Below are 72,089 nucleotides of genomic sequence, written 5' to 3' on the forward strand. Positions count from 1 at the left end.
TGCAAACTAGCAGAGATCTCCAGCATGTACTTGCAATGATAATTAATAACACCCACATGCCTGCCTTTCACTCACCCTGGTATTAAGTCTCTCCCTACGCTATCTCCACTTAACAAAGAACTAATCTTCACCCTTAGTAGCTTTTAAAAGAGCTTTTTGGACTCTCTCTTTACACTGCTTTCATTTTCCCTACGCTGTTTTGTTTACTGCTGTAATGTGCGTAAAATGGCGCCGACAGGGATTAAATATCCCCTATGATGCTGTAAGGCCAGCCAATCACAGTAATGCCACACCAAAGATGGCGCCGGCATTACTGTAATGGGCAAGGAAGCCCAGCTTGCTCATTGGCTGCAAATGAAGTGTCAAACATGCTGGGCGGGTCACTCGAATATACCAAGGTGAATGGCAAATAGCGTATTATTTGTGCGATTAACGAATAGTGCTAAATGTATTCGCTCATCACTAATAATAACAAAGGACACTATGATGATGGACAGCACTGTACATAATAATGGAGTAAACTATGTAATGATGGACAGCATTATATATAATAAGTGAGGACACTATGCAATGATGTACATCACTATACATAATAACGAAGGGCACTATAATGATGGACAGCACTATACATAATAAGGACGTATGCTATGTAACTATGGAGAGCACTATACATATTAAGGGAGGACCATATGTAAAAATAGATGTACTATGCATAATTTAAGAGAACACTTTACAACATTGAATGGCGCATTCTATAACTAGGGAGGAAAATATAGAGAAGATGGTAATATACATAGTAAAGGAAGAGGTCATGTAATAAGAGACAGCTTTAAATAATAAGGGAGACCATTATATAAAAATGGACAGTACTATACATAAGAAGGGATGACACTATGTAATGATGGACGGCACTATATATAATAAAAGAGGACACTGTAATGATGGACAGCACTATACATAATTAGGGAGAAAGATATGTAAAAATAGATGTTACTATGCATAGTAAAAGAGAACACTACAGCATTAGATGGTGCAATGCATAAACAGGGAAGATAATATGTAATATATGGTACTTTACATACTAACGGAGGAGGCAATGTAATAAGAGACAGTTTATGTAATACGGGAGAAAAATATGTAATAATGGAGAGTGCTATACATACAGTAATTAGGGAGGACATTATGTAATAATGGATAGTTGCTATACATGATAAGGGACAACACTATGTAATAATCAATGCCACTATAAGGGTGCATAATATGATTGATGGACAATGCTATACATAATAAGGCACAGTATTATATAAAAATGGAAAACACTATATATAATTAGGGAGCACATTATGTAATAATGAAAGATGCTATACATAATAAGGGAGAACACTGTAATAAAAGATAATGCTAATGGACTGCACTATGCCTAATAAATGAGAAGACTGGAATAATAGGGATACTGTAAATACTGAGGGATGATACTGTAATAATGGATGACAAACAGTACATAATAAGGGAGGACACTATGTAACGTGTGATACCACTCTGTATACTAAGGGAAAACAATAATTGAGAATGGAAGGCTCTGTGCATACAAAAGAACACTATGTAATAAGTGATGTTGCTTTACATAATAAGAGAAGTCACTATGTATTAATGGAGAGCACTATATATAATAAGGGACACCACTATGTAATAATATAATGACCCATTTATACAATCAAAAAACCTGCCCTTTTTCATTCAGGTTCACTTAGCCATAGAATGACACAATAGAGTTTCATGACTATGACATGACACTTGTCATGAGGTAATGTTGCAATAGATCACATAAAAGTTTCCTTATTTAGGCTTACAGAACTTTTCTTAAATATCTTACAATGCCACCATATAGATGTTATGCAATAAAATGACCCCTGATCATAAACTATAAAAAAGAATTATATGAATCTAGGGGAGGACAAAATTAGTAGATAGGCCGGCACCTTAATATGACTGATTGAATATAGGAATTTCTCATAAACCAGTGTTATCAACAGAAAGAAAAAACTACAAATTAGCTTGCTAGTAAAAAAAAGTCACATACAATAAGTGTCAAAAATTGGGTAGTAAACTTATACTAAAGAAAATCATTGGTGCTCCTTTAACTGAATTATTTCCTGAGAGTGAGTCTGAGCTTATCGTATTTGCTCTCTTCTCCAGATGGTAATGCTATTCTAGACTTTAATGGTGTCTGTACTGTATAGAACCAGAAACACATGGGAATATCCATGTAGACCTGCTAGATGGAACAGCTTTAGTGCAAATGACCCACACGGGAGTGGTGGACTCCCCAGTCTTGTAGAAACAAGAGAATCGTTATAGAACCAGAAACACATGGGCTACTTGCACATTCAACAAGTCTGTAGGAACATGTTCACACCACGAAGAAACTTGAAGACACAAAAGAGCACAGTGAGGTAAAAAATACTCTTGTAAAAAAAAATCACAGTAATAAGCAAGTGCTAGTCAAAATATGGAAAAAAACAGGGTATTTAGTTGATACTTTTTTTGTAAAAAAATGTATTCTAAGCTGCTCCACCAATCGTCAAGGTATACCCATATACTCACATCACATGTTACTGAGCAGTGCAGACGGCCGGCACTGTACAGCACACAGCCTCTAGAGCGGAGTTGAAGATATTTTTTTAGAACCTGAGGGCAATGGCATGATGTCACCGGAAGGGGCGGGGCCTCCATCAGACCAGTGACCAGGAAGCAGCGTTGTTCTGAGGCTCAGGCTGCTGGAGAGGAATGAAATGAGAGGCTGCACCATGGAGCCCCATGAGGAGAGGACCAAGGGGCTGCGCAATGAACCCTTGAACAAATAGGAATGAAGACCCAGGATTCAGTGAGTGGTGAGAGGATGTTTTTTGGAAAGGGTTGATGTAACTAGAGTGGGGCTTGTATAGGGAAGATGATGAGAGGCTGTGTGGAGAAGTGGAGATGACAATGACGGGCTGCATGAAAAAAGGGTCATGATGAGGGGCTGTGTGAAAAGGGGGATGATCAGGGGGCTGTATGGAGAAGGAGGGATGATGAGGGTCTGTGTAGAAAAGGGGGGGTAATGAGGTGACTGTGTGGAGAAGGAGGGATGATGAGGCTGTGTGCAGAAGGAGGGATGATGAGGCTGTGTGCAGAAGGAGGGATGATGAGGCTGTGGAGAAGGAGGGATGATGAGGCTGTGTGGAGAAGGGCGGATGATGAGGCTGTGTGGAGAAGGAGGGATGATGAGGGGCTGTGTGGAGAAGGAGGGATGATGAGGGGCTGTGTGGAGAAGGGGGGTGATGAGGAGCTGTGTGGAGAAGGAGGGATGACGAGGCTGTGTGGAGAAGGAGAGATGACGAGGCTGTGTGGAGAAGGAGGGATGATGAGGCTGTGTGGAGAAGGAGGGATGACGAGGCTGTGTGGAGAAGCAGGGATGACGAGGTTGTGTGGAGAAGGAGGGATGATGGGGGCTGTGTGGAGAAGGAGGGATGATGAGGGGCTGTGTGGAGAAGGGTGGATGATGAGGCTGTGTGGAGAAGGAGGGATGATGAGGGGCTGTGTGGAAAAGGGGGGGTGATGAGGGGACTGTGTGGAGAAGGAGGGATGACGAGGCTGTGTGGAGAAGGAAAGATGACGAGGCTGTGTGGAGAAGGAGGGATGACGAGGCTGTGTGGAGAAGGAGGGATGACGAGGCTGTGTGGAGAAGCAGGGATGACGGGGCTGTGTGGAGAAGGAGGGATGATGAGGCTGTGTGGAGAAGGAGGGATGATGAGGGGCTGTGTGGAGAAGGGCGGATGATGAGGGCCACTGCAGTTCAGGGGCCCAGCTGGGAACACAGCCTCAGTGACCTGCCGTAACCTCGATGAGGTTAGCCGACGCCAGTGACCGGAGGTAAACTATACCTCCGATAACAGCTGCGGGCTCAGATCATTTGACAGCGTGTGGATGATTTTACCGCCGATCAGAAGCAGTGTTTGCCACTCTGTCTTGCAACTCACAGAGTGGTAAACACTGGAAGTTCGGGCCCCCCATTCAAGTGAATGGGGTCCGGGTACTGTTCTGTACCCGAACCTGGACTTTTTTTTAACTGTTCGGCTGGACCCGAACATCCAAGGGTCTGCTCATCTTTAATCCTGTGTCTAGTGTGTGACTGGTGTTTGTATGCTGTGTAAGCGTGTCATGTGTCTAGCGTGTGACTGGTGTGTGTCACGTGTTAGTATCCTGTGACTGGTGTGTGTCATGTGTATGTATCCTGTGTCTAGGGTGTGACTGGTGTGTGTCACGTGTATGTATCCTATGTTTAGTGTGTGACTGGTGTGTGTCACGTGTATGTATCCTGTGTTTAGTGTGTGACTGGTGTGTGTCACGTGTATGTATCCTGTGTCTAGCGTGTGACTCGTGTGTATCACGTGTATGTATCCTGTGTCTAGGGTGTGACTTGTGCGTATGTGTCATGTCTAGTGTGTGTATGTGGCACATGTCTAAATAATAAAATCTTTGTTCTTATAGAATATCATTGTGTTCGGCAGCACTTGTCTTGTTTACCCATAATTATCTGCTGCAGATAAGGGTGCTTGACTAGATGGAAGCTAAGGGAAGACTCTGCAGCTAGTACCCCTTAAGGTACTGTCACACATAACGATATCGTTAACGATATCGTTGCTTTTTGTGACGCAGCAACGATATCGTTAACAAAATCGTTATGTGTGACAGCAACCAACGATCAGGCCCCTGCTGGGAGATCGTTGGTCGCTGGGGAAAGTCCAGCACTTTATTTTGTCGCTGGATCTCCCGCTGACATCGCTGAATCGGCGTGTGTGACGCCGATCCAGCGATGTCTTCACTGGTAACCAGGGTAAATATCGGGTTACTAAGCGCAGGGCCGTGCTTAGTAACCCGATGTTTACCCTGGTTACCGTTGTAAATGTAAAAAACAAACACTACATACTTACATTCCCGGTGTCTGGTCATGTCCCCCGCCGTCAGCTTCCCGCACTGACTGGTGAGCGCCGGCCGGCCGTAAAGTACAGCACAGCGGTGACGTCACTGCTGTACTTTACGGCCGGCGCTCAGTCAGTGCGGGAAGCTGACGGCGAGGGACATGACCAGACACCGGGAATGTAAGTAGTTAGTGTTTGTTTTTTTACATTTACAACGGTAACCAGGGTAAACATCGGGTTACAAAGCGCGGCCCTGCGCTTAGTAACCCGATATTTACCCTGGTTACCCGGGGACTTTGGGATCATTGGTCGCTGGAGAACTGTCTGTGTGACAGCTCTCCAGCGACCAAACAGCGACGCTGCAGCGATCGACATCGTTGTCGGTATCGCTGCAGCGTCGCTTAGTGTGACGGTACCTTTAAGCATGGTGGGCCCTTAGAATGATGTTCTCTGGTGGGCCCAAGCTACTCCAGTCCGACGCTGTGTATGAGCACTGTTTATTTACTATATGAAAGCTGTATGATCACTGTTGTGAGATTGCACTCACTAACGGGTAGGGGATTACTCGCTTGGCACGGGATTCAAGCACACGGGCATGAATTTTCAACACAAATCAGTCCATGCGGTTTATTTTCAAGTCATAAACCACATCGTAAGCCAGGTTACAAATCACCGGCTTACATATAGTCCATTACACACTGTATCATTGGCTTGCATTATCCCTTTGCAGCAACTAAACATGCTGGTCCTCTTCTGACCAGTTGCCATGGGTTACCACACAGTTCATAGAAACAATTAGCACCAACAGACTATGGTACCTTCTCGGAGCTTCTGCCCCACCTGCTGAATCCTTGTTGGTCCTCTCTCTTGGGAAGGCTGCCTCACGAGGATCACTAACTTGCCTGATCGGCACTAGGGTTGAGCGAAACAGATCGGCCAATTTCAAAAGTCGCCGACTACCCGACCCGATCCCACTGTGCGGTCGGCGATCTTTTCTCCAAAGTCGGGTTTCTTTTTATATATATATGTCATAGAGACACACACACACATATATATATATCTTCCAGATATACACACACACACATATCTTCCAGATGTGCCTTTTCTTGGGTGGCTGGGGGCAGATGTATGTAGCCAGGGGGGGCTAATAACCGTGGACCCTCTCCAGGCTATTAATATCTGCCCTCAGTCACTGGCTTTACCACTCTGGCGGAGAAAATTGCGCGGGGGCCCACGCCAATTTTTTCTTCGATTTAACCCTTAAATTTAATAGCTAAAGCGCCGAAATTTTGCACATACACACTACTAACATTAGTAGTGTGCAATATGCAAAAAAAAGGGGGATATGACATGGTTTACTGTATGTAAACCATGTCTCATATCATGTCGGGTTTAGGCAGGAGAAATGAAAAGCCGGCAATTGAATTACCGGCTTTTCTGCTTTATCGCGCTGAAGTAAATATAAAAAAAAAAAAAAAAAAAAAATTCCCATTGACTTGCATTGGGTTTCGTGTTTCGGCCGATCCCCAACCTCGACTTTTCAATAAGATCGGCCGATTTCACTCGACCCTACTTTTGAGAAAGTCGGGTTTCGCGAAACCCGACTCGACCTCAAAAAATTAAAAGTCGCTCAACCCTAGTCGGCACACAGTCAGTCCAGACCCACCGAGGGACTGTAGCTTCCCCACACAGTAGCTATCACTGGCTCTGCAGATCCCTGTCCTCACCTCATGCTGTTCAGGGATCCGGTCCTACTCCCAGGACCTCCCAACACCCAGGTTACTCAGGATCACACAGGTGGCCTGTCCGGGTACTATTCAGGACGTCCATCCCCGGCTGGGACCGTCCAATACCAAGGCCACCAGTAGCAAAGTCCAACCACGTGCTCTTCAGGGCTAGCACACCCAACACAGAGGTTTCTATCAGGACCTTGGACCTGTACCATACAGGTCTACACACTCAGACCATACAGGAACATGTGACCCACACCCTGGTCACATTATATACCTTTAACCATTCCTCTGGGTGGGAGTGTGGGTGTGTGGTTAGTTTGTCCCGCCCATCTCACATAACTAGCCCTGCCAGGCTCCCATGACTATTATATTACACTATACTTGTAGGACTACAGGTCCCAGAACACCATATCGCTTCAGGCTGGCAGCGCAGAGTCTCCTCCATGCATACAACTTCCATGCACTCTTACAGCCTCAATACGCCTCTGTGCGTATATTGGGGAGACCATGCAGCGCTCCCTACCTTTTACAGGGGTCACTGCATCACACTGTGTATATACTGTATGGGAGCAGTATGAGTACTGTGTCTGTATTAAATAAAAGCTGTCCGAGCACTGTGTATGTTCTGTATGAGTGTTGTGTGAGCACTGTGTACTGTATGGGAGCTGTAAGAGCAGTGTGTATGTACTGCATGAGAGATGTATGTGCAGTATGTATGTGATGTGCTGTATGAGCACTGTGCATGTACTGTATGGGAATTGTCTGAGCAGTGTGCATGCACTGTATGGGAGCTGTATGAATACTGTGTATGTAATGTATGGGAACTGTATGAGCAGTGTGCACGTACTGTATGGGAACTGTATAAGGACTGTGTAGGTACTGTATGGGAACTGTATGAATACTGTGTATGTAATGAATGGGAACTGTATGACTACTGTGTATGTACTGTATGGCAACTGTATGAGTACTGTGTATGTACTGTATGGCAACTGTATGAGCAGTGTTCTTGTGTGAGCTTTATGAGCACGTGTATGTACTGTATGGGAGCTGTATGAGCAGTGTGTATGTACTGTATGAGAACTGTATGAGCACTGTATTCTGTATGGGAGCTATATGAGCAGTGTGTATGTACTGTATGGGAACTGTATGAGCAGTGTTCATGTACTGTATCTGAGCTGTATGAGCAGTGTGTATGTACTGTATGGGAGCTATATGAGCAGTGTGTATGTACTGTATGGGAACTGTATGAGCACTGTGCATGTACTGTATGGGAATTGTATGAGCAGTATGCATGCACTGTACGGAAGCTATATGAATATTGTGTATGTACTGTATGGGAACTGTATGAACAGTGTGCACGTACAGTATGGGAACTGTATGAGCACTGTGTATGTACTATATGGCAACTGTATGAGCAGTGTTCATGTACTGTATGTGAGCTGTATGAGCAATGTATGTACTGTATGGGTAGTGTATGAACACTGTGCATGTACTGTATGGGAGCTGTATGAGCACTGTGTATGTCCTGTATGGGAACTGTATGAGCAGTGTGCATGTACTGTATGGGAACTGTATGAGCAGTGTGTATGTACTGTATGAGAACTGTATGAGCACTGTATTCTGTATGGGAGCTATATGAGCAGTGTGTATGTACTGTATGGGAACTGTATGAGCAGTGTTCATGTACTGTATCTGAGCTGTATGAGCAGTGTGTATGTCCTGTATGGGAGCTGTATGAGCAGTGTGTATGTACTGTATGGGAACTGTATGAGCACTGTGCATGTACTGTATGGGAATTGTATGAGCAGTATGCATGCACTGTACGGAAGCTATATGAATACTGTGTATGTACTGTATGGGAACTGTATGAACAGTGTGCACGTACAGTATGGGAACTGTATGAGCACTGTGTATGTACTATATGGCAACTGTATGAGCAGTGTTCATGTACTGTATGTGAGCTGTATGAGCAATGTATGTACTGTATGGGTAGTGTATGAACACTGTGCATGTACTGTATGGGAGCTGTATGAGCACTGTGTATGTCCTGTATGGGAACTGTATGAGCAGTGTGCATGTACTGTATGGGAATTGTATGAGCAGTGTGTATGTACTGTATGAGAACTGTATGAGCACTGTATTCTGTATGGGAGCTATATGAGCAGTGTGTATGTACTGTATGGGAACTGTATGAGCAGTGTTCATGTACTGTATCTGAGCTGTATGAGCAGTGTGTATGTCCTGTATGGGAGCTGTATGAGCAGTGTGTATGTACTGTATGGGAACTGTATGAGCACTGTGCATGTACTGTATGGGAATTGTATGAGCAGTATGCATGCACTGTACGGAAGCTATATGAATACTGTGTATGTACTGTATGGGAACTGTATGAACAGTGTGCACGTACTGTATGGGAACTGTATGAGCACTGTGTATGTACTATATGGCAACTGTATGAGCAGTGTTCATGTACTGTATGTGAGCTGTATGAGCAATGTATGTATTGTATGGGTAGTGTATGAACACTGTGCATGTACTGTATGGGAGCTGTATGAGCACTGTGTATGTCCTGTATGGGAACTGTATTAGCAGTGTGCATGTACTGTATGGGAACTGTATGAACAGTGTGTATGTACTGTATGAGAACTGTATGAGCACTGTATTCTGTATGGGAGCTATATGAGCAGTGTGTATGTACAGTATGGGAACTGTATGAGCAGTGTTCATGTACTGTATCTGGGCTGTATGAGCAGTGTGTATGTACTGTGTGGGAATATAGCTCAGCAGGGATCTTTGCTTTGGCCCAAGCAGGTGGCTATGGAGTCACAACGAACAATAGCAGGCTAGCGAGTTCCACACAGGTATGTGTCAGGTGTATTTATTGTACACATTTGCCGTACAATGTTACACGTGCCAAACATGAAATAAAATGTCTAAGGCCGTCTGGCCACTAACTAACAACAAGATACTAACTGCAAAATAAACCTATACAACAAGAAAGAAGTTTGTGCAACCTTACTGTGTCAGCTCCCAGACCAGAAGATGAGAGACTGAGATCCCAGCAGTTCCTTGATTATATCAGCTGAAGCAAAAGCTGGATCATATGTGTGGAAGGGAAGCACCAGAGCTTTCAGGCTGATCACTAAAGAAACCAGGACCGGATTACAGAGAAATAAACAGCTTCACAATCAATACCGTGATACATATGAAATGAAACGGGGAGAAACATATCTGTTTTCTAGTACTTCTCCCCTTGGCACCTCACAACTGTATGGGAGCTGTATGAGCAGTGTGTATGTACTGTATGGGAACTGTATGAGCACTGTGCATGTACTGTCTGGGAATTGTATGAGCAGTATGCATGCACTGTACGGAAGCTATATGAATACTGTGTATGTACTGTATGGGAACTGTATGAACAGTGTGCACGTACAGTATGGGAACTGTATGAGCACTGTGTATGTACTATATGGCAACTGTATGAGCAGTGTTCATGTACTGTATGTGAGCTGTATGAGCAATGTATGTACTGTATGGGTAGTGTATGAACACTGTGCATGTACTGTATGGGAGCTGTATGAGCACTGTGTATGTCCTGTATGGGAACTGTATGAGCAGTGTGTATGTACTGTATGAGAACTGTATGAGCACTGTATTCTGTATGGGAGCTATATGAGCAGTGTGTATGTACTGTATGGCAACTGTATGAGCAGTGTTCATGTACTGTATCTGAGCTGTATGAGCAGTGTGTATGTCCTGTATGGAAGCTGTATGAGCAGTGTGTATGTACTGTATGGGAACTGTATGAGCACTGTGCATGTACTGTATGGGAATTGTATGAGCAGTATGCATGCACTGTACGGAAGCTATATGAATACTGTGTATGTACTGTATGGGAACTGTATGAACAGTGTGCACGTACTGTATGGGAACTGTATGAGCACTGTGTATGTACTATATGGCAACTGTATGAGCAGTGTTCATGTACTGTATGTGAGCTGTATGAGCAATGTATGTACTGTATGGGTAGTGTATGAACACTGTGCATGTACTGTAAGGGAGCTGTATGAGCACTGTGTATGTCCTGTATGGGAACTGTATGAGCAGTGTGCATGTACTGTATGGGAACTGTATGAGCAGTGTGTATGTACTGTATGAGAACTGTATGAGCACTGTATTCTGTATGGGAGCTATATGAGCAGTGTGTATGTACTGTATGGGAACTGTATGAGCAGTGTTCATGTACTGTATCTGAGCTGTATGAGCAGTGTGTATGTCCTGTATGGGAGCTGTATGAGCAGTGTGTATGTACTGTATGGGAACTGTATGAGCACTGTGCATGTACTGTATGGGAATTGTATGAGCAGTATGCATGCACTGTACGGAAGCTATATGAATACTGTGTATGTACTGTATGGGAACTGTATGAACAGTGTGCACGTACTGTATGGGAACTGTATGAGCACTGTGTATGTACTATATGGCAACTGTATGAGCAGTGTTCATGTACTGTATGTGAGCTGTATGAGCAATGTATGTACTGTATGGGTAGTGTATGAACACTGTGCATGTACTGTATGGGAGCTGTATGAGCACTGTGTATGTCCTGTATGGGAACTGTCTGAGCAGTGTGCATGTACTGTATGGGAACTGTATGAGCAGTGTGTATGTACTGTATGAGAACTGTATGAGCACTGTATTCTGTATGGGAGCTATATGAGCAGTGTGTATGTACAGTATGGGAACTGTATGAGCAGTGTTCATGTACTGTATCTGAGCTGTATGAGCAGTGTGTATGTCCTGTATGGGAGCTGTATGAGCAGTGTGTATGTACTGTATGGGAACTGTATGAGCACTGTGCATGTACTGTATGGGAATTGTATGAGCAGTATGCATGCACTGTACGGAAGCTATATGAATACTGTGTATGTACTGTATGGGAACTGTATGAACAGTGTGCACGTACAGTATGGGAACTGTATGAGCACTGTGTATGTACTATATGGCAACTGTATGAGCAGTGTTCATGTACTGTATGTGAGCTGTATGAGCAATGTATGTACTGTATGGGTAGTGTATGAACACTGTGCATGTACTGTATGGGAGCTGTATGAGCACTGTGTATGTCCTGTATGGGAACTGTATGAGCAGTGTGTATGTACTGTATGAGAACTGTATGAGCACTGTATTCTGTATGGGAGCTATATGAGCAGTGTGTATGTACTGTATGGCAACTGTATGAGCAGTGTTCATGTACTGTATCTGAGCTGTATGAGCAGTGTGTATGTCCTGTATGGAAGCTGTATGAGCAGTGTGTATGTACTGTATGGGAACTGTATGAGCACTGTGCATGTACTGTATGGGAATTGTATGAGCAGTATGCATGCACTGTACGGAAGCTATATGAATACTGTGTATGTACTGTATGGGAACTGTATGAACAGTGTGCACGTACTGTATGGGAACTGTATGAGCACTGTGTATGTACTATATGGCAACTGTATGAGCAGTGTTCATGTACTGTATGTGAGCTGTATGAGCAATGTATGTACTGTATGGGTAGTGTATGAACACTGTGCATGTACTGTAAGGGAGCTGTATGAGCACTGTGTATGTCCTGTATGGGAACTGTATGAGCAGTGTGCATGTACTGTATGGGAACTGTATGAGCAGTGTGTATGTACTGTATGAGAACTGTATGAGCACTGTATTCTGTATGGGAGCTATATGAGCAGTGTGTATGTACTGTATGGGAACTGTATGAGCAGTGTTCATGTACTGTATCTGAGCTGTATGAGCAGTGTGTATGTCCTGTATGGGAGCTGTATGAGCAGTGTGTATGTACTGTATGGGAACTGTATGAGCACTGTGCATGTACTGTATGGGAATTGTATGAGCAGTATGCATGCACTGTACGGAAGCTATATGAATACTGTGTATGTACTGTATGGGAACTGTATGAACAGTGTGCACGTACTGTATGGGAACTGTATGAGCACTGTGTATGTACTATATGGCAACTGTATGAGCAGTGTTCATGTACTGTATGTGAGCTGTATGAGCAATGTATGTACTGTATGGGTAGTGTATGAACACTGTGCATGTACTGTATGGGAGCTGTATGAGCACTGTGTATGTCCTGTATGGGAACTGTCTGAGCAGTGTGCATGTACTGTATGGGAACTGTATGAGCAGTGTGTATGTACTGTATGAGAACTGTATGAGCACTGTATTCTGTATGGGAGCTATATGAGCAGTGTGTATGTACAGTATGGGAACTGTATGAGCAGTGTTCATGTACTGTATCTGAGCTGTATGAGCAGTGTGTATGTCCTGTATGGGAGCTGTATGAGCAGTGTGTATGTACTGTATGGGAACTGTATGAGCACTGTGCATGTACTGTATGGGAATTGTATGAGCAGTATGCATGCACTGTACGGAAGCTATATGAATACTGTGTATGTACTGTATGGGAACTGTATGAACAGTGTGCACGTACAGTATGGGAACTGTATGAGCACTGTGTATGTACTATATGGCAACTGTATGAGCAGTGTTCATGTACTGTATGTGAGCTGTATGAGCAATGTATGTACTGTATGGGTAGTGTATGAACACTGTGCATGTACTGTATGGGAGCTGTATGAGCACTGTGTATGTCCTGTATGGGAACTGTATGAGCAGTGTGCATGTACTGTATGGGAACTGTATGAGCAGTGTGTATGTACTGTATGAGAACTGTATGAGCACTGTATTCTGTATGGGAGCTATATGAGCAGTGTGTATGTACTGTATGGGAACTGTATGAGCAGTGTTCATGTACTGTATCTGAGCTGTATGAGCAGTGTGTATGTCCTGTATGGGAGCTGTATGAGCAGTGTGTATGTACTGTATGGGAACTGTATGAGCACTGTGCATGTACTGTATGGGAATTGTATGAGCAGTATGCATGCACTGTACGGAAGCTATATGAATACTGTGTATGTACTGTATGGGAACTGTATGAACAGTGTGCACGTACAGTATGGGAACTGTATGAGCACTGTGTATGTACTATATGGCAACTGTATGAGCAGTGTTCATGTACTGTATGTGAGCTGTATGAGCAATGTATGTACTGTATGGGTAGTGTATGAACACTGTGCATGTACTGTATGGGAGCTGTATGAGCACTGTGTATGTCCTGTATGGGAACTGTATGAGCAGTGTGCATGTACTGTATGGGAACTGTATGAGCAGTGTGTATGTACTGTATGAGAACTGTATGAGCACTGTATTCTGTATGGGAGCTATATGAGCAGTGTGTATGTACTGTATGGGAACTGTATGAGCAGTGTTCATGTACTGTATCTGAGCTGTATGAGCAGTGTGTATGTCCTGTATGGCAGCTGTATGAGCAGTGTGTATGTACTGCATGGGAACTGTATGAGCACTGTGCATGTACTGTATGGGAATTTTATGAGCAGTATGCATGCACTGTACGGAAGCTATATGAATACTGTGTATGTACTGTATGGGAACTGTATGAACAGTGTGCACGTACAGTATGGGAACTGTATGAGCACTGTGTATGTACTATATGGCAACTGTATGAGCAGTGTTCATGTACTGTATGTGAGCTGTATGAGCAATGTATGTACTGTATGGGTAGTGTATGAACACTGTGCATGTACTGTATGGGAGCTGTATGAGCACTGTGTATGTCCTGTATGGGAACTGTATGAGCAGTGTGCATGTACTGTATGGGAACTGTATGAGCTCTGTGTATGTACTGTATGGGAATTGTATGAGCACTGTGTATGTACTGTATGGGAACTGTATGAGCAGTGTGCAAATACTGAATTGGAGCTGTATGATCTGTGTGTATGTACTGCATGGGAACTGTATGAGCACTGTGTATTCTGTATGGGAGCTATATGAGCACTGTGTATGTACTGTATGGGAACTGTATGAGCAGTGAGCATATACTGTATGGGAGCTGTATGATCAGTGTGTATGTACTGCATGGGAACTGGATGAGCACTGTGTATTCTGTCTGGGAGCTATATGAGCAGTGTGTACTGTACTGTATGGGAACTGTATGAGCAGTGTGCATGTACTGTATGAGAGCTGTATGAGCAGTGTGCATGTACTGTATGGGAGATGTATAAGCACTGTGTATTCTGTATGGGAGCTATATGAGCAGTGTGCATGTACTGTATGGGAACTGTATGAGCACTGTGTATGTACTTTATGGGAACTGTATGAGCAGTGTGCATGCACTGTATGGGAGCTGTATGAGCACTGTGTATGTACTGTATGGAAACTGTTTGAGAAGTGTATGTACTGTATGGGAGCTGTATGAGCAGTGTTTTTGTTTTGTATGGAAACTGTTTGAGAAGTGTATATACTGTATGGGAGCTGTATGAGCAGTGTGTTTGTACTGTATGGAAACTGAGAAGTGTATGTACTGTATCGGAGCTGTATGAGCAGTGTGCATGTACTGTATGGGAGCTGTATGAGTACTGTTTTAGGTGCTATATCCCGATATATCCATATATGTGTTATGCAGAGCCCCAGGGTCCTGGTCATTGCAGTAATATCATTCTCCTCTAGGGGGAGTGATGTTATGTTTGGAGGCAATGAAAGACAACTGAATCCAGGTATCACAAACATACAACACATTTTGCACTCCAGGCCACCAGGGGGAGCTATGCTCCTATTTATTAGGGCACTCTTCACACTTAGGTAAAACTGGTTGCCTGGATAAGAAGTTAGTTGCTGGCTGAGCTTCGTTCAGGTAGTTGGTCCCTGATAGGGGTGGGATCCTGTCAGAGTCCGAAGGACACGGAGCTGCGCCTGCCCTGAGTGTGGCAGCTTCTAGAAAGAGACACTGAAGGAGAACTGTATTGTAGAGAGGGTGAAGAAGTTGTAGCAAAGGAGTGGATGCCAGGAGGAGTTCTGCTGGTAACCGGAACACTGAGGGAGCAACGATCCTTCATGCCTTGCTCCAGAGACTGGCAGGACAGCTAATTTCACGTTACCTGCCCGCCCTATACCCAGGAGGCAAGGTGGCACCCACGAGAGGCTGGGGTATGATAGAGTCCCTGTAAAAAGCCTCAAGCCACCGGTCATACGGGTTTGTCCTATTCATCTGTGGGACAGAGAGAGAGAGACATAACATCTGAACATCTATTATGAGAAGCTAGCAATAAGGGACTACAACACAAGCCGCTAGAGGAAGGCTACTGATTTCCACCTGGATAAGGGGACTCAGGATTTGCCTACAAACCGGCCGGACTCTGCCTGCCCTGTGGTCTGTGCTCTGGACTGTGGATGCTGAAACCTTCAGTAAAAAGTAAAGAGACTGCAACCTTGTGTCCTCGTTATTCACTGCGCCACTCACCATCCACCATCTACACTCTGGGAAGCCCTGGGGACATACTTCACCTGTGGGAAGGTATACCATCTAGCTGCCATAACATCACCCCAGCGGACCCCTAAGCAGCGTCGGTCACCCTGACCGAATACCACAGGCGGCGTCACGACCATTATCCCTTTAAAGACATTTCCCCTTTTTCACGGATGTTCCGAGGGTCACGGACCGGGTCAGCCACCGTGACATCCCCCTGAGAACCGTAGGACCCGCTACCGAGTACCCCACTGCCCACGGGGGCGCTCCATGTTATGTATGCATTGTTAGGCACCATTAAAGGGAACCTGTCACCCCGTTTTTTGAGATTGAGCTATAAATACTGTTAAATAGGGCCTGCGCTGTGTGTTCCTATAGTGTATGTAGTGTACCCCGATTCCCCATGTATGCTGAGAAATAACTTACCAAAGTCGCCGTTTTCGCCTGTCAATCAGGCTGGTCAGGTCGGGAGGGCGTGGTGACATCGGTGGTTCTTCCTCAGCTTTACGTTGGTGGCGTAGTGGCGTAGTGGTGAAGACACAGCGCGCGAGCTGCGCTGTAATCCCTTGCATCGGTGGGGGCGGCCATCTTCCTGGGGCCGCGCGTGCGCAGATCGAGTGCTCTGCTGCACGGGGCTTCAGGAAAATGGCCGCGGGATGCCGCGCGTGCGCATTAGAGATCGCGGCGGCCATTTTCCCAAAGCCGAGATGCAAACTCGGCTTTGGGAAAATGGCCGCCGCGATCTCTAATGCGCACGCGCGGCATCCCGCGGCCATTTTCCTGAAGCCCCGTGCAGCAGAGCACTCGATCTGCGCACGCGCGGCCCCAGGAAGATGGCCGCCCCCACCGATGCAAGGGATTACAGCGCAGATCGCGCGCTGTGTCTTCACCACTACGCCACTACGCCACCAACGTAAAGCTGAGGAAGAACCACCGATGTCACCACGCCCTCCCGACCTGACCAGCCTGATTGACAGGCGAAAACGGCGACTTTGGTAAGTTATTTCTCAGCATACATAGGGAATCGGGGTACACTACATACACTATAGGAACACACAGCGCAGGCCCTATTTAACAGTATTTATAGCTCAATCTCAAAAAACGGGGTGACAGGTTCCCTTTAATCAGGATGCTGCAAATAAAATGAATAAAACATAATAATTGTCTGTGTCATTTCCAGTAATTAGAATCTATCACTTCTTGTCTACATGTGAGAAGATCATTCATATGTAGCTGTGTCTCCGGAGTCAGCGGTATGGCTCTCTTGCCTGGAGACAGTGACATTTCACTACGTGTCTCATTCACAATGTCACCCCGACCTCTATAAATGTAGCATAAAGCCACCTGAAATAAGGATGTGACATTTACATCACAGTTTGGCATTGTGTGGCAGTTTTACTACCTGTGCGTATAATGTGGATGTAAGAAAGGAAAATGTCACCAGTGGAATATATATTTACATTGGAATAGACAGAAACATCAAGATATCAGGAAATTCAATGACTACTTAATCTAGCTATTATCTGTTAACTGTCTATCTTACATATCTATTATCTATCATCTATTATCTATCTATTATCTATCAACTATCTACCTATTATCTATCTATCATCTATCTACTATATCTATCTCTCTATTATATATCGATCATATATCCATCTAATATCTATATATTATCCAGTCTCCATTTCTCCTTTCCAGTCACTGTTGCTTCATTCAAGCCTTCAATCCTTCTATATTGCCCCATTCCAGCCTTTATTTCTCAATTCCTACCTCCATTACAGCCTCCATTACTCAATGTTAGAATATATTGCTCAATTGCAGTCTTCCCTTCTCCTTTCCAGCCTCTATTGCTCCATTTCAGCCCCATTTCTCCTTCCAAGCCTTTATTTCTCCATTCCAGCCTACACTGCTCCATTCTAGCCTCCATTACTCCATTGCAGCCTCCATTGCTCCATTCTAGCCTCCATTACTCCATTGCAGTCTCCATTGCTCCATTCTAGCCTCCATTACTCCATTGCAGCCTCCATTGCTCCATTCTAGCCTCCATTACTCCATTGCAGTCTCCATTGCTCTATTCTAGCCTCCATTACTCCATTGCAGCCTCCATTGCTCCATTCTAGCCTCCATTACTCCATTGCAGTCTTCCTTTCTCCTTTCCAAACTTCATTGCTCCATTCCAGCTTCCATTGCAGTCTCCATTTCTCCTTTCCAGCCTCCATTCCGGCTCCTGTTCTCCAATTTTTCTGTCTATTTCTTGATGATTTTCAGTGTTTTCGGGTGACACACGCCCCCTGGAGGCTGCAGGTCACAGTGCAGTAGTGTGACAGCTGTCGAGCCACTTTAGAACAATAATCTTAATTTTTCCTTCTCATCTGGCCATTGATCAGAAAGCAGAAATCAATGTCAGAGAGCAAATAGTCATTTCCTGCGCGGCGGTGGCGGGGTCTTGTCACTGATTTCGCATAGCAGGTAACAAGATTTCATCAAGTCCAAATATTATTAATTAGCCCCATGCTTGTGTCCGTGTTCCCTATGAATCTGTTTCCTGGGTTTGTGCCTCATGTTTATTCTTGCACGGCTGACTGTTCAGGGACGACCTGACTTTAAAAAGGGTTATCAACCTTGAAGGGGTTATCCGAGCTGGAGACAAAACTGCTGTTTGTGGCGACTGACAGCTGATTCCGGTCAGCATGCACAGGCACACTGTCACGAATCCCCTGGGATGCTGCTGCGAGCAAGAGGACATATGACCACATATATGCGCTTTGCTTAATTGCGGTCTTTTGTCAACTAGACGAGTCCAGCGTCTCCCAATTCACTTACGAAGAGAACTCAAAAGCATCTTTATCAGCACATGACCGCAAGTAAGCAAATCACATACATAGAGGGTCTCAGGAACACCTATCCCCACCAGTAATACTTGGGAGTTGGGACATTGATTAGAGGGACTGCAGACTTTTGCACTAAGCCTGGATGACCTACTAAAATGCAAGCAATCATCACAGGTTTTTCTGGTACATTGATAACACTAGTAATCTTGCAATTTTCACATTGGCCAGTGGGAGCTTTATTTATGCATACTTCTTGTGATTTCAGGAACAGGCACAATTACAATGACAGGTAGCACCTGTATACACAGCTGAAAAGACAAGTTCCATCATTCACAATAGTTGATATCACAGCTCGCCTCCTCCTCCTCCTGTACAATGACTGATGATAACACCTCTATATACAGTAGATAGCACGGGATCCACCATTTACAATATGGGATGTCACAGCTCACCTCCTCCTCCTGTACAATGACTTATAACACCTCTATATACAGTAGATAATACAGGATCCACCATTCACAATAGGTAATGTCACAGCTCACCTCCTCCTGTACAATGACTGATAACACCTCTATATAAAGTAGATAACTCAGGATCCACAGTTCACAATATGTGATGTCACAGCTCACCTCCTCCTGTACAATGACTGATAACACCTCTATATACAGTAGATAACACAGGATCCACCATTCCCAATAGCTGATGTTACATCTTATCTCCTCCTCCTTTACAATGACTGATATCACCTCTATATACAATAGACAACACATTATCCACCATTCACAATAGGCGATATCACAGCTCACCTCCTCCTCCTGTACAATTACTGATAACACCTCTATATACAATAGACAACACATTATCCACCATTCACAATAGGTGATGTCACAGCTCACCTCTTACTCCTGCACAATGACTGATAACACCTCTATATACAGTAGATAACACAGAATCCACCATTTACAATAGGGGATGTCACAGCTCACCTCCTTCTCCTGTACAATGACTGATAACACTTCCATATACAGTAGATAACACAGGATCTAACATTCACAATAGCTGATGTTACATCTCATCTGCTCCTCCTGTACAATGACTGATAATAAACCCTCAATATACAGCAGATAACACAGGATCCACCATACACAATAGGTGATGTCACACCTCTTCTCATCCCCCTCCTGTACAAAGAATGATAACACGTCTATATACAGTAGATAACACAGGATCTAACATTCACAATAGCTGATGTCACAGCTCCCCTCCTCCTCCTGTACAACGACTGATAACACCTCTATATACAGTAGATAGCACAGGATCCATCATTCACAATAGGTGATGTCACAGCTCACCTCCTCCTCCTGTACAATGACTGATAACACCTCTATATACAGTAGATAACACAGGATCTAACATTCACAATAGCTGATGTCAAAGCTCCCCTCCCCCTCCTGTACAATGACTGAAAACACCTCTATATACAGTAGATAACACAGGATCCACCATTCACAATAGGTGATGTCACAGCTCACCTCCTCCTCCTGTACAATGACTGATAACACCTCTATATACAGTAGATAACACAGGATCCATCATTCACAATAGGTGATGTCACAGCTCACCTCCTCCTCCTTTACAATGACTGATAACATCTCTATATACAGTAGATAACTCAGGATCCACCATTCACAATAGGGGATGTCACAGCTCACTTCCTCCTCCTGTACAATGACTGATAACACCTCTATATACAGTAGATAACACAGGATCCATCATTCACAATAGGTGATGTCACAGCTCACCTCCTCCTTCTCCTGTACAATGACTGATAACACCTCTATATACAGTAGATAACACAGGATCCACCATTCACAATAGGTGATGTCACAGCTCACCTCCTCCTGTACAATGACTGATAACACCTCTATATACAGTAGATAACACAGGATCCACCATTCACAATAGGTGATGTCACAGCTCACCTCCTCCTCCTTTACAATGACTGATAACACCTCTATATACAGTAATAATATTTATTTTTATATAGCGCTAACATATTCCGCAGCGCTTTACAGGTTGCACACCTTATCATCGCTGTCCCCGTTGGGGCTCACAATGTAAATTAGATAACTCAGGATCCACCATTCACAATAGCTGATGTCACAGCTCACTTCCTCCTCCTGTACCATGACTGATAACACCTCTATATACAGTAGATAACACAGAATCTATCATTGATAATAGGTGATGTCACAGCTCACCTCCTCCTCCTGTACAATGACTGATAACACCTCTATATACAGTAGATGTTTGCCTCTTCCCTCTCTTCTCTATTTTATCTTCTCCCTCTTGTCTGGTTAATTCCCCCAAACACCTCCCTCTTTCCATGTATTTTCCTTTTCTTCCTGCTCTCCATTTCTGTATTTTCCTTGTTTTCTTCTTCTCTTTTACGTTTCACACCATTTTCCCCCGACACCTTACCATTCTTTTCTGCACTCATGTCTGCATACTTCTTCCCTTGCATACCTACTCTCATTTCTCTTTTCTCACTTTTTCACTACTAATTTCTCATTTCCTTTGTCCTTCTCTCCCTATCTCTTCTTCCCTGTGCGATTCTCATTCACTCTCTCCGCTATTGTCCCCACTCCCCTTTTCCTTGCTCTTTTCTCCTTTTCTCTCCCTCACCTTTGTTCTGCTCTTCTCCCCCTCTTCTTTTTCTCTCTCACCTTTTTGTCACTCATGTGCACTTCACTCCTCTACTCTCCTTTCTGCTCTTCTTTCTTTAACTCTTCTGTCCTTTCCTTTCTTTTGTTTTCTTTCCTCTTTTCTACCATTTTATTTCCCCCTGCATTTCTTTTCTTCTCTCTTTTCACTTGCTTTTCTCTCCTTTTCTCCTCTCCTTGTTTATTCCTTCCTTTTGTCTTGTCTTTGTGTCTTCTTCAACTGCTTATCTCTTTTCTTCTGCTGGTTTCTCATTTCCTGTGCTCTTTTCTATCCTCATTACCCTTTAATTATTTGTCTCGCTCCTCCCCTCTTCTCATTATTTTCTTTTACAGCTTTTCCATAACTGGTTCCCACTCTTCATCCCTTACTAGCATGTGTATACAGTGACATGTAAATATTTTGACACCCCTAGTCAAAATTACTGTAATCGTGAACAGTTAAGCAAGTTGAAGATGAAACGATCTCTAAAAGGCCTAAAGTTACAGATTAAACATTTCCTTTGCATTTTAAGCAATATATGTATATACAGCTCTGGCAAAAATTAAGAGACCACTGCAAAGTGTTCAGTTTGTCTGATTTTCCTTTTTATATGTATATTTTTGAGTAAAATGTAAATTGTTCCTTTATTCTACAAACTACTGACAACATGTCTTTGAATTTCCAAGCAATAAATTTGTTTTTTTTTCTGAAATGGACAAATAGTCAAAATTATAAACAAAACCCAGCACTTTCAGACCTCAAATAATGCAAAGTAAACATGTAGATAATCATTTAGAAACAACAATACTAATTTGTGAACTCAGGAAGAGTTCAGAAATCAATATTTTCTGGAATAACCATGATTTTTAATCTCAGCTTTCATGCATCTTGACATGCTTTCCATCAGTCTTTCACACTGCTTCTGGCGCAAAAATTTAAACAGTTTCTTGTTTGATGACTTGTGACTATCCATCTTCCTCTTGATTACATTCCAGAGGTTTTCAATGGGGTTCAGGTCTGGAGAATGGGCTGCCCATGACAGAATTTTGATGTGGTGGTCTCTTAATTTTTGCTAGAGCTGTATGTATATATGTATATATATATATATATATATATATATATATATATATATATATATATATATATATATATATAAAGAAAAAAGAAGAGCAGCACAAAAAATAAAGAAAAATGTGGACTTTATTGCCTGGATGGCGTGGCGACGTTTCAGATCCAAGATCCTTTTTCAAGCCTGGCTTGAAAAAGGATCTTGGATCCGAAACGTCGCCACGCCATCCAGGCAATAAAGTCCACGTTTTTCTTTATTTTTTGTGCTGCTTTTCTTTTTTCTTCATATTACCTGGAGTCATTTGGACTATTGACTGGGAAAGCTTTGCACTGTATCAGGTATTTTATAGATGCTGTTCCAATTTTTGCATATATATATATCCTGCGTCCCCATCCTGTCATGTGCTGCTCCCATCCTGCGCCCCCATTCTGACATGTGCTGCACCCATCCTGCGTGCCCATCCTGTCATGTGCTGCACCCATCCTGCGTCCCCATCCTGTCATGTGCTGCACCCATCCTGCGTCCCCATCCTGTCATGTGCTGCTCCCATCCTGCGCCCCCATTCTGACATGTGCTGCTCCCATCCTGCGCCCCCATTCTGACATGTGCTGCACCCATCCTGCGTCCCCATCCTGTCATGTGCTGCACCCATCCTGCGTCCCCATCCTGTCATGTGCTGCACCCATCCTGCGTCCCCATCCTGTCATGTGCTGCTCCCATCCTGCGCCCCCATCCTGTCATGTGCTGCACCCATCCTGCGTCCCCATCCTGTCATGTGCTGCTCCCATCCTGCGCCTCCATTCTGACATTTGCTGCACCCATCCTGCGCCTCCATTCTGACATGTGCTGCTCCCATCCTGCGCCACCGTTCTTTAATTTGCTGCTCCCATCCATATGCCCCATACGCTGCTCCATAAAGGTTTATGGCCCCCATAAGATGCTCCATAGTATATGCCCCGTACACTGCTCCATAAAGGTTGATGGCCCCCATAAGATGCTCCATAGTATATGTCCCCGTACGCTGTTCCATAAAGGTTTATGGCTTCCATAAGATGCTCAATTTTATATGCCCTCGTACACTGCTCCATTATGGTTTATGCCCCCCATAAGATGCTCCATGGTATATGCCCCCGTACACTGCTCCATTATGGTTTATGCCCCCCATAAGATGCTCCATGGTATATGCCCCCGTACACTGCTCCATTATGGTTTATGGCCCCCCTATGATGCTCCATTGTATATGGCCCCGTACACTGCTCCATTATGGTTTATGACCCCATAAGATGCTCCATTGTATATGCCCCCGTACACTGCTCCATTATGGTTGATGGCCCCCATAAGATGCTCCATAGTGTATGCCCCCGTACACTGCTCCATTATGGTTTATGGCCCCCATAAGATGCTCCATTGTATATGCCCCCGTACACTGCTCCATTATGGTTTATGGCCCCATAAGATGCTCCATTGTATATGCCCCCGTACACTGCTCCATTATGGTTGATGGCCCCCATAAGATGCTCCATTGTATATGCCCCCGTACACTGCTCCATTATGGTTTATGGCCCCATAAGATGCTCCATGGTACAGTATATGCCCTGTATGCTGCTGCAATATATATAAAAAAAAAAAAAACCATACTTACCTATCATCGCTGGGCGCCGAGTGCTGGGGGGCCTGAGCAGGCGGGGACACCGGCGCGCTGTGGGGGTCATGTGCGGGTATCGCTGCTAGTTCAGGCCCCCCATCACTTGCTATATTCACCTGGCCCCGTTCCACCGCTGCGCGCCGCCATCTTCTCGGTCCTCTGGCTGTGACTGGTCAGTCAGAGGGCGGCGCGCATTAAGTTATATACTATATACAGGAGGAGATGACACACAGGTATATACTATATACAGGAGATGACATACAGGTACATACTATATACAGGGGAGATGACACACAGATATATACTATATACAGGAGGAGATGACACACAGGTTTATACTATATACAGGAGGAGATGACAGACAGTTATATACTATATACAGGAGAAGATGACACACAGGTATATACTATATACAGGGGAGATGACACACAGATATATACTATATACAGGGGAGATGACACACAGATATATACTATATACAGGAGGAGATAACTCACAGGTATATACTATATGCAGGGGAGATGACACACAGATATATACTAAATACAAGAGAGATGACACACAGGTATATACTATATACAGGAGGAGATGACACGTATATACTATATAAAAGAGGAGATGACACATAGGTATATAGAGGAGGAGATGATATACAGCAGGTTTATTCTATATACAGAGGAGATGACATACAGGTATATACTATATACAGGAGATGACATACAGGTATATACTATATATAGGAGGAGATGACATACAGGTATATGGTATATACAGAAGAGATGACACACAGATATATACTATATACAGGAGAGATGACACACAGGTATATACTATATACAGGAGGAGATGGCACACAGGTATATAGTATATACAGGAGAAGTTGACACAAACATATATACTATATACAGGGGAGATGACACCCAGGTATATACTATATACAGGAGGAGATGATACACACATATATACTATATGCAGGGGAGATGACACACAGGTATATACTATATACAGGAGGAGATGACACACTGGTCTATACTATATACAGGGGAGATGACATACAGGTACATACTATATACAGGGAAGATGACACACAGGTATGTATTATATACAGGGGAGATGACACACAGGTATATACTATATACAGGGGAGATGACACACAGGTATATACTATATACAGGAGGAGATGACACACAGGTATATACTATATACAGGAGATGACACACAGGTATATACTATATACAGGAGAGATGACACACAGGTATATACTATATACAGGAGGAGATGACATACAGGTACATACTATATACAGGGGAGATGACACACAGATATATACTATATACAGGAGGAGATGACACACAGGTATATACTATATACAGGGGAGATGACACACAGATATATACTATATACAGGGGAGATGACACACAGATATATACTATATACAGGAGGAGATGACACACAGGTATATACTATATACAGGGGAGATGACACACAGATATATACTATATACAGGAGAGATGACACACAGGTATATACTATATACAGGAGGAGATAACACACGTATATACTATATAAAAGAGGAGATGACACATAGGTATATAGAGGAGGAGATGATATACAGCAGGTTTATACTATATACAGAAGAGATGACATACAGTTATATACTATATACAGGAGATGACAGACAGGTATATACTATATATAGGAGGAGATGACATACAGGTATATGGTATATACAGAAGAGATGACATACAGCAGGTATATACTATATACAGGAGGAGATGACACACTGGTCTATACTATATACAGGGGAGATGACATACAGGTACATACTATATACAGGGAAGATGACACACAGGTATGTATTATATACAGGGGAGATGACACACAGGTATATACTATATACAGGGGAGATGACACACAGGTATATACTATATACAGGAGGAGATGACACACAGGTATATACTATATACAGGAGATGACACACAGGTATATACTATATACAGGAGAGATGACACACAGGTATATACTATATACAGGAGGAGATGACATACAGGTACATACTATATACAGGGGAGATGACACACAGATATATACTATATACAGGAGGAGATGACACACAGGTATATACTATATACAGGGGAGATGACACACAGATATATACTATATACAGGGGAGATGACACACAGATATATACTATATACAGGAGGAGATGACACACAGGTATATTCTATATACAGGGGAGATGACACACAGATATATACTATATACAGGAGAGATGACACACAGGTATATACTATATACAGGAGGAGATAACACACGTATATACTATATAAAAGAGGAGATGACACATAGGTATATAGAGTAGGAGATGATATACAGCAGGTTTATACTATATACAGAAGAGATGACATACAGTTATATACTATATACAGGAGATGACAGACAGGTATATACTATATATAGGAGGAGATGACATACAGGTATATGGTATATACAGAAGAGATGACATACAGCAGGTATGTACAATATACAGGAGGAGATGACAAATAGGTATATACAATATACAGGAGGAGATGACATACAGCAGGTATAAACTATTTACAGGGGAGATGACATACAGGTATATACTATATACAGGATATGACATACAGGTGTATACTACATATAAGGGAGATGACAAACATGTGTATACTGAGGGGAAAATGAGAGGTGTGAGGTGAAAATGAGGGGTGTGAGGTGAAAATGAAAAGGTGTGAGTGCAAAATGAGAGGAGTGAGGGAAAATAATGGAGTGATCGGAAAATGACAGATGTGAGGTTGAAATGACAAGTGTTAGGGGGGAATGAGAGGAGTGAGGGAGAAAATGAGAGGTGTGAGGGGGAAAATGAGAGACGTAATGGGAACATAAGAGAAGTGAGGTGCTATAACTAACCACAGATATTTACTATGCCCAGGCAACGCCGAGCTCTTCAGCTAGTATATATATATATATATATATATATATATATATTGCCTAAAATACAAAGGAAATGTGTCATCTGTAACTTTAGCCCTCTTAGAGATCATTTCATCTTCAACTTGCGCTTCTGCTCACAATAACAGTAATTTTGACCAGGGATGCCCAAACTTTTACATACCACTGTATATACACACCTTCTATATATCATTTTATTCCTGGAGACAAAACTTGCCAGGAGCTACATTTCCCAGTGATACTAATAAGAGAAAATTGTCACTCAGACAATTTATTAGGGGCTTGTGGTTTGACAAGAAAGTTTTCAAGATATGTTATTAGTGTGACGCCTCCATCACAACAGATCCCCTCACTCTTACATTACTGCTCCGCCATCATCCTAATACAGCGTTTACAGATAACACTGAATGTAAATCTGAAGACGATACATTTTATCTCCACAAATACTGTCACCTCGTAATTGTGTGTGAAGAATCCATAGCAGGATTCATGTATCTCCTGCAGGAATGCCAGTTCTCTTTATTAATACCATAGGCAATGTGTGAATTCTATTGCATATTATTTATAAATGAGTTATCACTGTGTCACTTTTTTGATGTACGTATAAAGAAAAAAAAGGAACCCAAAAGTATAGATGCATGAGAGCTGACTTTGTTATTTTATTATTTAATGTGCTCTTGAATGATAACTTTCATCTCAACACATTTCATAAATCAATAATAAAAACAAATAGGAAACTTTGTAATATAGCTTATCAAATAAATATGATTCTTTCTACACTTATCAGACATTTCTTACCCTCCACTGTGAACTCATTGTTCACTCAAAAATAAAAATGGTTAAATGTGTTCTACTTAAGACATTATCAAGGCCAGCACAAGTTTTAAGGGTGGAGGAATAAAGTAAGAGAGGCAAAAAGGTATATTATTCAGTTGCTTTTTGGAAAGGATTTATCTCACCTCAGAGCTGGATTCACAACAATACTGCTCAGTAACATTTTATAATGGTTTTCATTTTGCTGTTGCTTTCAGCATGCATAATACGTCACCCCAGAGCTGCTTTCATAGCTACACTGCCCAGTGCTGCTGTATAATGTCCTTATTCTGCTTTCCAGGAAGTGTTCAATCTAACTTGAGAAATCAATTTACATCTATACTGCTTAGTACCGTTGTATTATTTCCCTCATGTAGATGGTGCTTTCAAAGAAGAGTTTCACCTCAATGCTGGATTCATAGCTACACTGCTCAGTGGTTTCATCTCACTCCATTGCTGGCTAGACTCCTCACCTTTCCTCTGCTCTCGCCCCACTTATTAACACATCTTATTACTGCTGTATAATGCCCTACTGTGGCGGCTTTTTAGTTCTGATTTATCTCACCTTAGAGCTGGATTCACAGCAGTACTGCTGGCCCTACAACTACAAAACAGGCCATGACAGTACCCCCTCTCAATGGAGGGCCACAGGCCCCCCAGGCTTCCCAGGATGCCTGGCATAAAACGCCCAAACCAGACGATCAGCATGTACAAAGCGGGCAGGAACCTACGACCGATCCTCTGGCCCATACCCACTCCAATGAACCAGATATTGTAAGGATCGATGAAGCAGATGAGAATCTACAGTGTGACCAACCTCAATCTCCATGTGCCCTCAACCAATACCCGAGGAACAGCGTCCCCAGCATCCTCCTCCACTGACCTCAAGGGTTTCAAATGGAACCTATGGAACACGTTAGAAAGTTTCCAAGAGGACGGAAGACGTAACTTATATGCAACTGGATTGATTATCTCCAGAATCTCATATGGACCAATACATTTTGGACCCATCTTGGCCGATGGAACCTTAAGATTGATACTCCTTGTGGAAAGCCAAACTTTTCACGAACCCGAAAAGCATGACCCGAGACTCTCTTCCTACCTGCAAAAAATGTATACCTCCCCTGAGCTTTGGAGATATTATGACAGACCTCCGCCCACAGGTTTTTCAGCCGCTGCACAGACCCCTCCACTCCGGTACAACCAGAATCTAAACGAGAAAACTCTCCAAAATGTGGGATAAACCGATAGTTGATCAAAAAGGAGACATACTGGTGGAGTTTCCCATCCGACTGGCTATAAGAGCTATTGGAACGGGCACAAACCCCACATGCAGATATACATTTTTTAATATCCGAACCCAGTGAAGGCCAACAAAAAACCCTTGCCACCGCCTCCCACGTGGCCGAAATACCAGGATGAGCACTCAGCCTGGACCCATGAAACTCCTGAAGGACCCTAAGCTGAAATTTCTCTGGGACAAACAATTTACTCTCTGGTTTGGAAGCAGGGGCAAGAGACTGAGACCCCACAATCTCCAGCTCCAACTCCAACGAGACCCCCGCCACCACCACCCCAGGATGAAGAATGGAGGATGGTGGCTCATGGGGAGACACTGGATCAAAACTTTGGGACAAAGCATCAGCTATAACATTCTTGGACAAAGGACGAAACGCAAAAGAAAACTGAAATCTAGAAAAAAAAAGCGACCAGTGAGCCTATCTGAGAATTAATCTTTTAGCAGACTCAATATATGCCAAATTTTTATGGTCCGTTATCACAGTGATAGGATGAATAACCCCCTCCAAAAAGTGCCTCCATTCTTCTGATGCCAACTTGATCGCCGGAGGTTCTCTATTACCCACAGCGTAATTTCTTTTGGCTGGAGAGAACTTCTTGGAAAAGAAGGTGCATGGCTTGAGATTGGTCAAAGTGGCAGGTCCCTGGGACAACACCACCCCCACCCCCACCTCCGAAGCGTTCACCTCTATAATTAAAGGGCTGGACAGGTCTGGTTGCACCAGGATCGGGGTAGACATAAAGCATTTTTTCAGTACCAAAAAGGAGTCCTTGGCGGACGCAGACCAATTTTTTACATCTGCACCCTTGAGTGTTAGATCGGTGAGTGGTTTAATCACCTGTGAAAACCCGCTAATGAACTTACGATAATAGTTAATGAATCCCAAGAAGTGCTGGAGTCCTTTAAGGTCCCAGAGTTGAACCCAGTCAGAAATAGCCCACACCTTCTTGGGATCCATGGGAAACCCCTCACAGGACACAATTAAACCCAAAAAAGAAAGTTCCTGTGCGAAAAACGAACATTTCTGCAGTTTGACGAACAATTGATTTTCCCTGAGTCTTTGGAGAACTGTTCGTAAATGTTGCAGATGAGAATGACTGTCAGAGGAATACACCAAATGTCATCCAAATAAATAATAACAAAATGGCCTATCAGGTCAGCAAACACTACATTGACGAAGTTCTGGAAGATAGCTGGAACATTAATAAGGCCGAAAGGCATGACCAGATTTTCCAAAAGTCCCCCTCCCGAATCCTTATCAGATTATAAGATCTAGTTTGTAGAACCATTTAGCCCCTAATAGCTGATCCATAAATCAGGGATAAGGGGAAGAGGGTACGTGTTTCTCACAGTTATCTTGTTGAGCTAACCGCTCAGGGGTGGACAAATTAAACAGACGGGCTTCAGGCAGCTTAGCCCCTGGAATTAGCTCAATGACACAATCAAAGGGTCTATGTGGCAGTAAGACCTCAGCCTCATTTTTGGAGCACACGTCTTCGAAGTCCTTCAGGTACTCCGGAATACCCTCCAGACTGACAGACGACACTGAGACAGATTTTACAGGTTGAGCTAGTAATGCAGATTCACAACACAGGTTGATACAGTTAGGACCCTAATGAACAATCTCCCCCATCTCCCAATTGATGACTGTGTTATAGAATTGTAACAAGGGCATACCTAAGACCAACCTGGCAAGCAGATTGTCCAGGATGAACAAACTTAGTTTTTCAGCATGGCCTAAACCCACCATCAGTGAAAAAATCTCAGAGACATAGAGAATCCCTTCTTTGGTGAGGGGAGAGGCGTCAATGGCCACCACTTTGACAGGAGTCTTGAGCTTAAATATCCCTATCTTGCATTGGGAAATTAAACGAAGGCTGATCAATTTGATAGATGAACCGCAGTCCACAAAAGCTGTAGAAAAAGAAGGACAAACATCCACTAGCAGTTCCACTTGCAGCAACACTTTAGAAAATGAGGAAAAGTGTACCTGAGGGTCTGGGTAGTCTCGACAACTACCCAAACCTAGTCGTTTCCCACCATTTTGGATGGAGGGATAGTCCCTCTTCCAGTGTCCAGAATTTGCATAATATAAGCACAACTGCTTCTCACGGCGACATCTCCTCTCCTTCTCCTTAAAGATAACAGCGCCCACCTCCATGGCCTCAGATGTGGAACCGGCTCCACTTCCACTGGAGAGCAATGGGGCCTCTATTTGCATCACACCCCTTGCCCGCAGACTGCGGTCCATACAGATAACCTGCTTCATAGCATCCTCCAAGGAATCTGGTGGGGGATGGAGTGCCAGGGCATCTTTCAGATGTTCAGACAGGCCTCTACAGTACAAGCCCCAGAGGGCAGCATCATCCTAAGAAACCTCGGCAGCCCAGCGTCTAAATTCTGAGCAAAACCACTCAGCCGAGTGCTTCCCCTGACACATAATCATCACCATATCCTCAGCGAGTCGCACCCGATCAGGCTCATCATAGATGTGCCCCAGAGCCTCAAAAAAAGCATGCACCGACATTCTTTCAGGGGCGATAAAAGGAAGAGAAAATGCCCAAGCCTGCGGCGCTCCCCTTAATAGGGACATAACGACTCTCACCCTCTGCCTTTCATGGCCTCAATGAAAAAAAAAGCTTACACCCCTCCTTAAAGACTCTAATCTCCTCTTTATCCCCAGAAAAAGTGTCTGACAACTTAACTGGGGGAATTAAAGTAACATCATGAGCCCCCACCCCTGCGTTCATAAGGAGAGAGCCCCCTGCACAGTGCTAGCTACCTGTTGTTCGGACTGAGCCAAAGCTTGTTGTTCCATGTTAAGCCTTTGGAACATCTGAGTCAGGTGCTTAGCCTGCTCAGACAGGGTGCTTATTGGGTCCATAATACTCTCAACCACCAGGGAAAACAGTTATGGTCAGTTATAATGTCAGCAGCCACGTAACTGATACCCCCTGGTCAATCTTCTGTGGAGTGCAGGCAACTGCCAATGTACAGGACCTGAGGTGTCAACCACCGGGTACCTGGAGATGATAGCGGAATGCGGAGAAGACCGACAGGACCACAGAGAGACCAAGCGAGTTAAGGACCACTGGGTATGAGCGCCAGAAGCGGAGAGTAGTCAGGGCCAGGCCAATGTGTCAGAAACCGAGAGATGCAAATAACAGTACCGAAGGGACTGGCAGAACGCGTAGTCTCGAATGACGCATGAGTCAGGAACCAGACAAATCAGCAGACATTACCAAATCAGCAGACAAAACCACAACTCAGAAACAGACCGGGTTAAAACCAAAAGATGTCAACAATTGTGTGAACTTACTCCTTTTTTGTTCATTGGCAGTGTAGAGGTTATCTACTCCCTCTGGAATTTTCAATTTATTCACTGCCAATGAACAAAAAAGCAGTAAGTTCACACAAATTTTTACATATTTTCAACCTATCCTTAGCTTCTTCAGCGTGGGGATTTTTTGTTATCATACTACTTCTTGTTCTTCTGGCAGGAGCAACACAGAGCTTGTCACCAGCAGCTCCAGAAGCCTATCTTTACCGCAAGAAGTTCACTATATCTATTTTGGTGTCGAGCGCCAGTGTTTAGTATTTTGTAAAATCAAAAGATCATACAAGAACACAGGCACAAGGCACAGGCACACAGGGGTCAACTAATTCAGCCGAGGGCAAAAATATAACTGACAAGGAGCAAAGCCCCACAGAGGCTGCAAAAGGCCCTCCCCAAGTCAGAGAGAGGCTACCAGCCTTAACCCCTGGAGCGCTGACCAAACAACTACAAAACAGGCCATGAAAGAATGTTGTTTAATGTTTTTCATTCTGCTGTTGCTTATAGTATACTATGTATTTTACCCAAGAGCTGCATTCATGCCTACACTGCTCAGTACTTCTGTATTACATCCTAAGTGCTGCTGGTTCTTTCTAGTGTTTTATTTCCCCACAAAGCTTAATTCACATGTCCATTGCTTAGTAGGACTGTACAATGTCACCCATGCTGCTGCTTTCTAGTAAGGGTTATATTTCTCCACAGTTTGAGGCTGGTGGGTGTGGAGCTACTGCAACACTGGCCAGGCTTACCCTGCAGGCACATGACTATGGGCGTAACAACCGCTGTCACAGAGGTCGCCACCACAACTGGGCCTGGTGGGTAAGGGGCCAGACAATAACAGCAGAAACTCCTCTGATGCACATCCAGTTGAAGTGTATTACGGCTCACAGACCCTCTGGGTCCGTGCGCAGGATTACATGCTGCTGGCCAATCAGAGGCCAGAAGATGACATCAGTGTGCATGCATCATAGCCTATGGCAGTGACGTCATGCACTCTGGTCGATTGCACGCTGAATTCAGCTGTTGGCTTCAGAAGATGACGCAGTGCGGTAGGGAGCAGAGGGAAGGTGCTTCAGAATATGATGCCATGTGGCGGGGGAGTAAAGGGAAGCTGAGTATAATGATTTATTTTTTTCTATGCATTAAAGAACAGAGGCAGAGAGTGGGACATATACCAGGATGGGGTATATATCAGGATAGGAAACGTATACTAGGATGGGGCCCAGGCATGATAAGGGAAATATATACCCGGATGGGGATAAACTGTATATACCATAATATAACAGGATGAGGGTGCCAGACCAAATCTTGCACCGGTGCCCACAGGACTCTAGTTTGGCCATAGGGTGTGACTAAGCAACTACCTGGTGTTCACTAGAGTCTCTGATGGTGAACATAGGCTTGGCCACAGGTAGTCACCAGTTACCACTCCAGAACAATCCCTGGGACTGCAACAGCTGGGTCAGAGGCATGGTTGCGAGGTACAGAGGGGCGAGGCAGAGGCAAAGTCAGACTATCCGAGGTCAGGGCAGGCAGCACAGGATCAAAAAATGTAACCGAGGTCAAGAGCGAGTAAGTCTGGCAGGACGGGTTAAACAAGCCAGGTCATTAATGGGAAGCTAAATACAGGAGGATGCATGCATATGGGTCTACAGAGCAGGAAACACGTTTGAGCTTGGAGTGGTAGGAGGAGTTCCCTAAAATAGGATTTACTGACAAGAGATAGGCCAGGGAACCATATCTCTACAGGACACAGCAGGGTTAAATGTTATGAATAGGTAATTCAGAACCACAATGGACCTTGAAGTTCAGAGCACACACGTGACCTGACAAAAACCACAAAACATAGGACGAGCTCTGAGACGTGGAAACTCTGCTGACCGCAATCCCTAAACCTATCAAACCACACTAGAGGTAGCCGTGGATTGCGCCTAACGCTCCCTATGCAACTCGGCACAGCCTGAGAAACTAGCTAGTCCTGAAGATAGAAAAATAAGCCTACCTTGCCTCAGAGAAATTCCCCAAAGGAAAAGGCAGCCCCCCACATATAATGACTGTGAGTTAAGATGAAAATACAAACACAGAGATGAAATAGATCTAGCAAAGTGAGGCCCGACTTACTGAATAGACCGAGGATAGGAAAGATAGCTTTGCGGTCAACACAAAAACCTACAAACAACCACGCAGAGGGGCAAAAAGACCCTCCGCACCGACTAACGGTACGGAGGTGCTCCCTCTGCGTCTCAGAGCTTCCAGCAAGCAAGCAAAACCAAAAAAGCAAGCTGGACAGAAAATATAGCAACAAAAGTAACACAAGCAGAACTTAGCTTATGCTGAGCAGACAGGCCACAGGAACGATCCAGGAGGAAGCAAGACCAATACTAGAACATTGACTGGAGGCCAGGATCAAAGCACTAGGTGGAGTTAAATAGAGCAGCACCTAACGACTTAACCTCATCACCTGAGGAAGGAAACTCAGAAGCAGCAGTACCACTCGTGACCACAGGAGGGAGCTTGATCACAGAATTCACAACAGTTAAATTCTTGCAGAGACCAGCCATGCAACCCTAAGGCTAGATGGATGCCACATGCAGCGGCAGCAATATAGAGCATTACAGGAACAAACAAATTCAGCATCATAGCCTGCAGTGACGAAAGACCTCTTGGTGAGCAGGGCGGTGCTGAGGATACATATTAGTTGCCCTCATGATATACAGTGCCGAATTCACAGCTATATTACCCAGTAATATTGTATAATGTCCTCAATACTACAAGTGCTTTTTAGTATCTGTTCATCTCATCCCAGTGTAGAGATTACAGTTACACAATTAATTACTGCTCTATAGTGATGTCCTCACTGCTGCTTTCTGGTAAGTGTTATGTTATCCCAGTGCTGGATTCACAGCTACACTAATCAGTATTGCTCAATAGTGCCTTTCATGCTACTGCTGTTTTTGAACTTGTGCTGCAGAGACAGTAAATCAGGAATCCCTTATGTTTGGGTGTGATGAGTACAGGAGACATCATAGCAGCTAGTCTTCAACCACTAGCTCAGAGACAACTAAAGCATTAGAGATAGAGACCGCAGAGGAGAAAACTGGTGAAACTGACAGGATACAAGTCATATAGTGGCCAGAAATAGTGTTATTCCTCATGTACACACACAACTGCTTAATATAAACAGGCAGCTGAAATGTCAGGCATGAATAAAAGTTTATTTATTTGCAGTATTATTTGACCGTAGAAATTCCCTAAATGTGTATGAGGTTGTCAGATTATTCAATGTATCCAATTTTCAGGTTTCACAGATACATTTCTGGTTTCTTTCAAGTAAAGTGAAGTAATTATTACAATTCCAGGTGGAAGTGAAAATGTCATGGAGTGAAGGTCGCTATTAAAGGTGACTCCACATTCACCGCAGTTCCGATACCAGGGTAATTGTCTACGACTGTGGGTCTCTAGATGAACATGAATGAAAGTAATTACCAGCTGATGTGATAATGAAATCAATCCAATCAAAGACAAGATTTTATTAATGGGGACCCTGCAGTGGAAATATATAGGTAGATCTAATTGAACCAATCAGCTTTCTAGAAAAGAAGAGGATATTTATTAGCCCCAGCAGTTTTATATACCTTAATTGTGCATTGGAGAAAATGTAATACGAGTTGTTTTCCAATATATAAGAGGCCTTCCAAGAAAGCCACAAAGAAAAACTAAACTGTCTAACATATCTAGCAACTTCTGCCAAATTTATAAGGCCGTTTCTAAATGGGGTAACAATGTTTTGAACTTCTAAACTTCAGGCTTCAAATATCACCATCCACTACTGCTTTCATCATGAGACTACCATCATTTCATAGACTATAATATTGGCTATCTCATACATAAATGTATTGAACATCCAAAGAAAAAGAAAAAGTGGCACTCACCAAGCGATGTATTAAAAAACCTTTATTCTTCCATATATCGGAGTAAGGACATGCCTTTCGGGCTGCAGGTAAAACGAGTGAACCGGACTACGGCCGTTTCGCTAACGATGCGCTTCAACGGGTCCAGGTATGTGATTGGGAAACAAAACCATTTCTTTATAGTGAATACAAAAACAGCTGTGTGACATCACTAATTAGTCTATGCCCGGATAAATATGTGCAATCTTAAAAACACAGTCACAATCACATAAATCTGCAGAGCGACAAATAAATCACTTATTACTATAAAAAAAAACTTATTTCTCTAAAAAGACAGACATGTCTAACTTATCATTTAGACCCATTGGACCTTGAGCATTAGCTCTCAGAATCCATTTTGCTTTTTGTTGTAGGAGAAGCTTGTTGTAATTTCCTCCCCTCGAGGGGTGTTTAACTACTTCCAATCCTGCAAAGTTCAGTAATCTGGGATTAGCATTATGTTTTTCACGCATATGATTAATCAACCGTAAGGAACCTTTCTCTGAACTAATGGAACTAAAATGTTCCCTAAATCTTGTGCACATTGGACGAATAGTTGTAATAAATTTACCGCTGTCTCAGCTGCACCTTTATTTTTGATACTGGCAAAGTGCTTTTTTAAATGAAGTTTTCTTGTATTTTTAAACATATCTATCTTGAATTCCACTAAATCAAATTGTTCTGATACACAGAAATTAAAACCCTTAGACAAGACCGCAATGTGATGGTTGTTCAAAGTCCTATGCGAAAGGTTTATTATCTGTAAATTATCTCCTGTGGGATTCATTCCTTCCACGATATAAACACACAAAAAATCTGGGAGACATATTACTGCAGAATCGCATAATTCCGGAGGAAAAAAATTGGTTAAAAACCACCTCCAGTCCAGGTTATTATAGATGCGGAAATTGCAATTATTGCCAGCTCCATTTAACACATAGTCCACTAAAAATAGGTCCTATAGAACACATTACTAAAGATTTCATTTCCTGTAGGAGTAAAAATGTATATATTCTTTTCTGTCCATGCCATTTTTATTACATAGGTAAAACTATTCGTCCAATGTGCACAAGATTTAGGGAACATTTTAGTTCCATTAGTTCAGGGAAAGGTTCCTTATGGTTGATTAATCACATGCGGGAACAACATAACGCTAATCCCAGATTACTGAACTTTGCAGGATTGGAAGTAGTTAAACACCCCTCGAGGGGAGGAAATTACAACAAGCTTCTCCTACAACAAGAAGCAAAATGGATTCTGAGAGCTAATGCTCAAGGTCCAATGGGTCTAAATGATAAGTTAGACATGTCAGTCTTTTTATAGAAATAAGGTTTTTTATAGTAATAAGTGATTTATTTGTCACTCTGCAAATTTATGTGATTGTGAATGTGGTTTTAAGATTGCACATATTTATCCGGGCATAGACTAATTAGTGATGTCACACAGCTGTTTTTGTATTCACTAGAAAGGAATGGTTTTGTTTCCCAATCAGATACCTGGACCCGTTGAAGCGCATTGTGCGCGAAACGGCCGTCATCCGGTTCACTCCCCGCACCCTCTCGTTTTACCTGCAGCCCGAAAGGCATGTCCTTACTCCGATATATGGAAGAATAAATAATTTTTAATACATCGCTTGGTGATTGCCACCCTTTTTTTTTTCTTTGGATGTTCAATACGAATTACTGTTTGGTAGAGCACCACAGTGCGATTATATTCCACCGTTGGTCCGATAGCCATGAGAGACTTTGATTGCTGCAGTAAATTGCTCACTTGAAGGCCATCTAAAACCACCTATCCTGGTGCCGTCATACTTTCTTCTCTTTTGGTATGGACTCATACATAAATGTGACTTGTTACTATTTAGCATATGATTAGCTATGCAGATTCTTGTTATGTTGCTGCACTGTTATTGTTTTGCTCCTGGTGGTGGAAAAATCTTTACCTTCCTGAATACCACAAATTACAACCTGTTCCCACATTCCCCAATAGCTCAGTGTGTTATTAGGTTGATTCCATCACTGGTTCGAAATGAGTTGCAGCCGTGAAGATGATTTCCCATAAAAAGAGAAACAACATCATCCAACTCATTGATAATGGTCTCTCGGCCAAGAAAATTGCCAAACTGCATCATGTGAGCGCCATGACAGCTGGAAGAATACAAAATGAAGTCTGTTCATCCATTCAGAAGCCAAGAGGTGGCCGTCCAGGCAAAATATAGGGGATACCATGTCGGCTCCTCCCAAGGTCTATCAGTTCTGACATGACAAACACTGCAGTGGAGGAGGCTCGTATGCTTCCTTAGGGCTCATACTCACTTACGCGAAACTCGGATGAGTCTCGCACGGCAATACCCGGCACTGCACCTGGCACAGAGGAGTGGAGCGTGCGGCTGCATATATTCCTATGCAGACGCACGCTCCGATCTGAGTGCCGATCTGAGTGCCTGAGTATGAGCCCTAATAGTGAGATCACAGATGTCCATGCATGCACCATGTGATGCAGGCTACACAAATCTGGAACGGTGGCCCGAAAAAAGGTGTAGAAGACTCAGCTTTAATATTGTTATAACAAGAGTTGGCTCGAGCTTGCAAACAAGAATGAAAAGTGTACAGTGGAAGAGTGGAAATGGGTTATTTGGGGCAATAACAAGAAACTCAATAGGCGGCTCTGATGCGTGCAAATGGGTTTGAAAGAAATAAGGGAAAAAAGGAGCTTACAAATCAAGAAATCGAAGGAAAGGCCAAGTTCGGAGGAGGAAGCCTGAAGATATGAGATTTTTTTCACAGCCAAAGGCGTTGGTTAATTGATCCACATCAATGGTTGTCTCAATGCTGAGCTATATGTAAGCATTGTTCAAGATGAGTTACTTCGTACGCTCGAGTACTATGAGTATGAAAAGGACAACATAGTAATCCAGCAGGATAACAACCCAAAGCATAAGTCGAGATTGGCAAATAAATGCTTCAATGACTGTGAAGCAGAGGTGCTGGATTGGTCCCCACAGTTCCCAGACCTCAACCCAAACACTTGCATGTAGATTTGAAGAAAAAACTGTATACAGACCCAAGTGAGGCGACTAGTATGCATCAACTTTGAGAACGTGTAGAAGAGACCTGAGATCAAATTTTGGTTGAGACATGTATGAATCTGATCATGAGCAGTCCAGAAAGATTCAGGCAGTGCTGAAAATCAAAGGTGGATTGACAAAATAATAACAAAATAATATAATTAGATTTTGAGAAGCAAAACAGTAACAATGACCAGAATCTGAATAACTAATCATTTGTTAAATAGCTGTAAGTCAAATTTATATATGAGATAGCCAATATGATTGTCTATAAAATAATGGTCTCATGTTCGAAGCAGCAGTGGATAATGAAATGTGGAGCCTGAAAGTTAAAAGTTCAAAACATTGTTACTAGTGATGAGCAACTATACTCATTATTCGAGATTTCCCAAGCATGCTTGGGTGGTCTCTGAGTATTTTGGCATGCTCGGAGATTTAGTTTATGTCATCATGGGTGCATGATTTGCGGCTGCTAGACAGCTTGAATACATGTGGGGATTCCCTAATAAACAGGCATGTATTCAAGCTGTTTAGCAGCCGCAAATCATGCAACTGTGTTGACATAAACTAAATCTCCGAGCATGTCAAAATACTCGGAGACCACCACAACATGCTTGGGAAATCTCGATTAACGAGTATACTCGCTCATCACTAATTGTTACCCTTTTGCTTGTCAATGTAAATCTGACATACTTTGTGCCATAGTTTTGACTGATTGATTGGAGATATGGAAATGCATAATCTTAAACATAATATTTGAAACCTTTAACATGACATCTTCCAAAAGAGAAACATAGAAAATATGGCCATATGCCCATTAAAAATTTGACACTGATCGGTAGATGCGTCAGACATTTTTGCTGGTACCTTCAAGGTTGAAAGTGAGAAGACTCATTAAAATAGTTTAGGAGATAAATAAAAGAAGGAAGAAAACACCTAATAAGATGGATGAACGGAATAAAATTTAAGAAGAGGTTGAATAAATGGAGAAGAAAACAAGAACAAATAAAAATTGTAAAAAGTAAGAAAGATTAGAAGAGGAAGCGAAAGAATTAACAAGAAAAATCAATAGTAGAAAAAAGAAAATAAGAAGTAGAAAAAAAGAAGCAATTTTGAGGATAGAAAAAACTAAAAGGCATGATCCATCATTTCCACAAGTTTCAGTAACTTTTTAATTTGCAACAAATTAATTAAACGACTAGATAAATTCATAAAATGCGACCTTTTAGAAAAGTCATAAAAGTTTACAAATCTTTACTGCAGTTAACCCCCCCCCCGAGTGATTTTTGCCAAACCAGTTATTTTGGCACATTTATGACAGTTTGTAAAAGGCAAAATTTTTTTCCTAAAAATTGTTAAAGACCAAAACACAATTTTGGACTTTATTGAAAATGTTTTAATTGAGTGCACCATTGTAATGAATTTGGCGCATAAAAGAAACAGTTGTCAAAAAAGAACAAGTAAAAAAATGTGTGACATAAAAACACAAATTGTGAATGGGGACCAAAGAGAAGAAGTAGAAGAAAGGAAAAATAAGAGGAGAAGGAGAAGAAGAGGAAATAGTAGAAGTAGAAAGAGAAGACGAAGAAGAAAGATAAAGAGAAAAAGGATGAGAAGAAGAAGGAGGAGAAGAACAAGAGGAGGAAAAAATGGAAGGAGGAGGAAAGAAACAAGCAAAAAATGCAAGTTTGAAAAAAAAAAAAGATTACAATAAAGGGAGAAAGAGGTGAGAAAGAAAGTAAAAATAATAAGAATTAAAAGGACAAAAAGAAAAGTTTGAAGAAAATGAGAAATAACAATGATTATAGGGAAACATAATAGAAAAGTAATACAAGAACTAGAAAAGAATGAAAAAGAAAAAAGTGAAGATGTTTGACAATAGAGAAAAACTGTGTTTCTTATGATTATCATTAGTTTCTATCAGGCATGGAAAAGAAAGCAGAAAACTATTTCAAAACTGGAGACAAATCCATCAAGATGTGACAGCTGTTATCAAAGCATTGTAGATTGTGATTAACTTGTGGTAATAAAAAGTAATCAGCCTCCGGTAATTCAAACATTTAGATGATAATTGCTCTGTATCAATGTATCCAGAAGTCACAGAACGATGCACATTACCACTCTGGGGCATGAAAACAATAATAAAGTGTACAAATCTGAATCTCAGGCAAGAGGCAAAAAGTTTATGTTGCCACTTAGTATTTTGCTACTCTATCTATCTTTTATCTATCTATCTATCTAGACAGAAGTAAAAGGGAAGGCAGCACTCCATTGATTTAAATGTGAAAAAAGTGGACTTTATTTAGACCCACAAAGCATGGTGACGTTTCGGCTCACACTTAGCATTTCTCAAGCTTTTCATTGGCTTGAGAAGGGCTCAGTGTGAACCAAAACGTCGCCATGCTTTGTGGATCTAGATAAAATCCACTTTTTTCACATTTAAATCAATGGAGTGCTGCCTTCCCTTTTACTTCTGTCTGGATTGGGGCAAGTATTGGATGCATTGCTGAGGAGACCTGGGCACCCACCAATTGGTATTTTGCCATCCCATTTTTTTTGTAATCTATCTATCTATCTATCTATCTATCTATCTATCTATCTATCTATCTATCTATCTGTTATCTATTTATCTATCTAATATCTATCTTTTGTCTATCTATTATCTTTCAATCTATCTAATATCTATCATATATCTATTATCTATCTATCTATTTATCTATCTATTATCTTTCTGTCTATCTAATATCTATCTATTATCTATCTATTCTATCTGTTATACAGGTACTTCTCACAAATTTACAATATCATCAAAAAGTTAGATTATTTCAGTTCTTCAACACAAATGTGAAACTTCTATATTATATAAAGTCATTATAAACAGTGATCTATTTCACGTGTTTATTTCTGTTAATGTTGATGATTATGGCTTAAAGCCGATGAAAACCAAAAAGTCATTATCTCAATAAATTAGAATACTTTATAACAGCTTGAAATATGATATTGAAATCCGAAATGTTGACCTACTGAAATGTATGTTCAGTAAATGCACTCAATACTTGGTCGGGGCTCCTTTTTCATCAATTACTCCATCAATGCAGTGTGGCATGGAGGCGATCAGCCTGTGGCACTGCTGAGGTGTTATGGAAGCCCAGGTTGCTTTGGTAGGAGCCTTCAGCTCCTCTGCATTGTTGGATCTGGTGTCTCTCATCTTCCTCTTGACAATATCACATAGATTCTCTATGGGGTTAAGGTCAGGCGAGTTTGCTGGCCTATCAAACACAGTGATACTGTGGCTTTTAAACCAGGTATTGGTACTTTTGGCAGTGTGGACAGGTACCAAGTCCTGCTGGAGAATTAAATTCCCATCTCCAAAAAGCTTGTCGGCAGAGGGAAGCATGAAATGCTCTAAAGTTTACTGGTAGATGACTGACTTTGGTCTTGATAAAATACAGTGGACCTATACCAGCTGATGACATGGCTCCCCAAACCATCACTGATTGTGGAAACTTCACAGTAGACTCAAGCAGCTTGGATTGTAGGATCTCCACTCTTCCTCCAGACTCTGAGATCTTGATTTCCAAATGAAATGCAAAATTTTATTTAATCTGAAAACAACACATTGGATCACTGAGCAACAGTTCAGTTCTTTTTCTTCATGGCCCAGGTAAGACTCTTCCTGCGTTGTCTATCGATCATGAGTGGCTTGACACAAGGAATGTGACACATGTAGCCCATGTCCTGGATACGTCTGTGTGTGGTGGCTCATGAAGCAATGACTCCAGCAGTTCACGCCTTGAATCTCCCCAAAATTGTTGAATGGCCTTTTCTTAATCCTTTCAAGGCTGCGGTTATCCCGGTTGCTTGTGCACCTTTTTCTACCACACTTTTTCCTTCCACACAACTTTCCATTAATATGCTTGGATACAGCACTCTGTGAACAGCCAGCTTCTTTAGCATTGTACAAAGAAGAAAACCTCGCATTCAACTTATGTCAATGAGGAACAGGTGATTTATTCAATCCCAGAAAGTGGTACGTCATAACGTTTTGGTCACAAACATAGACCTTCATCAATTGCTGTGAAGCACATAATAGTCATGGAGATATAAACACATATCGTGGGCAATATGGGGGATAAGATAAGAAAAAAAGAAAAATTGCAAATAACAAAAGTATATATAACGTTTCACTGGCAATCAATAGAAACATTCGAGAGAATCATATTTGAAGTGTTGAATCTAGACACAATCTATGCGTATTAATGAGTGTTAAGAGGAATATCATACCGTACTCCAGAATTAGTGGGAGGAAAAAAAAACGTCTTTGGTCAGGAAAAGGCTGGTTAATTGGGGGATAATACCTGTGGTATAATATATAGAAGTGCACTATATAGAGATAGTTGCTCCTAATATCAGGAATACAGTAAGGGGTTAAACATACCCATGTATAGATATCCTGAAATTTGTTCAGGCAGTTCCTGCCTGGAAGTAGAGTGATTACCTTTAGAAAGGTTGTGGAGGTAAAAAACCCGTAAAGGGAATGTGAAAGGCTATGAGTCTGTTACCTGGAACATAGTTGTGCAGAGGCGTCCACCGTTGGTCTGAGGCTGTTAGCACACACCCGGGTATATGAAGAGAAGAGGGCGGGAGATCGATGAGCTGCGCTGTGAAGCCGTCAGGAAAGACTCTATAATATATGAGTTTCACTTTTTGTACTGAGGAACTGAAATAAATTAACTTTTTGATGATATCCTAATTTTGTAAGAACCACCTGTATATCTATCTATCTATCTATCTATTTATCTATATATCACACTCTGTGTGACTGCAGACTTATGAAACGCACTGTGCGCTGTGGGTATTCGCCGGTTTCTGAGCCGGGACCGGAGGGTATGTATGAGTGAGTATATATGAGTAGAGGACATGGCCTTGCTCCATATAAAAGTATGGATCAAGTCCATGACCAATGGCTGGGAGAATGTACAGTACAGACCAAAAGTTTGGACACACCTTCTCATTTAAAGATTTTTCTGTATTTTCATGACTATGAAAATTGTACATTCACACTGAAGGCATCAAAACTATGAATTAACACATGTGGAATTATATTCTTAACAAAAAAGTGTGAAACAACTGAAATTATGTCTTATATTCTAGGTTCTTCAAAGTTTCCACCTTTTGCTTTGATGACTGCTTTGCACACTCTTGGCATTCTCTTGATGAGCTTCAAGAAGTAGTCACCGGGAATGGTTTCACTTTACAGGTGTGCCCTGTCAGGTTTAATTAGTGCGATTTCTTGTCTTATAAATGGGATTGGGATCATCCGTTGTGATGTGCAGAAGTCTGGTGGATACACAGCTGATAGTCCTACTGAATAGACTGCTAGAATTTGTATTATGGCAAGAAAAAAGCAGCTAAGTAAAGAAAAACAAGTGGCCATCATTACTTGAAGAAATGAAGGTCAGTCAGTCCGAAAAATTGGGAGAACTTTGAAAGTGTCCCCAAGTGCAGTGACAAAAACCAACAAGCGCTACAAAGAAACTGGCTCACATGAGGACCGCCCCAGGAAAGGAAGACCAAGAGTCACCTCTGCTTTTGAGGATAAGTTTATCCAAGTCACCAGTCTCAGAAAAGTCCTGGATCACCTCCCGACCGACCGCACCCTGCCCCCACTACCGCCCACCCCCTGCCCGCCTGCCTGCCTCCCACCCACCCTCCTTGAAGACTTACTCACCCTGCTCCAGCGATGCCTGGTCTCAGCATCTGTAGTGTGTCCTGAGTGAGCGGTCACGTGGTACCGCTCATTAAGGTTATGAATATGTGCATATTCATGACCTTAATGAGCGGTACCACATGACCGCTCACTCAGGAAGAAGGTGCTACGCCGGGAGTCGGGTCAGAGCCAGAGGGATGTCGGCGCGGCCGCGCGATGTGGGACAGGTAAGTATTAGGGACGGGGGGGAAGAAAGAGGATGGGGAACCCGGAGCAGAGCCATAGGAGAAGGAGCGGGGGGGGGGGGGGGGATGGAGAGATGAGCCTGCATACGGGAGGATTATGAGATATGCATACAAGAGATGGGGGGAATTGTGAGCCATGCATACAGGAGGGGGGATATGAGCCATGCATACAGGGGGGGGATTATGAGCCATGCATGCAGGTGGGGGGATATGAGCCATGCATACAGGGGGGCACGGTGGTGGAATATGAGCCTTGCATACAGGAGGGGAATGGTGGTGGAATATGAGGCATGCATACAGGAGGTGGGGGGAAATTATGAGCCATGCATACAGGAGGGGGAATTATGAGCCATGCATACAGGAGGGGGGGGTGGAATATGAGCCATGCATACAGGAGGGGGGGGGGAATTATGAGCCCTGCATACAGGAGGGGATTATGAGCCATGCATACAGGAGGGGGGGAATATGAACCATGCATACAGGAGGGGGGGAATATGAGCCATGCATACAGGAGGAGGGGGGGGGAATATGAGCCATGCATATGGGATGGGAGGGAGATGAGCCACGCATACAAGATAAGAGGGGGCATTATACAGTATTGAGCATCATGTGGGGTCATTATACAGTATGGAGCATCATGTTGGGTCATTATACAGTATTGAGCATCATGTGTGACCATTATACAGTATAGAACATCATGTGTAGCCATTATACAGTATTGAGCATCATGTGTGGCCATTATACAGTATTGAGCATCATGTGGGGCCATTATATAGTATTGAACATCATGTGGGGTCATTATACAGTATGGAGCATCATGTGGGGCCATTATACAGTATTGATCATCATGTGTGGCCATTATACAGTGTAGAGCATCATGTGTGGCCATTATACAGTATTGAGCATCATGTGTGGCCATTATACAGTATTGAGCATCATGTGGGGCCATTATACAGTATTGAACATCATATGGGGTCATTATACAGTATGGAGCATCATGTGTGGCCATTATACAGAATGGAGCATCATGTGTGGCCATTATACAGTATGGAGCATCATGTGTGGCCATTATACAGTATAGAGCATCATGTGTGGCCATTATACAGTATGGAGCATCATGTGTGGCCATTATACAGTATGGAGCATCATGTGAGTGTGGCCATTATACAGTATGGAGCACTGTGTGGCCATATTTATTTTTGTTTATAATTATTGTATATGAAACAGTGTGATCAGCAGTGCTAAATGGGTGTGGTTGGGACGTGGATATGGGTGTGACTAGTTGTGAAATGGGTGTGGTCAAAGGCGTGGCCTAAAATTTGTCATGGCGCACTACCTGCTCCGCAAACTTTATACCTCTTTCCCTTCTTCAAAAGTTGGGAGGTATGGTACCACATTTGCCAGATCACGGCAAGTGCCACAAATCCCATGGGGAATGAATGAGGCCAAACGCAGTGTTGCCGTAAATGATCTGTTACATGGCAGATGCAGAAAAACTGCCCGATCTGCTGCAAAAGTCTACTTTCACATCAGCGATTCTTCCCAAAGTCTATGCCGATAGTGTCATACTCACCAATGGGGAGGCAGCAGTAAAAGTGCCTAGGGCAGCAGAAACTCTAAATACGGCCCTGGGCACAGTTCACAGTTGCAGCAGAGCCCAGCACTACAGCAGATCTAGGAATGTCAGATGACTGACATATAATGCAACAGAATCTGTGGGAATGTCAGGAGGCTCACCGGAGACAACACAGCAAAGCACAGAGCTATGAGAAAGAGGAGTATACCACATGACTCATTTGTAAGTATGCAACAGAACCAAGTGATACAGCTGATCTGAGTATGTCAGGACACAAACTATGTATCAGATCCCAGTGACATAGCATAGCTGGGTATGTCAGGAGACATAAAACAATGTATTACATCCCAGTGACATAGCATAGTTGGATATGTCAGGAGACATAAAACAATGTATTACATCCCAGTGACATGGCATAGCTGGATATATCAGGAGGCATAAAACAATGTATTATATCCCAGTGACATAGCATAGCTGGGTATGTCAGGAGACATAAAACAATGTATTACATCCCAGTGACGTAGCATAGCTGGGTATGTCAGGAGACATAAATCAATGTATTACATCCCAGTGACATAGCATAGCTGGGTATGTCAGGAGACATAAAACAATGTATTACATCCTAGTGACGTAGCATAGCTGGGTATGTCAGGAGACATAAAACAATGTATTACATCCCAGTGACGTAGCATAGCTGGGTATGTCAGGAGACATAAATCAATGTATTACATCCCAGTGACATAGCATAGCTGGGTATGTCAGGAGACAAAAAACAATGTATTACATCCCAGTGACATGGCATAGCTGGATATATCAGGAGGCATAAAACAATGTATTATATCCCAGTGACATAGCATAGCTGGGTATGTCAGGAGACATAAAACAATGTATTACATCCCAGTGACATAGCATAGTTGGATATGTCAGGAGACATAAAACAATGTATTACATCCCAGTGACATGGCATAGCTGGATATGTCAGGAGACATAAAGAAATATATTACATCCTAGTGACGTAGCATAGCTGGGTATGTCAGGAGACATAAATCAATGTATTATATCCCAGTGACATAGCATAGCTGGGTATGTCAGGAGACATAAAGAAATATATTACATCCCAGTGACATAGCATAGCTGGGTATGTCAGGAGACATAAAACAATGTATTACATCCTAGTGACGTAGCATAGCTGGGTATGTCAGGAGACATAAATCAATGTATTACATCCCAGTGACATAGCATAGCTGGGTATGTCAGGAGACATAAAACAATGTATTACATCCCAGTGACATAGCATAGTTGGATATGTCAGGAAACATAAAACAATGTATTACATCCCAGTGACATGGCATAGCTGGATATATCAGGAGGCATAAAACAATGTATTATATCCCAGTGACATAGCATAGTTGGATATGTCACTCAGGAAACATAAAACAATGTATTACATCCCAGTGACGTAGCATAGCTGGGTATGTCAGGAGACATAAAACAATGTATTACATCCTAGTGACGTAGCATAGCTGGAAATGTCAGGAGACATAAAACAATGTATTACATCCCAGTGACATGGCATAGCTGGATATATCAGGAGGCATAAAACAATGTATTATATCCCAGTGACATAGCATAGTTGGATATGTCAGGAGACATAAAACAATGTATTACATCCCAGTGACATGGCATAGCTGGATATGTCAGGAGACATAAAGAAATATATTACATCCTAGTGACATAGCATAGCTGGGTATGTCAGGAGACATAAATCAATGTATTATATCCCAGTGACATAGCATAGTTGGATATGTCAGGAGACATAAAACAATGTATTACATCCCAGTGACATGGCATAGCTGGATATGTCAGGAGACATAAAGAAATATATTACATCCCAGTGACATAGCATAGCTGGGTATGTCAGGAGACATAAAACAATGTATTACATCCCAGTGACATAGCATAGTTGGATATGTCAGGAAACATAAAACAATGTATTACATCCCAGTGACATGGCATAGCTGGATATATCAGGAGGCATAAAACAATGTATTATATCCCAGTGACATAGCATAGTTGGATATGTCACTCAGGAAACATAAAACAATGTATTACATCCCAGTGACATGGCATAGCTGGATATATCAGGAGGCATAAAACAATGTATTATATCCCAGTGACATAGCATAGTTGGATATGTCACTCAGGAAACATAAAACAATGTATTACATCCCAGTGACGTAGCATAGCTGGGTATGTCAGGAGACATAAAACAATGTATTACATCCTAGTGACGTAGCATAGCTGGATATGTCAGGAGACATAAAACAATGTATTACATCCCAGTGACGTAGCATAGCTGGGTATGTCAGGAGACATAAAACAATGTATTACATCCCAGTGACGTAGCATAGCTGGGTATGTCAGGAGACATAAAACAATGTATTACATCCCAGTGACGTAGCATAGCTGGGAATGTCAGGAGACATAAACAATGTATTGTATTGCATCCCAGTGATGTAGCATAGCTTAGTATATCAGGAGACATAAAACAATGTATTACATCCCAGTGACATGGCATAGCTGGATATATCAGGAGGCATAAAACAATGTATTATATCCCAGTGACATAGCATAGTTGGATATGTCAGGAGACATACAACAATGTATTACATAGTGACGTAGCATAGCTGGATATGTCAGGAGACATACAACAATGTGTTACATCCCAGTGACGTAGCATAGCTGGGTATGTCAGGAGACATACAACAATATGTTACATCCCAGTGATGTAGCATAGCTAGATATGTCAGGAGACATACAACAATGTATTACATCCCAGTGATGTAGCATAGCTGCGTATGTCAGGAGACATGCAACAATGTATTACATAGTGACGTAGAATAGCTGGGTATGTCAGAAGACACAGTTATGACAATATATAAATTCATTTGCATAGAGGCCGATGTGCAGTACCCAGATGCGGCCACTATGCAGGTAACAAAGCTGTGCTGTTCTTCTCCGCAACTCATTACATCCGACTACAGGCAACACTGGGAACTGATCAATGGGGATATGAGGTGTCGCATCCCAAAATCTGATATTGATAACCAATCCTAAGCATAAGCCATCAATATAAACATATTGGATGAGCCTTTTAATAATAGCAGTCAGACACCTTTCCCAGGAGTGGGGAGTACCAGGACAGAAAGTATAGCAATAATGGCGCCACATGAAAAACCTCTGTAAATAATAGAAAGTTTTGGCGTATCACAGCACAGTGGTGACATCGCAGTGATACATTGTGTCACCTGTTTCCTCCGTATTACTTGCTGGCATTCTCCGAATATTTAGATCTTTTTTTTTGCACCGCAGAATCAGCGCCAATAATAACATTCTCCCATCCGAGAACAAATGATTGTGAATGAGAAGAGGCGAGCGGCTCTCACCGCGCTGTGATTAATAGTAAATCCTGCGCCGGAATGTAGATTGAATTTTATATTAGCATAAATCAGTATTTTCAAGAATAAGCGACTCCATACAGGAGGCTTCTGACATCCAATATCGTTCCCATAAATTATTCATTCAGTTGTTCATTTGCTCTCTGTTCAAGTCTTGTTAGAGCAGCTATTTTCACTTGAAAGATATCCTCTGAGGCGGCTGCGAACAATTGCCGACTATTAGCATTTTCTAGTGATTCAGCATTTTTTTCCCTGGTCCTAACTAGATACCTGTCAAGTAAAATACTCCTTATATAACTGATCCAGTATTTTTAACCATCGAGTACCAACAACTCTACCACTGACAGTAACTGATGGGCTATGTCCAAGTTACTGTCTAATTAGACAGGTGCAGTATTATCTACTATATAATTGTCTAAGGGTCACTTCCGTCTGTCTGTCTGTCTGTCTTTCTGTCTGTCTTTCTGTCTGTCTGTCTGTCACGGATATTCATTGGTCGCGGCCTCTGTCTGTCCTGGAAATCCAAGTCGCTAATTGGTCGCGGCAAAACAGCCATGACCAATCAGTGACGGGCACAGTCCGGAAGAAAATGGCCGCTCCTTACTACCCGCAGTCAGTGGCCGGCGCCCGCATACTCCCCTCCACTCACCGCTCACACAGGGTTAATGACGGCCCCCAACCTTTTACTATTGATGCTGCCTATGCGGCATAAATAGTAAAAAAATTTAAAAACCTGCTATACTCACCCTCCGTAGTCCGCTGAGCCACTCGTGCCTGCCGCCATCTTCCGTTCCTGGCGATGCATTGCGAAATTACCTAGAAGACTTACCGGTCTCACGAGACTGCTAAGTCATCTGGGTAATTTCACAATGCATCCTGGGAACGGAAGATGGCGGCAGCCGCGCGCCTATCGCCGGAGCTCCGCTGGATCCCAGGAGGTGAGTATATAACTATTTTTTATTTTAATTATTTTTTTAACAGGGATATGGTGCCCACACTGCTGTATACTACGTGGGCTGTGTTACATACCGCGTGGCTCTGTGCTGTATACTACATAGGCAGTGTTATATACTATGTGGTCTGTGTGATATGCTCCGTGGGCTGTGCTATATATTACATGGCCACTGTTATATACTGCGTGGGCTGTGCTATATACTACGTGACTGGGCAATATAATACGTTGCTCTGTGCTGTATACTACGTGGCTCTGTGCTGTATACAACATAGCTGGGCAATATACTACGTGACTGGGCAATATAATACAGCTGGGCAATATACTACGTGACTGGGCAATATAATACGTGACTGGGCAATATACTACGTGGCTCTGTGCTGTATATTATGTCACTGGGCAATATACTACGTGGCTGGGCAATATACTACGTGACTGGGCAATATACTACGGAGCTGGGCAATATACTACGTGTCTGTGCTGTATACTACGTCGCTGTGCAATATACTACGTCGCTGGGAAATATACTACGTGACTGGGCAATATACTACGTGACTGGGCAATATACTACATAGCTGGGCAATATACTACGTGACTGGGCAATATACTACGTGGGCTGTGCAATATATTACATGGCCACTGTTATATACTGCGTGGGCTGTGCTATATACTACGTGACTGGGCAATATACTACGTTGCTCTGTGCTGTATACTACGTGGCTCTGTGCTGTATACAACATAGCTGGGCAATATACTACGTGACTGGGCAATATAATACAGCTGGGCAATATACTACGTGACTGGGCAATATAATACGTGACTGGGCAATATACTACGTGGCTCTGTGCTGTATATTATGTCACTGGGCAATATACTACGTTGCTGGGCAATATACTACGTGACTGGGCAATATACTACGGAGCTGGGCAATATACTACGTGTCTGTGCTGTATACTACGTCGCTGTGCAATATACTACGTCGCTGGGAAATATACTACGTGACTGGGCAATATACTACGTGACTGGGCAATATACTACATAGCTGGGCAATATACTACGTGACTGGGCAATATACTACGTGGGCTGTGCAATATACTACGTCGACATGCATATTCTAGAATACCCGATGCGTTAGAATCGGGCCACCATCTAGTAGTAGTTATATTCTTCTACAAAGGAGCAGTATTATAGTAGTTATATTCTTCTACAAAGGCGCAGTAATATAGTAGTTATAATGCGGTGCACAGGGAGCAATAATATAGTAGTTACATACTTGTACGAAGGAGCAGTATTACAGTGCATTGGGGGCAGTATTATAGTAGTCATATTCTTGTACAAAGGAGCAGTATTATAGTAGCTATATTCCTGTGCATAGGGGGAAGTTTTACAGTGGTTATATTCTTGTACATAGAAGTATTACTATAGTAGTTATTATTGTACATAGGTGCAGTATTGTAGTAGTTACATTCTTGTACATAAACATAGGATTAGTGTTGAGCCACCTCCCTAGTGTTCGTGTTCGGTTCGGTTCGTCAAACTGGGAGGTGTTCGACGAATGTTCGTCGAACGTTCAACGAACACCGTCGAACCCCATTGAAACCAATGGCAGGCAAACACAAACACATACAAACACATAGAAAACACATAGAAAACACCTTAAAAGGTGTCCAAAAGCTGACAAACTGCTCGGAAGACACAACATACACATGGAAAAGTCACAACTACATATAGTCGTGCGAAAAGAAAAGAGGTGGAGGAGTAAAAGGAGGAGGAGACACAGATATAGGCATGTCATGCCCTTCTAAAATCAAGAAAGGCTGGAGTAAAAATCTAAAATCACTCTACCAACACCCAGATGTCTTGACAAAAAAAAAATATATCTTTAGGTAGAATGGCGGCGGGTCCATTCAGAACACTTTCCTTAGAAGACGTAGTGGTACCCCCGTTGGGAGTTGTGCCAAAAAATGAACCCAATACATTCAGACTAATCCACCATTTGTCATATCCAAGGGGCAGGTCAGTAAATGATAACATCGACGCGGAACCAAGTACAATACTATGTACTGTACCTCCTTTGACGAGGCAATCAGGCGGGTCAAGAAGTTGGTAAGGGGCACCCGAATGGCCAAAAGAGACATTGAGTGGGCGTTCCGGTTACTACCTGTGCCTCCGAATAGTGTCCTCCCATTGGGCTGCTTCTGTGAAGGAGCATACTACCTAGATCGCTGGTTGCCCATGGGGTGCTCCATATCCTGCTCACTATTTGAGGCGTCTAGTTGTTTCCTGGAATGTGTCGTCATGGACGTTTGTAAGGCGGCACATATTATCCATTACCTCGATGACTTCTTATGCCTGGGCCCAAAAGATTCGCCACAGTGTGAAAACAAGCCGTAGTCCACCTGTGAGAAGGAGAGAGCTGGAGGGAGTGGACACCCCAGAGCCGAGGGGTTAGATTGAGAAAGAAAGAAGGCAGTGTAGCTTGCTTCATGGGCGGGGTACTCTGCTGAGTAGCAGAAATTGCTACTAGGCCCAAAAGGATTCCCTGGGTTAGATGCCGTTAAAAAATAGTACTCAGGTAAACAGGTGGTGTAGCTTGCTTCACGGGTGAAGTACACAGCTGAGTTGCACCAAAATCTACTAGGCCGAAAAGGATTTCCTGGGCTAGATGCCATTACAAAATAGTAGTTAGGTAAACAGGCGGTGTAGCTTGCTTCATGGGTGGGGTACGCTGCTGAGTAGCACCAAATTCTACTAGGCCCAAAAGGATTTCCTGGGCTAGATGATGTTACAAAATAGTACTTAGTTAAACAGGCGGTGTAGCTTGCTTCATGGGTGGGGTACGCTGCTGAGTAGCACTAAATTCTACTAGGCCCAAAAGGATTTCCTGGGCCAGATGCTGTTAAAAATAGTACTTAGGTAAACAGGCGGTGGGTGGCTGTGCTACTCTGCTGACTAGCAGACACTGAAGCTTTGGAGCAGACCTCTGAATCCCAGGCCATAGTATGAGTAAACAACTCTGCAGATGACCCCACCCACCTGGAATTGACGATGGTAACATCATGTAAAGCACAGCAAAGGGACTAAATAAAGAGTCTCCATTTTTTCCAAAAATTCGGCCACAGACACCACTTAAGTGGCATCAATTTCGCCAGAGTTTTTTAAAACGGTTGGTGAGGTGATTTTCAAAAATCATCAAGCTTTTAGTCTCCCCAAGATGACACGGGGGTAGAAAAGTCCTTGCGGATCCAGGATTTGTTCATCTTGATGAACGTTAGTCTGCCTACATTGTCACTGGACTGCCGCATGCGCTTATTTGTTAGCACACCACCAACAGCGCTGAACACATGTTCAGAGAGAATGCTGGCTGCGGGGCACGACAAGATCTCCAAGGCGTGAGTGGCGAGCTCAGGCCATTTTTCAAGATTGGAAGCCCAAAATGAGCAAGGTTCCAGTTCCACAGTCATGGCATCGATGTTAACTTGGAGATACTCTTGTACCATCCTCTCTAGGCATTGGCTGTGCGTCAGACTTCTTATCTCCAGTGGCCTTGCAAAGGATGGTCTAAAAAAATCTTGAAACGATTGGAAAAAAATTGCTGTTACCACCAGATATGATGTTACTGTTACGGTTTGAGTGATAACTTGATAGTCCCACGTTTGGCAAGTTAGAACTCAGAGATTTACTACGTGCACCACTGGTGTTTTGTGGAAAAGCAGATGTTAGATTCTGTAACAGTCTTTGCTGATACTCCTGCATGCGTGAATCCCTTTCTATGGCAGGAATTATTTCGCCAAATTTACTTTTGTACCGGGGATCTAAGAGTGTGGCAACCCAGTAGTCGGCATTACTTCGGATTCTGACAATCCGATGGTCATGTTCCATGCCCAGCGCCAGTTCGTCCTCCACTTCCTCCTCGCCTCCTGCACCTTCCTCAACAGTTTGGCTGCTACCATGCGCACTCGGTAATCCCTCTCCCCCAGCCTCCAATGACAGCCACCTTGGTGCTGCCAACCTTCTTGACCTTGGAGATATTATCCCTTCCGCATACGACTCCTCCTGTTCCTCCTCCTCCTCTTGTTCCACCACCTGACTCCAAACACTGTGTAAGGTGTGCTCCAGCATGTAAATCACCGGAATGGTCATGCTGATAATGGCATCGTCAGCACTAAACATCTTCGTTGCTATTTCAAAACTGTGCAGAAGGGTGCATAGGTCCCTGATCTGAGACCACTGCTGCAGCGTGATTTGCCCCACCTCTTGATCTCGTTGGCCCAGGCTATACGTCATAATGTATTGCACCAGGGCTCGTCATTGCTGCCACAGTCGCTGCAACATGTGCAGAGTTGAATTCCACTGTGTGGGCACATCGCATTTCAGCCGGTGAACTGGCAGGCCCAACGACTTCTGTAGAGATGTAAGTCATTGAGCTGCGGGATGCGAATGGCGGAAGTGAGCACACAGCGACCGTGCCCTCTGCAGAAGCCCATCTAGTCCGGGATAGTGGGATAAAAATTGCTGGACAACCAGGTTCAAAACGTGAGCCATACAAGGCACGTGTGTGACATTGCCCCGGCGAAGGGCCGCACCCAGGTTTGCAGCATTGTCGCACACAGCCTTCCCTGGCTGCAGGTTGAGTGGAGACAACCATTGATGGAACTTGGTCTCCAGAGCTGACCACAACTCCTCAGCTGTGTGACTCACATTTCCCAGACATTTCAATGTAAACACTGTCTGATGCCGTTGAGCCCTGGTGACAGCATAGTGAGGACGTGTGCAGGACTCCTTCTGTGCAGTTACAACGCGGGTGGCATTACCAGACAGGCTTTGGGTGCAGGTGGAGGACCGAGAGGAGGTTGAGGAGGCAGAAGCAGTGGAGGAACTTCTAGATACAGAGGATCGACGAGCAACTTGTGGGGACGGCAAGACTTGGACAGCAGCCCCTTCTCCTGATGTCGCCGTAGTTACCCAGTGCCCAGTCACCGACATGTAACGCCCCTGTCCATGTCTACTCATCCAAGTGTCTGTGTTGAAATGCACCCTGTCACACACAGAGTTTCTCAAGGAAGCGGTGATGTTGTGTGCGACATGCTGGTGTAGCGCAGGCAGGCGGAGATGTTATGTTGCCTTGATCAAAATGTGGTGTCGATGTCGGAGAGCGCTCAACAACAGAAGGTGTTTACACTTGCAAGTGTCCTGACGACCTGCCAATCCCACTGGCTGTTGCGGGTAAAAAGGTGTAAGGTCTGCATCCAAAACCATGTGCGACTGCTGTCCCCACAGTCACAGAGGATGAAGAGGATGCGGATGCACTTGATGGAGCAGACAGTGGTTGACCCGGCCTACTAGGCTGCACTGTAGCACAGTGAGCTTCCCATTGCAACTTATGCCTCATATCCATGTGACGGTTCATGCATGAAGTACTCAAGCTAGTCATTTTTTGTCCTCTACTGAGATTTTGTTGACAAATCTTACAGACAACATGAGTTGGGTCATCCTTTGCATTGTCAAAAAATGCCAAGGCTATGCAAGGCTTAGAGCCCGTGTGACCTGAAGAGCCACCACAACATCTGGTCTGAGGCACAGTTGGGGTTGAGGATGCAGTTGTTGACGTGCTTCCAGTAGTCCGTCTCTGTCCAGGAAGGCGCACCGTAACCTCATAGTCAGACTCGTCACTAGCATCCTCCTCCACCTTCTCTGCTGAGCTCATGGACTGGCGGACTGGGGGTTGACAGTAAATGGGGTCTACAACCTCATCATCAACATCCTGTGTGTTCTCACACCTGTCATCCTCAGAGTCAACCTCTTCCTGCCCTGACCGAAAACTCAAGTTTTCATTCCAATCAGGTATCTCAGTCTCATCATCATCTTCCTCATTGTCTCCACCAACAGGAGTTACAGTTTGGGAACGAGGGTCTACATTATGCTCAGAACCTTCTTCATCTGGGCCTGGATCCGACTCACAAAGATTCTGGGCATCAGTGCAGATCATTTCCTCGTCTGGATTCACAGAAGCTCTGGAGCAGACCTCTGATTCCCTGGCTATAGTATGCGTAAACAGCTCTACAGACTCAACCATGTGTGTTACCCCATGCTCAGACGGGCGGCTGGAGATTTGGGAGCTGTGAGGAAACAAATGCGATTGGGGTGACCACTCTGAGGACTGGAGTAGTTGTGATGTTGAAGTTGACATGGAGGAGAGCCCACTTGAACGAGCACTTGATATCCGTTCAAGCACCTGCTGTTTTTGTGCCTCATCTGTAATTTTTGGCAATGCTTGTAGCGATGGTCATAAGAAAGGGATCATATCAGATTGTCCACGAAAAGAAGTAGACATCTTACTTTGGCTGGAAGATGGTCTTTCTTCTGCAGATGTTACTGTTGCTTTAAAACCTACCCCACGGACACAATCTTTTTTTCCCTTTCCAAATTGCCTATTCCCCTTTCCACTTGCAGCAGGCCTTTTGCCACTCATTTTTGTGCTTAACTAATTGGCAACTCTGTATCTGTAGTTGTTGGCACAACAACCGATGGATGAAAACCGAGCAGAACTGAGTGGCCAAACTGTGGTACTAGGTGCAAAACTATTAACTGGGTTAGATGCAGTAAAAATTTAGATACACAGGCGGTGTAGTTAGTTTCACAGGCGGGCTACACTGCTGACGTGCAGACACTGCTCCTAGGCCCAAAACTATTAACTGGATTAGATGCAGTAAAAATTTAGATACACAGGCGGTATAGTTAGTTTCACAGGCGGGCTACTATGCTGACGTGCAGACACTGCTCATAGGCCCAAAACGTTTTTTCCCTTTCCAACACACCTATTCCCCTTTCCAGCAGCAGCAGGCCTTTTGCAACTCATTTTTGTGCTTAACTAATTGGCAACTCTGTATCTGTAGTTGTTGGCACAACAACCGATGGATGAAAACCGAGCAGAACTGAGTGGCCAAACTGTGGTACTAGGCCCAAAACTATTAACTGGATTAGATGCAGTAAAAATTGAGATACACAGGCAGTATAGTTAGTTTCACAGGCGGGCTACTCTGCTGACATGCAGACACTGCTCCTAGGCCCAAAACTATTAACTGGATTAGATGCAGTAAAAATTTAGATACACAGGCGGTATAGTTAGTTTTACAGGTGGGCTACTCTGCTGACGTGCAGACACTGCTCCTAAGCCCAAACCTATTAACTGGATGCAGTAAAAATTTAGATACACAGGCGGTATAGTTAGTTTCACAGGCGGGCTACTCTGCTGACGTGCAGACAATGCTCCTAGGCCCAAAACTATTAACTGGATTAGATGCAGTAAAAATAGAGATACACAGGCGGTGTAGTTAGTTTCACAAGCGGGCTACTCTGCTGATGTGCAGACAATGCTCCTAGGCCCAAAACTATTAACTGGATTAGATGCAGTAAAAATTGAGATACACAGGCGGTATAGTTAGTTTCACAGGCGGGCTACTCTGCTGACGTGCAGACACTGCTCCTAAACCAAAAACTATTAACTGGATTAGATGCAGTAAAAATTGAGATACACAGGCGGTATAGTTAGTTTCACAGGCGGGCTACTCTGCTGACGTGCAGACACTGCTCCTAGGCCCAAAACTATTAACTGGGTTAGATGCAGTAAAAATTTAGATACACAGGCGGTATAGTTAGTTTCACAGGCGGGCTACTCTGCTGACGTGCAGACACTGCTCCTAAGCCCAAAACTATTAACTGAATTAGATGCAGTAAAAATAGAGATACACAGGCGGTGTAGTTAGTTTCACAAGCGGGCTACTCTGCTGATGTGCAGACAATGCTCCTAGGCCCAAAACTATTAACTGGATTAGATGCAGTGAAAATTGAGATACACAGGTGGTATAGTTAGTTTCACAGGCGGGCTATTCTGCTGACGTGCAGACACTGCTCCTAAGCCCAAAACTATTAACTGGATGCATTAAAAATTTAGTTACACAGGCGGTATAGTTAGTTTCACAGGCGGGCTACTCTGCTGACGTGCAGACACTGCTCCTAAGCCCAAACCTATTAACTGGATGCAGTAAAAATTTAGATACACAGGCGGTATACTTAGTTTCACAGGCGGGCTACTCTGCTGACGTGCAGACACTGCTCCTAAACCAAAAACTATTAACTGGATTAGATGCAGTAAAAATTGAGATACACAGGCGGTATAGTTAGTTTCACAGGCGGGCTACTCTGCTGACGTGCAGACACTGCTCCTAGGCCCAAAACTATTAACTGGGTTAAATGCAGTAAAAATTTAGATACACAGGCGGTATAGTTAGTTTCACAGGCGGGCTACTCTGCTGACGTGCAGACACTGCTCCTAAGCCCAAAACTATTAACTGGGTTAGATGCAGTAAAAATAGAGATACACAGGCGGTGTAGTTAGTTTCACAAGCGGGCTACTCTGCTGATGTGCAGACAATGCTCCTAAGCCCAAAACTATTAACTGGATGCATTAAAAATTTAGTTACACAGGCGGTATAGTTAGTTTCACAGGCGGGCTACTCTGCTGACGTGCAGACACTGCTCCTAGGCCCAAAACTATTAACTGGGTTAGATGCAGTAAAAATAGAGATACACAGGCGGTGTAGTTAGTTTCACAGGCGGGCTACTCTGCTGACGTGCAGACACTGCTCCTAGGCCCCAAACCATTAACTGGGTTAGATGCAGTAAAAATTGAGATACACAGGCGGTGTAGCTAGCTTCACAGGCGGGCTACTCAGATGACTATCAGACAATGCTACTAGCCCAAAAGGATGGGCTGAGCTAGATTACACCAAATGCTGTGACAAACACTTGCACAGCACTGGCATAGACCTGCCTGGCAAACAGTGCTATGAACTGCTGTAACCTACCCTGAAAAGGGCTGATATTACAACTAGTCCCGACTCCTCCCGACTCCCTAAACCTATCGCTCTGAAAATTCGCTCCAAAAAACACTCTTAGACTGTATAGCGCCCACAGCAGCAGAGGTGCCGTCTAACACTAAGCTGCAGCAGTGAGGAAATGGTCGCGACGGGGCAAATGGCTGGTTCTTATAGGGCAAGGACATGTGACATACACGGCCAATGACACATGCCCTTGCTTGTGTGCATCACATGCAGTATATTATTGTTCTTAGGTAGCAGTATTATTTTAGCTATATTCTTGTCATAGGGGCCAGAATTATAGTAGTTATATTCTTTTACACAGGAGCAGTATTATAGTAGTTATATTCTTGTACATAAGAGGCAGTATTATAGTAGTTATATTCTTGTACATAGAGGCAGTATTATACTGTAGTCATTATATTCTTGTGCATAGGGGCAGTATTATAGTAGTTATATTCTTGTATGTAGGAGGCAGATTTATAGTGGGTTTATACAATATTTGTACAAAATGGACAGTTTTATTTTTTTTTGTACATAGGAGACAGCAATTGCTATATAATACTTACCGTATATACTCGAGTATAAGCCAAGATTTTCAGCCCAAAAAATGGACTGAAAGTGCCCCTCTCGGCTTATACTCGAGTCATGGAAGGCGGGGGGGGGGGGGGGTCAGCGGGTGAGGGGGAGCAACGCCTGTCAAATACTCACCTGCTCCCAGCGCTCCTGACACGGTCCCTACACGTCCCACGGTCTTCGGGCGCCTGCAGCTTCTTCACCTGTTCAGCGGTCACTGGTACCGTTCATTAGTTATGAATATGGATTCCACTCCCATAGGGGTGGAGCCGCATATTCATTACTGTAATGAGTGGTACCATGTGACCGCTCACTACAGGAAGAAGCTGCCGCTCCTGGAGATGTGGGACATGCAGGGACCGCGTCAGGAGCACCGGGAGCAGGTAAGTATGTCATATTCACCTGTCTGCGTTCCACCCGCCGGGCGCCGCTCCATCTTTCTGTCCTCTTGCTGTGACTGTTCAGGTCAGAGGACGCGATGAGGTATTAGTGTGCGTGCCGCCCTCTGCCTGAACAGTCAGCGCAGAGAGACGGGACGCTGAGGAGCAGCGTCGAGAGGTGAGTATTTAATTTTTTTATTTTTCAAGTGCAGCAGCAGCATTATATGTGGCACAATGCATGGCAAGAACTGCATGGGGCATCTATGGACCATAACTGCATGGAGCATTGTATGGGGCCATAACTGCATGGAGAATTTTATGGGGCATCTATGGGGCCATAACTGCATGGAGCATTATATGAGGCATCTATGGGGCCATAACTGCATGGAGCATTATTTGGTGCCATAACTGCATGGAGCATTATATGGGGCATCTATGGGGCCATAACTGCATGGAGCATTATATGGGGCATCTATGGGGCCATAACTGCATGGAGCATTATATGGGGCATCTATGGGGCCATAACTGCATGGAGCATTATATGGGGCATCTATGGGGCCATAACTGCATGGGGCATTATATGGGGCATCTATGGGGCCATAAAGAACTGCATGGAGCATTATATGGGGCATCTATGGGGCCATAAAGAACTGCATGGAGCATTATATTTGGCATCTATGGGGCCATAAAGAACTGCATGGAGCATTATATGGGGCATCTATGGGGCCATAAAGAACTGCATGGAGCATTATATAGGGCATCTATGGGGCCATTAAGAACTGAATGTAGCATTATATCGGGCATCTTATGGGGCCATAAAGAACTGCATGGAGCATTATATGGGGCATATTTGTATATTGAGCATCTTATGGGGCCATAATAAACTGTATGGAGCATTATATGGGGCCTATTTTGTATAGAGCATCTTATGGGGCCATAAAGAACTGCATGGAGCATTATATGGGGAATATTTGTATATGGAGCATCTTATGGGCCATAATGAACTGTATGGAGCATTATATGGGGCCTATTTTGTATAGAGCATCTTATGGGGCCATAATGAACTGTATGGAGCATTATATGGGGCTCTTGATTAAATAGGGATATTCAAAAACACTTAACCTACTGATGTCTCAATTAATTTTACTTTTATTGGTATCTATTTTTATTTTTAACATTTACCTGTAGCTGCTGCATTTTCCACCCTAGGCTTATACTCGAGTCAATTAGTTTTCCCAGTTTTTTGTTGCAAAATTAGGGGGGTCGGCTTATACTCGAGTATATACGGTAAATGCTTTTTAAACTAAACAAAACCTGGTTATTTGTGATTGTAGAACAATGAAACTATTAAACTATTATTGTAATTATTACAATTATTATAACGAATTACAGTACACAATTAAACTTTTATACACAATTTTTGGTGCATCAGAATAACAGTGAAAATGTTATTGCGTTTAAGGCCAGAAATCAGGTGTAACAATGTGCTCATATTACTCTTGTCAGAGATTGGACCCATTAATGGTAGCTTGGAGCTTTTGCTTCTGAGATGTCTTGTTCCTTTTTTCCATTATCTTTCTCTTTTGGTGGGGAAGGTTATAAAATGTCCTTATAGAAGATATTTGGAGCACATAGTAGAAGCTCCAAAAAGCCAAAATAAAATTTAAGACCAACGGACAATACAACCTGATATCATTAAGGGCGAGGGTAATAACAGCTCCGGCTGTAAGCAAGGACACTTTGCTCTCAGATACTAACTTTGATGTTGACTTACAAATAATATCATCTTTGATGTGGAATTCAAAGTGAAAGTTACCATAGAGTTCTCTGTCAGCATCAAACTGCATGCTAATATCAAAGAGCAAAGAGAGCAGTGACAACTTGTACTTCATCATATACCGCAAAGAACAAAATACTAAATGTTACATACTTCAAAAACACCATATAGACGCCTCCTACTGCAGTTGACAGGGCGCTGAGAAAAAGTAAAACACTGATAAATATTTGTGACACCATGGCTGTACTTTTGATTCGGAGAGAAGTTCTTTGTTCTATATTTTATCTATTGAGTAGTAAAAGTAAACATTTTCATGAAGGGTGCACAAACTTTTTTGGTTCAAGGGCCACAATGAAATGCAGTATTACTGGTCAACATTTTTTTTTTAAATCTGCCATACGGTCTTAGAGATATGTTGGATTTTAGTGCAACTTTTAATAGTCATTACCAAGGGGGTGTCTTTCACATAGTATTTCTGAAAAAGCAGCTTAAAGAAAGGCTCCCAAGGAATCCAGTGAGCAAAACCCCCTTGCTTAAGACCATTAAAATCAGCATTAGATAAAAATGAATATATGCAGTCAACAAGGAATCGGATTCACACAATGTTAGGGCTAGCAGAACGCACAAAATAATTAGAGAGATGTTATAAGGTGCGTTCGCAGCCCGGGGTCCACAATGCAGAGATAGAACCTGCTGCTGAGTATTGACGGACTAGATGGTGGTACAATGTGCATACACACATGGATTAACTTGACCCTGTATGAAGGAAGCGAACCCTGTTGCGTCACAGGGCCGCGGTACACAAAGAGCACAAACAAGGAATCACAGAACTCTATCCCAGGACACAGGATTAGAGTTCGTGTAGACCTCTTGCGCTGGACACCACAATTGGGGTATCAGAGTAACAGAAAAAGTAAATTATATGCACAAGAGTGCATGCTGTGCCACTCTGGCGGACGCCACTAACCACCCAGACCTTGGTCAGGAAAGCGCTCTAATAGCGCATGGTGCCGCACTGGCGGTCACAGCAATTAGACGCTGTTTCGTGTGTTTTTGTGCTGATAGCTCAGCCGGGCGCTAGATAGCAGACATCCACCTTACGCGAGCAGTCATACACAAGGGAGGGGATGATTAAAGAACGACTTGCACTCATCAACAAACACACGTTTTCAAATGTACAATAGTGCATTATAGCGGCAGTGCTACAAGACCTTCCAGATGGGCAAATAGGAGCCGCAACAGGACTTGAGCATGTGACCCCCGACCTCCAATGAGAGGCCGTCCCGTGGGCATGCTCAGTATGGGAAAAGCAGGACTTAGTCCCAAAAAGACCTGCTCGCTGCTGAACATTGCTGGCTACAAGGACAGAGCCTGGAAGGGCAGTAGTAACCAGTTGTCCAGTATCAGCCTGAACTAGACGCTGGGACCAACATCTCCGCTGAGCAGACTCCACTGCGGCTGGAGAAGAGTAAGAGACCGCAGCGGAGATGGTTCGAGATTCCCCCTGTGCAGAGACAGGAACTCGACACCTAACGCACCATTGTGTGAATTATCTGTACGATAGACTACACCTCAACAAACCTGGGAAACACACATTCACCAGAAAACTCGCTACACTCATTAGGAGGGCGTTAAATTAGAAGAAGAGGGGACAGGAAGAAAAACATTAGACTCGAACATGAAGCCAGAAAATATACTGACCAATTCTCCACCTGGCTTCTTCACTTTCTCTTTGTTGACATTCCCACCATCATCATGGGTGACTTAAACATCCCCACTGATACCCTTCAGTCAAGTATCTCAAACTTCTGTCCCTTACTTCATCTTTTGGACTTACTCAGTGGTCCTCCGCAGCCACCCACACAGACGGACATACACTAGACTTGGTCTTCACTCGTCTCTGCTCTCTATCTAACTTCACCACCTCCCCTCTCCCTCAATTCGACTACCATCTGCTCACCTTCTCATCCCTGACCTCCTCACCAGTCACCCATGTCTAGCAACATGTGCACCCCCGCAGAAACCTTGCACTCCTTGACGCCTACACACTCTCTGACTCTATCCTACCACTGACATCCATATCATCCTTCCACGATACAGACAGTGCCACTGCTTTCTACAATGCCACTCTCACATCAGCTATTGACACGGTGGCCCCTCTCATTCATGGCAGAGTGCGACATATCAATAGACAACCCTGGCACAATAACAGCACTAAAATGCTCCGGCAAGTGTCCAGGGTTGCAAAGCGACATTGGAAGAAAACACATTCGCAAGATGACTTCACTGCATTCAAACAGGCAACATTCACTTTTAAATCTGCCCTCACCTTGGCTAAACAGGCCTACTTCACAACCCTCGTATCTTCCCTATCCTACAACCCCAAACAGTTATTCAAAACCTCCCTCCTCCACCCCTCACTGCCCCCTCCAACCTCCTTCATCTCTGCTGAGGACTTTGCCATACACTTCAAAAATAAGATCGGCCAAACAAGGCAAGTCTTCATTGTCAAGCCACCACAACCCCTTTGTATACCAGACCAATGCCCAAACCACATAACTTCCCTATCCAACATCACTGAAGGGGGGCTTAATTATCTCCTCTCCAAATCGCACCTCACCACCTGTGTGCTGGACCCTATCCCATCTCACATCCTCCCCAATCTCACCACCACTCTTATCCCATCCCTAACCCACCTCTTCAACCTATCACTAACTTCTGGCATCTTTTCTTCTGCTTTCAAACATGCCACAATCACACCTATCCTTAAAAAGCCAACCCTCGATCCAACAGCTATGTTCAGCTAACACTGAATATCACTGCTCCCATTTGCTTCCAAACTCCTGGAGCAGCACGACCACACTGAACTTTCCTCCCACCTCTCATCTAACTTGCTCTTTGACAATCTACAATCTGGTTTACGCCCCATCACTCAACTGAGACAGCCTTGACCAAAATTACTAACAACCTACTTACAGCCAAAGCTAACGGACAATACTCTGTACTTCTCCTTTTAGACCTGTCCTCTGCTTGACCACTGCCTCCTACTACAGATTCTCTCCTCCTTTGGCATCAAAGACCTTGCCGTATCCTGGATCTTCTCATACCTTTCCAACTGCACATTCAGCGTCTCCCACTCCCACACTACCTCTTCATCCCACCCTCTCTCTGTTGGAGTCCCCCAAGGCTCTGTTCTAGAACCCCTACTCTTCTCAATCTATACACTTGGCCTGGGACAACTCATAAAGTCTCATGGATTCCAGTACCACCTTTATGCTGATGACACTCAGATCTATCTTTCTGGCCCAGACGTCACCTCTCTGCTGTCCAGAATCCCGTAGTGTCTATCAGCCATATCCTGCTTCTTCTCCTTTTTTCCTCAAACTCAATGTGGACAAATCTGAACTCATCATCTTTCCTCAATCTCATAGATCTTCCTTACTTGACCTATCTATCGCAATTAACGACATCACGCTTTCCCACGTACTGGAAGTCCGCTGCCTCGGAGTAACCCTTGACTCTGCCCTGTCCTTCAAACCGCACATCCAAGCTCTTTCCACCTCCTGTCGCCTCCAGCTCAAAAATATCTTCAGAATCCATCCTTTCCTCAACCGTCAATCTACTAAAATGCTTGTACATGCCCTCCCCTCCCACCTTGACCACTGCAGCATCCTCTCCTGTGGCCTCCCTGCTAACACCCTTGTACCTCTCCAGTCAATCCTTAACTCTGCTGCCCAACTAATTCATCTCTCTGCTCCCTACTCCTCCGCTTCCTCCCTCTGCAAATCTCTTCACTGGCTCCCATTCCCTCAGCGTATCCAGATCAAATTACTAATACTGACCTATAAAGCCATCCATAACCTGTCTCCTCCATATATCTCTGAACTAATCTCCCAATATCTTCCCTCACGTAATCTTTGGTCCTCCCAAGACCTCCTTCTCTCCTTCACACTTATTCTCTCATCACCCAACCACCTCCAAGACTTCTTCCGAATATCCCCAATCCTCTGGAATTCTTTGCCCCAACACGTCCGACTATCAACCACATTTGGATCCTTCAGACGGAACCTGAAAACCCACCTCTTCAGGAAAGCCTACAGCCTGCACTGACTCTGCTGCCTCCTCACCACTACCGAACCTACTGCCTCACCAACACCGGAGCTCCTGCAACCCTCAACCTATTTTGTCCTTCCCCACTATCCAATAGAACGTAAGCCCGCAAGGGCAGGGTCCTCGCCCCTCTGTATAAGTCTGTAATTGTTAGCTTGCTTACTGTAAGAGATATCTGTAATTTGTATGTAACCCCTTCTCATGTACAGCACCATGGAATCAATGGTGCTATATAAATAAATAATAATAATAATATGAGGTGCGGAAAAGAAGATGCAAGACAACATACTCGGAAGGGGGGTAAGAAAATTTCTAAAACAATCCACAGGGAGGAGATTGGAACAAACCAAAATCCTCTAAACTGCATGTGAGTCACCCGCCAGGGCCATGGGGTACTCAGTAGCGGGTCCGGTACTTAAAGGGGATGTGTCACGGCAGCGGCGACCCGGTATGTGGCACCCTGGGACTCAAGTAAAAGGGAATGTCTTTAGAGTGATTTGTGATGTAAAGTTTGTAAAATAAGAAATGTTCCTGACGCCACCTGTGGTGTTCGGTCAGGGTGACCGATGCTGCCTAAAGGGGTCTGCTGGGGTGATGTTATGGAAGCTGGGATGGTGTGGCTTCTCACAGGTGAAGCTGGGTCCCCAGGGCTCCCGGTGTAATAGGGACAGGTGGTAGGTGATGTAGACAGAAATGGAGGACACAGAGTTGCAGTCTCTTTACCTCTTACTGATGGATTCAGGCAGCCACAGTCCAGGGTACCGGATCACAGGCACAGGTATGACTCAGGTATGGTCCGGCCGGCTTGGAAGCAAATCTGGACTCCCCTTTACCAGGCAGGGTTGGAAGCCTTCCTACTAGCGCTGTGGTGTAGTCCCTTGCTACCTTAGGCCTCACACAAGGTCCTCACGTTTCTTCTCTGTCCCCTTTGTTGGTAGGACACTACCCATATGACAGGTAGCTCGAGCCTTTTTACAGGATCTCTATTACGAACCTGGCTCTATTTGCTACTGTGTACTCAGGTGTCAATGGTGGACAGATAACTTGCAATCTGCTGTCTGCCGGTTTCTGCCGTGGGGTATAGAGTTACCCCCACAACCTCGGTCTTCCGGCTACCGGTATCTGCGCTCAGCATGGAGGAAGCCCAGTTGCTGCTTCTCTCTCCAGCTATTCACTATGCCTTTGCTTATTTCCTCCTTCACGCTCTCTGCAACTTATTCCATCCTTTCCTAGCTTCCCCTCCAGCCAGAATATATATATATATATATATATATATATATATATATATATATATATGGGAGCCACCCACAAGCTAGATCAGAGCTCCCCCTTCTGGCCTGGAGTAAGAACATGTTGCATGATTGTGAATACCTGATAAAAGAGATCCTTCCTCATTTCCAAGCATGACATCACTCTCCCTGTGAGGAAAGAAATGTCACTGTAACAACCAGGAACCTGGGGTGTTATACATGTTCGCAAATGCCAGAAGCCTGACAAACAAGATGGAAGAACTAGAAGCAGAAATATCTACAGGTAACTATGACATAGTTGGAAGAACTAGAAGCAGAAATATCTACAGGTAACTATGACATAGTGGGAATAACCGAGACGTGATTAGATGAAAGCTATGACTGGGTAGTTAACTTACAGGGTTACAGTCTGTTTAGAAAGGATTGTAAAAATCGGAGAGGAGTAGGAGTTTGTCTTTATGTAAAGTCTTGACTAAAGTCAACTTTAAGGGAGGATACTAGTGAAGGGAATGAGGATGTCGAGTCCATATGGGTCAAAATACATGAAGGGAAAAATAGTAACAAAATTCTCATTGGGGTCTGTTACAAACCCCCAAATATAACAGAAATCATGGAAAGTCTACTACTAAGGCAGATAGATGAAGCTGCAACCCATAATGAGGTCCTTGTTATGGGGGACTTTAACTACCCGGATATTAACTGGGAAACAGTTTTCTGCTAATAACCAAGAAAAATTATCTTTCACAATTGGTGCAGAATCCAACCGGAGGGGTAGTCCTAATACTATCTAATAGACCTGACAGAATAACATCTGCAGGACATTGGGCATCTAGAAAATATTGTACAATATTGTACAGTATCATTTGTTTTTCGTTAGGGCGACTTGTCAGGGAGTCACAAAAACACTGAACTTTAGGAAGGAAAAGTTTGACCAGCTTAGAGATGCCCTTAATCTGGTTGACTGGGACAGTGTCCTCAGAAATAAGAATACAGATAATAAATGGGAAATGTTTAAGAATATAAATATGCCACTGTAAGCGGTTTATACCTTGTAGGAATAAAAGGACAAGAATTAGGAAAAACCCAATGTGGCTAAACAAAGAAGTAAGAGGGGCAATTAACAGTAAAAAGAAAGCAGTTAAACTACTAAAGCAGGAGGCACAGTTGAAGCTCTAAAAAACTATAGGGAGAAAAATACTTTATCTAAAAAACGAATTAAAGCTGCCAAAAAGGAAACAGAGAAGAACATTGCTAAGTAGGGTTGAGCGAAACGGGTCGAAAATTTTCAAAAGTCGTCGACTTTTGGCAAGGTCGGGTTTCATGAAACCCGACACGACCCCTGTGTGGGGTCGGCCATGAAGTCGGCGATCTTTTGAATCTAGAATCGGAATTCCGATACCGATTCCTGATATGTTTAATTCCTAATAGGAATATACTCACCCTCGGACGCGCCCTGCTTCTTTCCGGCAGCCTTCCTTCCTAAGAATCAGCCCTTCCAGGACCTTCGGTGACGTCGCGGTGACGTCGCGGCTTGTGATTGGTCGCGCGAGCGGTCACATGGGCGGCCGCGCGGCCAATCACAAGCCGCGACGTCACCGCGACGTCACCGCAAGGTCCTGGAAGGCTGATTCTAAGGAAGGAAGGTTCCCGGTTAGTACCAGGGCGCGTCAGAGGGTAAGTATTGCGATATTTTTTATTTTAATTCTTTATTTTACACTAAAATATGGATCGCAGGGCCTGAAGGAGAGTTTCCGCTCCTTCAGACCCTGGGAACCATGGAAACCCAATGCACTGCATTGGGTTTCAGGTTTCGGCCGACCCCGACCCCGACTTTTTTATAGGATCGGCCGATTTCACTCGACCCGACTTTTGAAAAAGTCGGGTTTCGTGAAACCCGACCCGATCCTATAAAAGTAAAGGTCGCTCAACCCTATTGCTAAGGAGAGTAAAACTAATCCCAAACTGTTCTTCAACTATATCAATAGTAAAAGAATCATAAGTGAAAGTGTAGGTCCCTTAAAAAATTATGAGGAAAGAATGGTTCTAGATGACGAGGAAAAAGCCTTCTTCTCCACGGTATTCACGGTGGAAAATTAAATGCTAGGTGAAATGCCAGGAGACAAAGAAAACCCTATATTAAGGGTCACCAATCTAACCCAAGAAGAGGTGCAAAGCCGGCTAAATAAGATTAACATGGATAAATCTCTGGGTCCGGATGGCATACATCCACGAGTTCTAAGAGAACTAAATAATTTAATAGACAAAAGATTATTTCTTATATGTAATGACTCTTTAGCGATGGAGTCTGTTCCACAGGACGGGCGCATAGCAAATGTGGTGCCAATATTCAAAAAGGGCTCTAAAAGCGAGCCTGGAAATTATAGGCCAGTAAGTGTAACCTCTATTGTTGGTAAAATATTTGAAGGGTTTCTGTGGGATGTTATTCTGGTTTATCTCAAATAGAATAACTGTTTAACTCCATATCAGCATGGGTTTATGAGGAGTCGCTCCTGTGAAACCAATCTAATCAGTTTTTATGAAGAGGTAAGCTATAGACTGGACCAAGGCGAGTCATTGGGCGTGGTATATCTTGATTTTTCCAAAGCGTTTGATACCGTGTCACACAAGAGGTTGGTACACAAAATGAGAATGCTGGGTCTGGGGGAAAATGTGTGTAAACGGGTAAGTAACTGGCTTAGTGATAGAAAGCAGAGGGTGATTATAAATGGTATATTCTCTAACTGGGTTGCTGTGACCAGTGGAGTACCTCAGAGGTCGGTGTTGGGACCTATTCTCTTCAACATATTTACTGACGATCTGGCAGAAGGTTTACACAGTAAAATATCAATATTTGCAGATAATACAAAATTATGTAGAGCAGTCAATACAAGAGAAGTTAGTATTCTGCTACACATGGATTTGGATAAGTTGGAAACTTGGGCTGAAAGGTGGCAGGTGCGCTTCAACAATTATAAATGTAAAGTTATAGGCACGGGAAGAAGGAATCAATATCACCATTACACACTGAACGGGAAACCACTGGGTAAATCTGACATGGAGAAGGACTTGGGGATCCTAGTTAATGATAAACTTACCTGGAGCAGCCAGTGCCAGGCAGCAGCTGCCAAGGCAAACAGTATCATGGAGTGCATTAAAAGAGGTCTGGAACACATGATGAGAGCATTATACTGCCTCTGTATAAATCCCTGGTTAGACCGCACATGGAGTACTGTGTACAGTTTTGGGCACTGGTGCTCAGGAAGGATATAATGGAACTAGAGTGAGTACAAAGGAGGGCAGCAAAATTAATAAAGGAGATGGGGGAACTACAATACCCAGAGAGATTAGCATAATTAGGATTATTTAGTCTACAAAAAAGACCACTGAGGGCCAATCTAATAACCAT

Source organism: Ranitomeya imitator, chromosome 1, assembly GCF_032444005.1.
Source record: "Ranitomeya imitator isolate aRanImi1 chromosome 1, aRanImi1.pri, whole genome shotgun sequence".
In the NCBI taxonomy this organism is placed as follows: Eukaryota; Metazoa; Chordata; class Amphibia; order Anura; family Dendrobatidae; genus Ranitomeya; species Ranitomeya imitator.